Below are 72,089 nucleotides of genomic sequence, written 5' to 3'. Positions count from 1 at the left end.
CATCAAATTTGAATTTAGTAAAAGTAGTATCAAACTTCTTAAAGGACTTGATGGGTAAATGATGAAATTAAAAAAAAAAAAACTTTTGATAAAAACATAAAGGTAAAAATTTTATTGTAGTTTTTATGATGCTATTTAATATATATAATAATAACTAGGTTATCACACGGGATTGCTTTCCGAGCTCGAGAAAATTACTTATACTAAAAATTATTTATGATTAATACATAATTAAAATCATACAAAAACTATGACATATTAAATGTCTTCGCTGTAAGAAAAGTTATAAATTTTTCATAAACTAAATCGCAGGTTGTGAAGTTGTAGACAAACTTATAAACTTATTGATTGCTTATGATTCGTGTTTATAAATTACTTTGTACTAAATTTTTATGATTAATAAAACAATAGAAAATTAATGTATATGAAAAATACAAATAAAGTGATATATTATAATTAATGACAAAGTGGACTACAAGGGATTCTAGAAAATATGATGATATTACATCCTTATTTTTATTTATCAAAAGACCAGGTATTTAATTACCTGAACACATTAATCATTCATAGAATTTTAAATAATAAAAAAGTGTAATGGGTTAACCAAATATTAAACATTTATAAAACTCAAAATAACAAACAAAACAAAAATGTAATGAATGTTCAACCAGCCAACTCCTCATTTGTGACCAAAGTTAAAAAAATTTTGCATCCCATTTCGATTCGTCATCCACGAACTATGTTTACACTTACCAATATTGTTCACCCGTTTGTTTCACCACCTTAAACCTTAAAGCATCAATTTTAACCATATATGATTCATATTCAAGACATTTTTCCTTGTGATCCAACCTTGGGAATAGTGTCAGCAACCTTGCGAAAAGAGATGAAGATTGATCCTGCCAGATATAAAAAAACACACTATCAAAAATCAAAGAGATAATAAATAAAATATAAAGAAACACACTATAAAAAATAAAAGAAATAATGAATCAAACCATTAAATATGATAAGAACAATGACACTCATATGATAAAGTTTGAATTAATCTTCTCTTTTATAGTTTTTATAGTTTGCAATATCTCATTTTTAACTTCATTCATGGACCATAGCCTAATAGGCTATTGTTTATGATCCAAAATCTAACTTTGCTTGCAATATCTAATAAAGGATTCACATTTCAATAGAAATGAAACACACATTTTTTTTTAAAGTTATAATTTAGACTAAATTAAATGCAACATGGTAATTCTTTAAATTATATAAGTTATAATTTTCATATTATAAATTACTAACATCTTGGTGCTTTGTGGACTTGTACTCAAAGTATATGGAGTTTTTCAAAAAAAAAATTGAGTTTTTACTTCTAGCCAATAGGTTTTCATTTTTTGTTTAATTTAATTTTTATTGTTTGTATGATCCTAATTTTGATACAATCTGGGTCTATATATATTTTAGTCATTTTTTTATTAAGGTAATTGATACAATTTGGTTTTGTATATATTCTAGTCATTTTTTTAAGGTAATTTGGAAAAAAATTGTTGTTAAAAATTTAAACTGTAATACAGTTTATGTTTTAATTCAAATTATGTTTTATAGTTATGTATTGCTGCAACTTTTAATTATGTTATATTTAAGAAACATAACCAAACATTAGAAAAAAAATAATACAAAAAGGCCATGGTCAGACTCACTTTGGCGGACTTTATGTACATCTAGGTCATGTGCTCTTGGAACCTAGCCGATCACCGGATGGGTAGAGTTTTATTGGAGTCGGGGTGCCCCGACCCCCATCGATTTTTCGCTCGTAGTGTTAGTTTTACTGAAATTTTCTAAACACTAAATTGTAACGTAAAATATTGGATTTTTAAGAATCCGGCCCCAACTGATTTGGATTTTGAGAATCCGCTTCCTAATTTGTTTTCGTTCAAGCTCTGCCACTAAATCACCAAACTCGATTTTCACCCACTGTTGTTGTCACTACCTTCCGACTTTCGATGGTGCTTCTTCACCCTTTCTCTGGTAATTAATTTGCACTTGCTTATAATATATTTGTGAGATATGTTGGTATTTAGAGCTTAAACAATAAATATTGTAAGATAGATGAACCAAGTTTTGAATCATTCTTCTTCAATATCTCAGGTTGTTGATAGTAAGGTATGAGGCCGATAATGATGCAGATCTTGCCACCGTCTATCAGTTTCGTAAGTTGATTTCTAACCTTTAGGTTAATGTAATCGATGGTGGTTCTCTTCCTCGATTGCACAACCAGTAGCATATGGGTTAGTCTCTAATTTTTTGGTTTTGATGTAGTGGTTTCGTCTTTAAAGATGCATTTTATCAAGGTTCTTGCGATTTGGTTTGATTTCATCTGCGCCATTGTCTTCGATTGCTGATTCAGTTGTTGGTCGTATGTGTGAATTCTGTTTGCTATATATTTCTACGGTGTTATTGTTTGGTGCCTGATTTTTTCCACTGTTTGTGTTGATATTTTGTTGGATTTTTTGAATTATTTTCAGGTTTTTATATTGTGGCTGTTTGCTAAAGTGAAGTAGTCGGGTCCCGAGTTCTGGGTTTTTCGGATTGAACGATGTGTGATGATGGCACCATTTTTCTGTGTGGTTGCTCGCTCCTCAAGCGGACCCTTAAAACTAAGACCCGAGAGTTGAGTCACACGTAGGACGAAATCATTCAACCTTGATCGTACTAAGCGAAATGTAACAAACAATTGGCTTCTACCTTATGTGAAACCGAACGCCGGGCATTCTTCTATTGTTCTTGATTTGTAAGCCCCGGCCGCAACGCGGCGGGGGGTTAAACCTAGTTTAGACTAAATTAAATTGCATAGAGTACAAATCGATGATGCATTGCTTGCTTGGTAATATATATTATATAAATCTCTTATAAAAAATCCTCATATCAGATACCAGAATCAAAACAGGCGGGTCGGGTCAGGTAATGGGTCAAAGGGCAGAACATGTGAGTCGAGTAACAGGTCAAAGGTCAACACTCCATGTGAAACCTACTCATCAAAGACAATATGTGTAAACTTTGAAATCCATGATTTTGTTACAATCAAATCACTTTGTTTTATGCATTTATTAGTATGTGTATATATTGCTCCAAGCATGCGTCTATATCCATTGTCTTGTTTTCTATTCATTATTGTCTGGAATCTGTATTCAAGGTTGGCTTTCTAACAAAATGTAATGAATTTTTTCACAACATGCTAATTTGACCTTGAGTAGACACATAGTTATCTAAATTAAGAGGGTCCCATTATAAAAGAGGGTCCCATTGGCTTTGTTTTATACAAGCTTAATTTAATGCAACTTTAAACTAATAAAATAAAAGAGAGTCCCATTGTCATGAGTAGACATATAGTTATTGTAACACCTCGAAAATTCCTGTCCATTAAAATAAAGACACGTGTCATGTGTGACAGACGTGTCAGAGAAACCGGATTAAATAAAAAGATGTGTGGTAGGATTTCTAACAAAAAGGGCGTCATGTTATTTAAAATACCTCTGAACGACCCAAGGGCGACACGTTATTAAATCACCTCTGAGCGACCCGAACTTTTATAAATCCCAAGATCCTTAAATCAATTAATGATCATCTCATATGATAACCGGTTGCTCTCAAATAAATAAAGTTGCATCTTTATCAAAGGACTTTGGAATTATAGGTTGTTACTACTTCTAATCTAAATAAAATTCTTGTAAATAAGAGTTGATATAGCTAATTATTCCTTAGCCAACTTCTATGAGAATCCAAGATTCATTCTTGGTAATCTCCGTCAAATTTTCAAGACCCTTATAAGTTAAATTGAATGGGGGACAAGTAAGAGCAAGTTAGCCATGCAATGGCTGGTCAAGATGGCCCACATCTGAAAAGGGAGGTCTGAATTCGGAATAGTTGGAATGCATGGTCAAGACTTAAAATTTTTCAAACTTTTGTCTTCTGGCCATCGCTTACGGACCGCAAGACCCCTGACTTACGGTCCGTAAGCAGGGTACCTGGGCATGTCCCGCAAGGATCGGTTACGGACCGCAAAGCCTTAGGCTTACGGTCCGTAAGGGAGGCACCTGAACCTGTTTCAGTAAGGTCGGTTACGGACCGTAACCCCTTTAGCTTACGGTCCGCAAGAGGTCCTTACGGACCGTAAGGCCTCAAGCTTACGGTCCGCAAGACCGTCGCTGGTAGTAAGTTTTGGACAGCTGCCTGTCCAATTCGTTTAACCGACTTAAAACGTAAATTTGTGAATCTATGGGCTTGCTAGGCAGTAAATAGCTCTCTAGGGACACCTGGGATCATCTCCTAACCATCCTAGAGTTGCTTGGCATGATCTAAAGCATCCTAGTTCACTATATAAAGAACTTGAGTGTGATCATTTGGCACTTGCTCACTTGGAACATTGGTTCAAGACTCTCTGGAGCTTCTCTGGTCAGCAACTCATTTTCTTAGGCTCTATAATCCTTCTTAGGACTCTTGTAAGTGTCCTTAACCTCCTTTAATCCTTTCTAGCTTAGTTAATTAAGTAAAAGTCAAACCGTCGTAATTAAGGTTTGACTTCGTGATTAATCATAATGTGCTCTGTCAAATCACGAATTAAAAGTACCTTTAGGAAGGTAATTAAGTGGGTAACAAAACCTTAAAAGGGTATTTCCAAATTTCCACTCTAAGCATGTCAATTGTCGAGTCAAAGTTAATCATAAAAAGTCAACAAAATGCTTAATTTCAAATTAATGCATAATTAGCAATGTAGGTTGCATGTAACCTGTTTGAACATTAATATAACTTGGTAATAGGTATAAGAACATGTTCCAACATGTTCAACTCGACAATTTTCTGTTTAGACCCGGTTCGGAACCGAAAGTCGCATAGTTTGACTTTCGCTTTGACTTTCAGTTCTGACCCGTTTTAGTTAAGATTAAGATTGCCTTAGAGCTTCTTTTGGACCTAATAACATGTTAGTATATCCTCCTGTGATTATACAATGTGGTTCATTAGATATCTTGTTCGTATGCATGTTTCCGTTAAATGCCCATATGTTGACCGTTATGCCCAAATGTCCAAAAATCATGATTTTTAAAAATGTATAAGAGTAGACACCTTAGTTACTGAATTATAAACTTGTCCCCAAAATTTGACATCAGTTTGAGGTCTAGATTAAAAGTTATGCTCATTAGCGTAATTAGAAGCTTTCTTAATGAATAATTAGCGTATTTAACGCATAACCTATCTAAACCCGAATTTTATACCAAAACCTTTTACCCACTGTTATGTAATAATATTTTGGGAATTCTAAAGATTTTTAATTATTTTTAGGCGGAGCATAACTTGAGGTTCTAAGCTTAATTCGGCTTATGTCGGTTTTACCCTTTCCATCTATAAAATGAGTTTTACTAAACCTTTTGACCCCAAACTTTTTCCTACTGATTTGTTATGCTAAATATAATATTTTGAGCCTTCTGGAATTATAAAAATATCAGCTTTTCTTTTAAAACCCGGAAATGGCTCCAAATCGCCCTTTTTGGCATTTTTACGACATAGTATATGTCAAAACTAGTTTTTATATAAAAGGTCTAATACCTACTGATATATTTAGAAGAATTTCATATTTTAATAGTAAACTAGAGATGAAAACTCAGATTGCCCGTTTTTATCTTTTTAGCTTATGTAAAATTACCAAAATGCCCTTATGAGGCGTAATTGGCATTTAAAAACATTTGGGCCATAATTGGACATACCTTACTGATATTACAACATATTTGGTGCATATGATCTCAGGAAACTTGCATATGACTTATATGGTTACTCGTTACGCACTTTCGTGTTCGGATCGGCTTATGTGACTAGTTCACGCATATTAGCCGAAACGGGTCAAACCATATCATCTTAGTCTCTAAATTCAGAATGTGTTTAGTTTACCCATATTATACAAGTATCCAAGCTTGTAGGGTCTAAAACACATTTCGTCCCGGTTTCGCATTCCTCGCGATTAAACCATATTTATTCTTTGAAACTAACCGGTCTAAGCTTAGGCTATGTTAAAAGACCCGTTAGGATTCTAATAGGTTATTATAACCTTCGTTCCAGAATAGGAGCCCAGTAAAATACACGTGCATTTTTCTTTTGTGGTTATACTTGCTCAGGTAAATACTTTTAACTTATTTTCCCTATACGGGCTTGGGGGTACGGTATATAAAATACCGCTTGGTCGGGCAATTGACCCCAATTCATTAGTAGTTGGGTACTATCAATGTGACCCGTTTGAAAACTTGGTTTTGTTTGTTTTTACGCCTTTGGGAGCTTATTGACCATGTCCCGGATATCCTTGGCATCATTTTTGGCCACGACCTTGACACCCGGGTGTAGGCGTACACCCGGTCTTATGTCCATTATTAAGGTATAAACGTTGGCTTCCCGCCGCGGACTTATACTAAGTGGTGTGTCAATTAACCTTAAACCCGACACGACTCGGGCGACTGAATGCACAACAAACATGTAAATCTTTTACAAGTTTAACTTTGATTAATTATTCCCAAGTTATAAAATGTTTTGTGCCTTGAGCATTTAAATCAATTTTTAAAACCTTTTCAAAATGAGTCAGTTAAATTGTATTGTGACACCCCAGGAAAACCAGTGAACAGTACAACTTACCTAGCTTCCTCAGTGAGTACATACCAAATTTCGGGACGAAATTTCCAATTAGTTGGGGATAATGTGACAACTCGAACTTTAGACTCGATTTGTGTAACGCTATGTGCATATGTGAACTAAGTTATATGTTTGGAATTAATAAATGTTTTATTATTGTGTGCTTTGTGTATGTACGTATGTTAATAACTCGAATCGCACAACACTAGGTAACCAAACCGCACAACATACACATCACTCGCACAAGGCCGTTTGGGCCTCATTCTTGTACGCGGACCATTAGGGCAGCCCATTGAGGGTTCGGCCCACTTCCCTTTCACGTGAACAAACAAGCTGTAAGGGGTTTTGTTTCTCATTTTTGTTACCAACACAAGAACACACACACAACCCTAGACTCTCTCTCTCTCTCTCGGTTGCTTGGAACCCGACGGCAAGAGCATCCCCTATTCGGATCACTCTTGTTTCTTCTCTAATCCGGTTAGTACTTGATATGTTAGTTGTTATTTGAATGTTGTTGATGAATCGGCTGTTATATGATGATGTTCTTGTGAGTATTGTTGCCATGCTTGATTTTGATGTTAATTGATAAGTGTTTTGTTAAATCGGCTCACATGTGCACCTTATATTAAATCGGATGTTACAATTAAGAACAACCGAATAGATGTTAAATCTGTTGTTATGATATGTAATTCGGATGGTGTGATGCTAATCGGCTGCCATGTATTGGTTCGGGTTGTTAGATTGAGTATGAATGTTAATGATGTTCTTGTTGATTGTTGAATCAAGATTAGGGTTCATAGGAAATTCATAATAAAAACCCTTGTTTGATCTGATATTGTATAAGGTAGTAGATGTTAATTGATAGAATGATAAGTTTGGAAACAATTGATTGTTGTAACCGATTGCTTGAATTGTGGAATTTGTTCAACCATCGCACAAGACTCCTAGGCCGACCAAGGAGTCCAATCGCACAAACGGACCACACGCACAAGCTGGCCCAAACGCACAAGGGTCACGGGTTGCACAAACTGGTCCGATCACACAAGATGAACTAATCGCACAAGAGATTACCGGTCGCACAAGGCTCATTGGGCTTTATCGGCTGTAACGTTGTTAAGATTGTTGGGCCGGACAGCCCAAATGTCCAGGCGCACAAGCCCAAAGGCTAGTCGCACAACCCAGATCACTCGCACAAGCACACACCAAACGCACAAGCTGACTGTTACGTTAATTGGGCCGCACATGTGTTATTTGATTGTTTGGGCCGGATGGAATGTTGGGCTGGGCTACTATAGATCGCACAACATGAACTGGATCGCACAATGTTATACGTATGCTAATTATTTGGGCCAAGAATGGTTAAACTGTTTATATGTATGATGGGTCGGGTATAGATTGGGCTTAGTCTTATAATCGCACCAGATGGTTGGGCTCGCACAAGCTCTTTGGCCCAACCATCCGAATCGCACAAGGGGTGTGTTTAATGTGTTGACTGTGTTTGTGCATACGTGTTTGCCATGATGTATACGTGCACTATTTGAACCGAACCTGACTTGTGTGGTAACCCTGTTAGGACGTGGTTGACCACCCTTAGTTCAAGAGTCTTTTATTTGTGTATCTGCCGAGCAAACCAAGGTGAGTTCACACAGCCAAGGCATGGGATTCTCGGGTTGGGAATTGGGTTGGATATGTTGATATTGAAAGAGTTACTCGTACTTACGCATTCACTAGACTATAGACCATCGTCCTCAGGATAGTCAGGACACGTTACGTAAAGCCTACGTAACCCAGTATTTGCCATTTGTCTCCCGGGTCGGGAGGACACGTTACGTAAAGCCTACGTAACCCAATACCTTCTACTGTCTTCCGGGTCGGAAGGACACGCTGCGTAAAGCCTACGTAGCCCCCCACGCGTACCACTGTTCTCGGGGAAGGGCACGTCACGTAAAGCCTACGTGACCCAGTACGTATTCCTGTTCTCGGTAAAGAAGAACACATGGTTGGTAGTTAGTCTAGTAAGTACCACTAATGAGAAGCCCTCATTAGTAAGGATAAACGTGGGAAGCCCCCACCGGTAATATAAACACAAGGTTTGGGAAGCCCCCACCTTTAGTACACACTAGTATGGGAAGCCCCCACTAGTTATACTTGTGCACTATGTTATGAACTTACTTTCTGTGAACTCGCTCAACTAGTTTGTTGATTATTTGCTGCATGCCTTGCAGGACCTTAGGTATACTTGGAGCTTGCACCAGAGGAGAGGCGGGTCGTTGTGGACAAGAACATGTGAATGCTTATTAAGCACTTTTACATTCACACATTGATACTTATGTTTTGGGTTTTACATTTAATGCTTCCGCTATATATACAATGTTTGGTTTTGAACATCAATTATGACTATGATTATTATTAAATGCTATGTTTGATATAATTGGTGGCTTGATCCTGGTCAGTCACGCCTCCAAGCGGTGGTACTCCGCGTGTGTGATTTTTTTGGGGGTGTGACAGATTGGTATCAGAGCCATTGGTTATAGAGAACTTGGTTTTAATATGGGAAAACGTTTTTATTAAAACCAGACTATAACCAGAACAGTGCTCTCAACGATCCACAACGACGCTTCGCTCCACGTGCAAGACTCGACATCCTAGGTAATAAGGTTTATGATTATTGCCTGTTTGCTAGAACTGTTTAGAACTTTGCTCGCATTACGCTTAGATACACATGATACTATAGCATGAGAATCCCTACGTGCTTACACTTTTCTGTCATCGCCCTATTCGCGAACCATTCTTACTTACGCTACTTGTTACAATGAAGATCATGTCTAGACGAATTAACATGACACAAGCCCAGCTAGAGGCTCTCGTTCAAGCTCAAGTTGCTGCGGCAGTTGCAGCAGCTCAAGCAGGTAGTATATCCTACAGTATAGGCACACACTGGGCTCTTTAGATCCTACATTAACTCTCGTATTTAATCTCGCCCTATTCGTACACAATAGGTCAACACGCGCAGCAGCCTGTCTGCACTTTCAAGAACTTCATGGACTGTCGTCCAAATTCTTTCAGCGGCACTGAGGGGGCAGTGGGACTCCTCCATTGGTTTGAAAAGCTAGAATCAGTATTCGAAATGTGCGAGTGCCCTGAGGCTCGCAAGGTCAAGTTTGCCACCGGCACCTTGGAAGGAATCGCGCTAACCTCGTGGAACGCGCAGGTGCAGATTCTTGGGTTGGCAGCTGCTAACGCCACACCCTGGAACGATTTTAAGGAACTTATCAAGAGGGAGTATTGTACACGTGAAGATATTCACAAGCTGGAAGACGAGCTGTATAATTTGAAAATGGTTGGATCGGAGATCGAAGCGTATACTAAATGGTCGAATGAGCTGGCCGTGTTGTGCCCAACTATGGTGGACCCTCCATACAAACGCATTGAGATGTATCTCAAGGGATTGGCACCAGAGATCCAGAGCCATGTTACTTCGGCTAATCTCGATAACATCCAGGAAATCCAGCGTCTCGCTCATCGTATCACCGACCAGGCAGTGGATCAGAATAAACTGCCTAAGCGTGTCAACGCTACTGCTACAGTCACTCCTTCAGCTACTCCTGCTACTACTAGCGAAAGCAAAAGAAAATGGGATGGAGATTCCAGCAGGGGTTCAGCGACTGTTCAGCCACAAGCTCAGCAGCAGAAGATCGACCACTATCAGAGTCCCAGTCAGCAATCCTCTGGTGGTCACAGACAGAGGAGATATCAGGGAAGTCAACCTAAGTGCCACAATTGCCACAGACATCACAATGGCCCGTGTAGCAAGGGTCGTTGTCAAAGATGTCTTAAGATGGGTCACGAGGCCAAAGACTGTAGGAGCCCTCGTCCGGCAAATCAGAATCAGCAGCCTCAGCAACCAGCTCCACAGAACCAGAATCAGCAGCAGCAGCCACAGCGTGGAAACCGGGGATGTTTCCAGTGTGGGGCTGAAGGTCATTTCAAACGCGATTGCCCTCAGTTGAACCAGAACCAGAACCGCAACAACAATAACCAGGGCAACGGGAACAACAACGGGGGAAACAACAACAACAACGACAATGAAGCTCGTGGTCGTGCATTCGTACTAGGTCGAGGCGACGCAGTGAACGATCCCAACGTAGTTATGGGTAAGTTTCTCCTCGACAATATTTACGTTACTGTTTTATTTGATTCGGGTGCGGATACAAGCTATATGTCTGTGAAAATGTGTCAACTGCTAAAACGTGCACCAACACTTTTACCCACCAAACATGTAGTAGAGTTAGCTAACGGTAAAAGTCTAGAAGCCACGCACGTAGTTCAGGGTTGTAATCTTATCCTAGCTGGTCAAGCTTTCTCTATCGATCTCATTCCCATAGTTTTGGGTAGCTTCGACGTCGTGATTGGGATGGATTGGTTATCCCAACACCAGGCAGAAATTTTATGCAGCGAGAAGATTATTCGCATTCCTCGTTCTGGTAAGGAACCTCTAGAAGTTCAAGGCGACAAGAGTGGTGCTGTGGTTGGCATCATCTCTTTCTTGAAGGCTCAGAAATGCTTACGTAAGGGTCACACAGCCATTTTGGCTCTTGTTTCAGATGCATCGACGAAGGAAAAGAAATTGGAGGATATTCCGATTGTACGCGATTACCCTCAGGTATTTCCTGAAGACTTACCTGGATTGCCGCCTCATCGTCAGGTCGAATTTCAAATCGAGCTCGCTCCAGGAGCAGCACCCATAGCTCGCGCACCATATCGTCTAGCTCCATCAGAATTGGAGGAACTGTCAAAGCAGCTGCAAGAGCTCTTGGAAAAGGGCTTTATTCGTCCAAGCTCTTCGCCTTGGGGAGCTCCAGTACTTTTCGTGAAAAAGAAAGACGGTACGTTCAGGATGTGCATCGACTACCGTGAACTGAACAAGGTGACGGTGAAGAACCGTTATCCTCTTCCGCGCATCGACGACTTATTCGACCAGTTGCAAGGGTCGTGCTACTATTCCAAGATAGACTTGAGATCAGGGTATCATCAGCTGAGAGTCCGGGATGAGGACGTCTCCAAGACTGCATTCAGAACTCGTTATGGCCACTACGAGTTTCTTGTCATGCCGTTCGGGTTAACGAACGCGCCTGCCGTATTTATGGATCTTATGAACAGGGTGTGCAAACCCTATCTTGACAAGTTTGTCATAGTATTCATCGACGATATTCTGATTTACTCCAAGAGTCAGGAGGAACACGAGCAGCATCTTCGCCTGATATTGGAACTTCTTCGGAAGGAACAGCTGTACGCCAAGCTTTCTAAATGCGACTTCTGGCTTCGTGAAGTCCACTTCTTAGGCCACGTGGTGAACAAGGATGGGATCCATGTCGATCCATCCAAGGTAGATTCGATCAGAAACTGGCCTGCATCGCGTACGCTGACAGAAATACGCCAATTCTTGGGTCTGGCAGGTTACTACAGACGATTTATTAGAGACTTTTCGAAGATTGCTCAGCCGCTTACGCTACTGACACAGAAGGGTGTCAGCTATCGCTGGGGAGAACCCCAGGAGACTGCTTTTCAGCACCTAAAGGATAGGCTTTGCAGTGCACCTATTCTCTCCTTTCCAGAGGGCACAGACGACTTCGTGGTTTATTGTGATGCATCCATTCGGGGACTTGGATGTGTGTTAATGCAGCGCGACAAGGTTATTGCTTACGCTTCACGTCAACTCAAGATTCATGAACGGAACTACACGACGCACGATCTAGAGCTGGGAGCTGTCGTTTTCGCGCTTAAGATATGGCGACACTACCTGTACGGTACCAGGTGTACGATTTACACCGATCATAGGAGTCTCGAGCATATCCTTAAGCAGAAGGATTTGAACATGCGTCAACGAAGATGGGTTGAACTACTGAACGATTACGAATGCGCCATCAAGTATCATCCGGGCAAAGCCAATGTTGTGGCTGATGCCCTCAGTCGAAAAGACACTTTACCTCGGCGCGTGCGAGCGCTACAGCTTACGATTCAGTCTAGCCTTCCTGCACAGATACGAGATGCTCAGGCAGAAGCATTGAAGCCCGAAAACGTCAAGGCTGAAGCCTTACGCGACTCACGACAACAGATGGAACAGAAGGCAGACGGCGCCTACTATGTAACGGGGCGTATTTGGGTCCACTTTATGGCGGTCTACGCGAACTTGTGATGGACGAAGCACACAAGTCTTGCTATTCGGTACATCCAGGGTCGGATAAAATGTACCACGACATTAGCACTACTTATTGGTGGCCTAGTATGAAGGCCCACATCGCTACGTACGTTGGAAAATGCTTGACCTGTGCAAGAGTCAAGGTTGAATATCAGAAACCAGCTGGCCTACTTCAGCAGCCTAAGATACCTCAATGGAAATGGGAAGAAATTTCCATGGATTTCGTTACAGGCTTACCTAGGTCCCAGCGTGGGAACGATACCATATGGGTGATTGTGGATCGACTCACCAAGTCTGCACACTTCCTAGCTATAAAGGAAACGGATAAGTTCTCCACTCTCGCAGACGTCTATCTTAAAGAAGTTGTTTCGAGGCACGGGGTGCCCACATCCATCATTTCGGATCGCGATGCACGATTCACGTCAGAGCTATGGCAAGCGATGCATAAATCTTTCGGCTCACGATTAGACATGAGCACAGCATATCACCCTCAGACGGATGGGCAGTCTGAGCGAACGATTCAAACTCTAGAAGACATGCTTCGGGCATGCGTCATCGATTTCGGCAACGACTGGGAAAAGCACCTCCCTTTGGTGGAGTTTTCTTACAATAACAGTTATCACACCAGCATCCAAGCCGCTCCATTCGAGGCATTGTACGGGCGTAAATGCCGGTCACCCCTCTGCTGGGCAGAGGTGGGGGATAGTCAGATCACGGGTCCAGAGATTGTAGTGGACGCCACAGAAAAGATTGCACAAATAAGACAACGCATGGCGGCAGCACGCGACCGTCAGAAAGCCTACGCGGACAAGCGTAGAAAGCCTTTGGAATTTCAGGTCGGGGACCGGGTTTTATTGAAAGTCTCACCCTGGAAGGGTGTGGTACGTTTTGGCAAACGGGGCAAACTAAATCCGCGGTACGTCGGACCATTCGAAATCATAGAAAAGATTGGCAAAGTAGCATACAAGTTGAACCTACCAGCTGAACTCGGGGCAGTTCACAATGTCTTTCATGTATCGAACCTAAAGAAGTGCCTATCAGATGAAACCCTTATCATTCCTTTTAAGGAACTCACTATCGACGAGCGGTTACAGTTCGTCGAGGAACCAGTAGAAATCACGGACCGGGATGTGAAGGTCCTCAAAAACAAGAGAATCCCTCTTGTCCGAGTTCGTTGGAACTCCAAACGTGGCCCAGAGTACACCTGGGAACGCGAAGACAGGATGACAGAAAAGTACCCCCAATTGTTCGCGAACAGTACAACCACTGCTGAGGCTGAAGCTACTACTTCGGAATTTCGGGACGAAATTCCAGATCAACGGGGGGAGGATGTGACACCCCAGGAAAACCAGTGAACAGTACAACTTACCTAGCTTCCTCAGTGAGTACATACCAAATTTCGGGACGAAATTTCCAATTAGTTGGGGATAATGTGACAACTCGAACTTTAGACTCGATTTGTGTAACGCTATGTGCATATGTGAACTAAGTTATATGTTTGGAATTAATAAATGTTTTATTATTGTGTGCTTTGTGTATGTACGTATGTTAATAACTCGAATCGCACAACACTAGGTAACCAAACCGCACAACATACACATCACTCGCACAAGGCCGTTTGGGCCTCATTCTTGTACGCGGACCATTAGGGCAGCCCATTGAGGGTTCGGCCCACTTCCCTTTCACGTGAACAAACAAGCTGTAAGGGGTTTTGTTTCTCATTTTTGTTACCAACACAAGAACACACACACAACCCTAGACTCTCTCTCTCTCTCTCTCTCGGTTGCTTGGAACCCGACGGCAAGAGCATCCCCTATTCGGATCACTCTTGTTTCTTCTCTAATCCGGTTAGTACTTGATATGTTAGTTGTTATTTGAATGTTGTTGATGAATCAGCTGTTATATGATGATGTTCTTGTGAGTATTGTTGCCATGCTTGATTTTGATGTTAATTGATAAGTGTTTTGTTAAATCGGCTCACATGTGCACCTTATATTAAATCGGATGTTACAATTAAGAACAACCGAATAGATGTTAAATATGTTGTTATGATATGTAATTCGGATGGTGTGATGCTAATCGGCTGCCATGTATTGGTTCGGGTTGTTAGATTGAGTATGAATGTTAATGATGTTCTTGTTGATTATTGAATCAAGATTAGGGTTCATAGGAAATTCATAATAAAAAACCCTTGTTTGATCTGATATTGTATAAGGTAGTAGATGTTAATTGATAGAATGATAAGTTTGGAAACAATTGATTGTTGTAACCGATTGCTTGAATTGTGGAATTTGTTCAACCATCGCACAAGACTCCTAGGCCGACCAAGGAGTCCAATCGCACAAACGGACCACACGCACAAGCTGGCCCAAACGCACAAGGGTCACGGGTTGCACAAACTGGTCCGATCACACAAGATGAACTAATCGCACAAGAGATTACCGGTCGCACAAGGCTCATTGGGCTTTATCGGCTGTAACGTTGTTAAGATTGTTGGGCCGGACAGCCCAAATGTCCAGGCGCACAAGCCCAAAGGCTAGTCGCACAACCCAGATCACTCGCACAAGCACACACCAAACGCACAAGCTGACTGTTACGTTAATTGGGCCGCACATGTGTTATTTGATTGTTTGGGCCGGATGGAATGTTGGGCTGGGCTACTATAGATCGCACAACATGAACTGGATCGCACAATGTTATACGTATGCTAATTATTTGGGCCAAGAATGGTTAAACTGTTTATATGTATGATGGGTCGGGTATAGATTGGGCTTAGTCTTATAATCGCACCAGATGGTTGGGCTCGCACAAGCTCTTTGGCCCAACCATCCGAATCGCACAAGGGGTGTGTTTAATGTGTTGACTGTGTTTGTGCATACGTGTTTGCCATGATGTATACGTGCACTATTTGAACCGAACCTGACTTGTGTGGTAACCCTGTTAGGACGTGGTTGACCACCCTTAGTTCAAGAGTCTTTTATTTGTGTATCTGCCGAGCAAACCAAGGTGAGTTCACACAGCCAAGGCATGGGATTCCCGGGTTGGGAATTGGGTTGGATATGTTGATGTTGAAAGAGTTACTCGTACTTACGCATTCACTAGACTATAGACCATCGTCCTCAGGATAGTCAGGACACGTTACGTAAAGCCTACGTAACCCAGTATTTGCCATTTGTCTCCCGGGTCGGGAGGACACGTTACGTAAAGCCTACGTAACCCAATACCTTCTACTGTCTTCCGGGTCGGAAGGACACGCTGCGTAAAGCCTACGTAGCCCCCCACGCGTACCACTGTTCTCGGGGAAGGGCACGTCACGTAAAGCCTACGTGACCCAGTACGTATTCCTGTTCTCGGTAAAGAAGAACACATGGTTGGTAGTTAGTCTAGTAAGTACCACTAATGAGAAGCCCTCATTAGTAAGGATAAACGTGGGAAGCCCCCACCGGTAATATAAACACAAGGTTTGGGAAGCCCCCACCTTTAGTACACACTAGTATGGGAAGCCCCCACTAGTTATACTTGTGCACTATGTTATGAACTTACTTTCTGTGAACTCGCTCAACTAGTTTGTTGATTATTTGCCGCATGCCTTGCAGGACCTTAGGTATACTTGGAGCTTGCACCAGAGGAGAGGCGGGTCGTTGTGGACAAGAACATGTGAATGCTTATTAAGCACTTTTACATTCACACATTGATACTTATGTTTTGGGTTTTACATTTAATGCTTCCGCTATATATACAATGTTTGGTTTTGAACATCAATTATGTCTATGATTATTATTAAATGCTATGTTTGATATAATTGGTGGCTTGATCCTGGTCAATCACGCCTCCAAGCGGTGGTACTCCGCGTGTGTGATTTTTTTGGGGGTGTGACATGTATTTACCAGTGTAAACTGACGTATTTTCCCCAAAAAGATTAAGTGCAGGTGCTATACGTAATAGGCTGGTCTCTCCTTAGCATCATAGAGTCTCGCAAGCTTTGGGATGCAATTATCTGTTGAACAATTTTCTCTTTTTATTCCGATCCGCCTGTGGATCTATTTCGACTACTTGTGATACTTTAATATTACATTTGATGGTTGAAATAAATCTATTTCTTTTGCTTCCGCTGTGCATTATAATTTGTGTTGTTTGACTATGATGATATCAACTACGTCACGATACTCCCCCACCAGGCCCACCGGTGACACGTGGAAATTCGGGGTGTGACAGGTTGGTATCAGAGCCAACACTGAGTGAATTAAACACTAGCCTTTTGTGTTTAATCTCAGTGCACAAATTGCACATTCTTCGAGTTCCGAGTCTAGACATCGAACATAGGACAAACTCTGTTTTGTTTTATTTTGAGTCTTTTATAATTATATTGTTGTTGTTATCTAAACATTGTATGCAGGTCATCATGCCACCAAGATTCCTTCGCGGTAGAGGCAAGGGACCCGTGACAGGTCATGATCACGAAGCCGGGCCTTCGCACCGGCGAACCCCATCCATTACTACGAGTACCAGCCCGCAAGAGCTATGGAGACTCTATGTTGAACCCGGGAGACGGTCAGTTTCCCTCAGCTCTTCACCTTCTTACCAACACTCCTTTGGGCCCCAATCGGAGAATGAGCCCAACGACCAACCACCAGCCTTTATACCTCTGCAGAGATCCAACTCTCACCACTCCTTTGGTGACCCAACCCCAACCTTCCAGAGCCGGTTCAATCCGGCCAACGTCTTTCCAGAACCCGTGGGTTTTAACCCACTTGGACCGGAAGACCACTTCTCTGGGGGTAACGATATGGACGAGGATACTGACCCTATGGAGCCTGCTACGGGGACGCCCAACCACCCGATAGAGATATCTGACGGATCATCTTTCCACGGATCGCCTTATCGCGGTCCAGACAGCTATGAGGAGAGGTTCCGAAACATTGACTGGTATTTCACCCCGTCCGAGCACTCGTCGTCCCACCAGCAGCATCAGCAGCAGCAACCTCAACAGGATCCATCCGAGGGTTCACGATTCAGGGCAGTCACGCCACCACCGCCACCGCCAGTAGAGCAGCAACCGCCTCCGGAGCCGCCGAGGCGGAGAAGGTCGAACGCACGGATGTCCGTGCGAGGGGGTGTCCGTATCAGCACACCCCAACCATCAAGTGGCAGCCATTATCCGCCACTTCAGGAGGAAGAAGAAGAACCACAATTGGGGGATCCACCAAGCCCCATTCCAGAAATCAACTCAGTACCTGTGGCACCACCGTTGGGTTTCGATAACCCAATCCCTGCTTACGCCGGTTCAGCGGCGTATAACCCCTTCGAGCAGCCGGCGCATACCCACTACAACTACAACTACGCTAGTGTGGATCCATATCAGGAAGCATGGGATTACAACGCTAGTCACCCAGAGGGGCCTTATGGTGGCTTATGGACTACTGGCTACCCGACTTTTGGGTACCAGCATCCGCCACCTCCTCCACCGGTGTACCAGCCGCCACAGCCACCGATAATTCCTCCAGAACGCCAGCAAGAAGTCCTTGAGAGACTAGACCGTTGTGAACGGGAAATTCAGACTGAGCGCAGACACAACAGAGGATTCTTCAAAGGACTATCAGATCTGATCAAGGGAAAGTCCAAAAGGAGGGACTATTAAAGATCCTTGTTATTTTTATTTAGTAGTAATTCAGTCCCTGCGTGGACTTTTTGCTTCAGTATTCAGCTCCTGCGTGAGCTTGTTATTTTGTACTCTGCTCCTGCGTGAGCATGTTTGGTTAGTTAACCCCTGCGTGGGTTTGTTCTTGAATTCGCCCCTGCGTGGGTATTTGTTTTTGTAGAAGTCCCGTTTGGGCAAATGTCGTACTTGTTTAAGACAATTTATGGGATGGTTTAATTAAGTTTTCATTTTGATTAAATATCTGCTTGAAATATGAAAAAAATTAATGAAAATTTGAAAAGATCTGCCGTTATATTAAATTTGGTAAAATCTAAAGAGAACCAAGACCTAGCCTTTTGGTTACAAAACAAGGCCAAGATGGTAGTTCCATAATTAGGTTAAGATCCATAAATTAACATCTCAATTTAGGACTGTTCTGCGTTGATTATTAGAGAATCTTGAAGGTAAAACCTAGCCTTTGTGTTATTGCAAACCTGGCCAAGATGGTACAACCCACACAATAGATTCCAATTATTAACATCTGTTAGTATGTTAATGATTTTGGCAAACTGTGAATAAGTAAAGTCACACAGGCCATCTCTCATAAAGGGTTAATTTTAAATTCCCTTAATTATTTAACCACTTCTTTGAAGTGAAGTGCCAATGGGCAATAATTAAATGTCCTTCGTGACTAAGGACAGTGGTAGCTTATGACTCCCTGTTATTAAATAGAAATGAACTATGATTCAACCTAACACACCTAGATACTATCAAATCTTAATTATTTATTTTAACTATCCTTGTGACTAGGCCTTATGTTCCAATAATAAAGTATCATAGGATGATAGTAAAATCCTAATGTTTTAACAAATTAACCTAAAATGGCAATTTAAAACCTTGGTTAATAAAACATAAAATACTATAAGAGCCTTTGAGTTAAAACCTTGACCATCATTTATATGTAGCAATTGAAGGTACATGGCTGGATCAGAGGAAGTCAATAGCCATCCGGTAGGAAACCGTGATGATGCAAAATTATTAGTAACTAGTGCTGAGTTAAAAGCAATTGTGAATGATGCGGTTGCAAAAGCCTTAGAACGACAGTACAGTGAGTACAGTGAGACCCATAGTAGAACCTTACCTACACCGCAGGCTAAACCGAAGAATCATTCTGAAGCTCACAACAAACCACCACCTACTCCACCCAAATCTAAGAAAGATGATGACCGACACTCCTCGAATGAAAACAGTGTTCACCCCAAGAAGATCGTGTTTGATGAAGTCCCACGTGCTAAGGATTGCACGTATAAATATTTTGTATCTTGTAAACCTCGAGAGTTTACTGGAGAAAAAGGGGCTGTAGACTGTATGACATGGCTTGACGAGATAGAGACAGTAGTAGACATCAGTGGTTGTGCTGAGAGGGATATGGTTAAGTTTGCATCCCAGTCTTTCAAGGGGGAGGCTCTAGCTTGGTGGGGAGCATTGATCCAGGCTTCTGGAAAGGTTGCCTTGTACAATATGTCTTGGAAGCAATTTGTTGCTCTTGTCAAGGATAACTACTGCCCTCAGCACGAGGTTGAACGAATAGAATCTGAATTCCTATCTCTGGTTATGAAAAACCTAGACTGTCAGGCATACCTCACCAGTTTCAACACCTTGTTCAGAATGGTTCCTTACCTGGTAACCCCTGAACCCAAGAGAATCGCGCGTTTTATTGGGGGTTTAGCCCCAGAAATCAAGGCTAGTGTGAAGGCCTCTAGGCCTATCACATTCAGATCAGTAACTGATTTATCTCTGTCCCTCACTCAAGATGCAGTGAGACTAAGAACCTTGAAGAATGTGGATTCTGACAAGAGGAAACGTGAAGATGATAATTCACGTCGATCAAGCAAGAAACATAGGGGAAACCGTGACAGTAAGAAGGGATCTGAGGCCAGGAGAAGCGAGCAACAGTCGGGCGATAGGCCCAAGTGCAAGATTTGTAGGAAGCACCATTTTGGGAGGTGCAGGTTCGAACAGAAATCCCAACCCAAGATGTGTGGGATATGTAAGTCTTCGGAGCACAGAACTCTTGAGTGCAAGAAGTTGAAAGATGCAACTTGTTACAGTTGCAATGAAAAGGGGCACATCAAGACCAACTGCCCAAAGAATGTCAAGAAGACTGAAGATGGGAAGAAGACCAATGCCAGGGTCTTCCAGATGAATGTGCAGGAGGCCATCCAAAACGATAACGTCATAACTGGTACGTTTCTCATTAATGACGTTTACGCAAGAGTATTGTTTGATTCTGGAGCAGATAAATCTTTTGTGGATAGTAAATTCAGTGAGCTATTAGGATTGCCTGTTAAAGCCTTAAGTGCAAATTATGAGGTAGAGTTGGCAGATGGAACTTTAGAGACCGTCTCAACTGTATTAGATGGATGTGCTATATCCATTAGGAACCACTCTTTTCCTCTTTCCCTGCTACCCTTTAAGTTAGCCGGTTTCGATGTAGTATTGGGCATGGATTGGTTATCGCATAACCAATCCCAGATTGTATGCAATAGGAAGCAAGTAGTAATCAAGACTCCAACCGGTGAGCCTCTCACCATTCAGGGAGATACACATCATGGATTGCCTGAGCAAGTGTCTATGCTCAAAGCATCCAAATGTTTGAAGAATGGTTGTGTTATCTATATGGCACAAGTGACCATTGATGAACAGAAGCCCAAGATTGAGGACATTCCCGTTATCTCGGAGTACCCTGAAGTTTTTCCAGAAGATGAAGTGGAATTCAGGATCGATATCATTCCTGGAGCTGCACCTATCGCTAGAGTACCTTATAGACTAGCACCTACGGAGATGAAGGAATTAAGAACGCAGCTGGACGATTTGCTAGCCAAGGGTTTCATTAGACCTAGTTCGTCTCCTTGAGGAGCGCCGATCTTATTTGTCAAAAAGAAAGACGGTTCGATGCGATTGTGTATCGATTACCGAGAACTTAACAAGGTTACTATCAAGAATAGGTATCCTTTGCTCAGGATCGACGATCTATTCGATCAACTTCAAGGGGCAAGCTACTTCTCCAAGATCGACCTGAGGTCGGGATATCATCAGTTGAAGGTTAAGGATGAAGATGTACACAAGACTGCGTTCAGGACTCGTTATGGTCACTACGAGTTCCTAGTGATGCCTTTCGGGCTCACTAACGCGCCTGCCGCATTCATGGATCTCATGAATCGCGTCTGTAAGCCATATTTGGACAAATTTGTCATCGTCTTCATCGACGACATTCTCATTTATTCCAAGAATCAAGCTGATCACGAGAAGCACCTCCGTTGTATTCTGAAGCTGCTTCATCAAGAAAAGCTATATGCGAAGTTTTCCAAATGTGAGTTTTGGTTGAGAGAAGTCCAATTTCTTGGACATGTGGTCAGTGAGCGTGGTATTCAAGTGGATCCCGCTAAAGTTGAAGCTGTCATGAATTGGCAAGAGCCAAAGACACCTACGGAAATCCGCAGTTTCCTAGGTTTAGCAGGCTACTATAGGAGATTCATCGAGAATTTCTCAAGAATTGCAGCACCCCTAACTTTGCTGACTCGCAAGAATAGCAAGTTCAATTGGGGACCTAAGCAGCAAGAGTCATTCGACACTTTGAAGCAGAAATTGAGTAACGCTCCCGTGTTGACCTTACCTGATGGGATTGATGAATTTGTAGTCTTCTGTGATGCATCACACACCGGGATGGGTTGTGTGTTAATGCAGAAAGGCAAGGTCGTTGCCTACGCTTCACGACAATTAAAAGTACACGAAAAGAATTACACCACCCATGATCTGGAGTTGGGTGCCGTTGTATTTGCACTAAAGTTGTGGAGACATTATTTATATGGTACCAAATGTGTGATCTATTCCGATCACAAAAGCCTCCAACACCTATTCAACCAGAAAGAATTGAACATGAGACAGCGACGTTGGATGGAAACTCTGAACGATTATGATTGTGAAATCAGATACCATCCAGGCAAGGCTAATGTAGTCGCAGATGCCTTGAGCAGAAAAGAGAGGGTAAAACCAATCAGGATCAATGCCAAAAGCATTGAAGTCAGGAACAGTCTAAATGAAAGGTTGTTAGCCGCGCAGAAAGAGGCAATATTAGAAGCTAACTACCCTAATGAGAAGCTAGGAGTGACTGAAGAACAGTTATCCTATGGCAAGGACGGAATCCTGAGGCTAAATGGAAGAATATGGGTTCCTGTTTTTGGAGGTCTTCGTGACGTCATCCTTAAGGAAGCCCACAGTTCCAAATATTCCGTCCATCCTGGAGCGGATAAGATGTACCAGGATGTAAAGGCAAATTACTGGTGGATAGGCTTGAAAAAGTCTGTAGCCACCCATGTGGCTAAATGTCTGACATGCGCTCAAGTTAAAGCTGAACATCAGAAACCGTCAGGTTTGCTACAACAGCCTGAGATTCCCACCTGGAAGTGGGAAATGGTAACGATGGATTTTATCACCAAGTTGCCTAAGACGCCGAAAGGAAACGACACTATTTGGGTGATAGTTGATCGACTGACTAAGTCAGCACATTTCCTACCCATTAAAGAGACTTACAGCTCTGACATGCTAGCTCAACTGTACGTGGATAAGATAGTATCCCTGCATGGCGTACCAGTATCCATTATCTCCGATCGTGATACCAGATACACATCTCATTTCTGGGAGAGTTTCCAAAAGTCCCTGGGTACGCAATTGAATTTTAGTACAGCTTATCATCCTTAGACGAATGGGCAAAGTGAGCGTACTATTCAAACCTTGGAGGACATGCTTCGGGCATGCGTGATTGACCTAGGAGGAAGTTGGGATAGGCACCTACCTCTGATCGAATTTTCCTACAATAATAGCTACCACACCAGCATTAAGGCTGCGCCTTTTGAGGCATTATATGGTAGAAAGTGCAGAACACCCATCTGTTGGGCAGAGGTAGGAGACGTTCAGTTATCAGGACCAGAATTAGTCCTGGAGACAACGGACAAGATTACCCAGATTACTGAACACCTAAAAGTTGCCCGTGATAGGCAAAAGAGCTATGCTGATGGTAAGCGAAAATCCCTCAAGTTTGAGGTTGGCGATAAAGTTTTGCTCAAAGTATCACCATGGAAAGGGGTAATGAGATTTGGCAAGAAAGGTAAGTTAAGCCCGAGGTATATCGGGCCATTCGAGATCATCGAATGTGTAGGATCGGTGGCTTACAAGTTGAACTTACCAGAGGAGCTTAGTGGTATTCATAACGTGTTCCACATCTGCAATCTGAAGAAATGTCTAGCTGATGAATCGCTAGTCATACTGCACACAGATGTGCATATAGACGAAAGCTTGAAGTTTATAGAAAAACCTGTGTCGATTGAGGACCGACAGGTAAAGAAGCTTCGAAGGAAGTATGTACCCATTGTCAAGGTCAGATGGGAGGGCCGCAGAGGTCCTGATTATACGTGGGAGTTAGAATCCACGATGCAAGAAAAATACCCTCAATTGTTTCAGTAAATCTCGAGGTCGAGATTTCTTTTAAGGGGGTGAGGATGTAACACCTCGAAAATTCCTGTCCATTAAAATAAAGACACGTGTCATGTGTGACAGACGTGTCAGAGAAACCGGATTAAATAAAAAGATGTGTGGTAGGATTTCTAACAAAATGGGCGTCATGTTATTTAAAATACCTCTGAACGACCCAAGGGCGACACGTTATTAAATCACCTCTGAGCGACCCGAACTTTTATAAATCCCAAGATCCTTAAATCAATTAATGATCATCTCATATGATAATCGGTTGCTCTCAAATAAATAAAGTTGCATCTTTATCAAAGGACTTTGGAATTATAGGTTGTTACTACTTCTAATCTAAATAAAATTCTTGTAAATAAGAGTTGATATAGCTAATTATTCCTTGGCCAACTTCTATGAGAATCCAAGATTCATTCTTGGTAATCTCCGTCAAATTTTCAAGACCCTTATAAGTTAAATTGAATGGGGGACATGTAAGAGCAAGTTAGCCTTGCAATGGCTGGTCAAGATGGCCCACATCTGAAAAGGGAGGTCTGAATTCGGAATAGTTGGAATGCATGGTCAAGACTTAAAAGTTTTCAAACTTTTGTCTTCTAGCCATCGCTTACGGACCGCAAGACCCCTGACTTACGGTCCGTAAGCAGGGTACCTGCGCATGTCCCGCAAGGATCGGTTACGGACCGCAAAGCCTTAGGCTTACGGTCCGTAAGGGAGGCACCTGAACCTGTTTCAGTAAGGTCGGTTACGGACCATAACCCATTTAGCTTACGGTCCGCAAGAGGTCCTTACGGACCGTAAGGCCTCAAGCTTACGGTCCGTAAGACCGTCGCTGGCAGTAAGTTTTGGACAACTGCCTGTCCAATTCGTTTAACCGACTTAAAACGTAAATTTGTGAATCTATGGGCTTGCTAGGCAGTAAATAGCTCTCTAGGGACACCTGGGATCATCTCCTAACCATCCTAGAGTTGCTTGGCATGATCTAAAGCATCCTAGTTCACTATATAAAGAACTTGAGTGTGATCATTTGGCACTTGCTCACTTGGAACATTAGTTCAAGACTCTCTGGAGCTTCTCTGGTCAGTAACTCATTTTCTTAGGCTCTATAATCCTTCTTAGGACTCTTGTAAGTGTCCTTAACCTCCTTTAATCCTTTCTAGCTTAGTTAATTAAGTAAAAGTCAAACCGTCGTAATTAAGGTTTGACTTCGTGATTAATCATAATGTGCTCTGTCAAATCACGAATTAAAAGTACCTTTAGGAAGGTAATTAAGTGGGTAATAAAACCTTAAAAGGGTATTTCCAAATTCCCACTCTAAGCATGTCAATTGTCGAGTCAAAGTTAATCATAAAAAGTCAACATAATGCTTAATTTCAAATTAATGCATAATTAGCAATGTAGGTTGCATGTAACCTGTTTGAACATTAATATAACTTGGTAATAGGTATAAGAACATGTTCCAACATGTTCAACTTGACAATTTTCTGTTTAGACCCGGTTCGGAACCGAAAGTCGCATAGTTTGACTTTCGCTTTGACTTTCAATTCTGACCCGTTTTAGTTAAGATTAAGATTGCCTTAGAGCTTCTTTTGGACCTAATAACATGTTAGTATATCCTCCTGTGATTATACAATGTGGTTCATTAGATATCTTGTTCGTATGCATGTTTCCGTTAAATGCCCATATGTTGACCGTTATGCCCAAATGTCCAAAAATCATGATTTTTAAAAATGTATAAGAGTAGACACCTTAGTTACTGAATTATAAACTTGTCCCCAAAATTTGACATCAGTTTGAGGTCTAGATTAAAAGTTATGCTCATTAGCGTAATTAGAAGCTTTCTTAATGAATAATTAGCGTATTTAACGCATAACGTATCTAAACCCGAATTTTATACCAAAAACTTATACCCACTGTTATGTAATAATATTTTGGGAATTTTAAAGATTTTTAATTATTTTTAGGCGGAGCATAACTTGAGGTTCTAAGCTTAATTCGGCTTATGCCGGTTTTACCCTTTTCCATCTATAAAATGAGTTTTACTAAACCTTTTGACCCCAAACTTTTTCCTACTGATTTGTTATGCTAAATATAATATTTTGAGCCTTCTGGAATTATAAAAATATCAGCTTTTCTTTTAAAACCCGGAAATGGCTCCAAATCGCCCTTTTTGGCATTTTTACGACATAGTATATGTCAAAACTAGTTTTTATATAAAAGGTCTAATACCTACTGATATATTTAGAAGAATTTCATATTTTAACAGTAAACTAGAGATGAAAACTCAGATTGCCCTTTTTATCTTTTTAGCTTATGTAAAATTACCAAAATGCCCTTATGAGGCGTAATTGGCATTTAAAAACATTTGGGGCATAATTGGACATACCTTACTGATATTACAACATATTTGGTGCATATGATCTCAGGAAACTTGCATATGACTTATATGGTTACTCGTTACGCACTTTCGTGTTCGGATCGGCTTATGTGACTAGTTCACGCATATTAGCCGAAACGGGTCAAACCGTATCATCTTAGTCTCTAAATTCAGAATGTGTTTAGTTTACCCATATTATACAAGTATCCAAGCTTGTAGGGTCTAAAACACATTTCGTCCCGGTTTTCGCATTCCTCGCGATTAAACCATATTTATTCTTTGAAACTAACCGGTCTAAGCTTAGGCTATGTTAAAAGACCCGTTAGGATTCTAATAGGTTATTATAACCTTCGTTCCAGAATAGGAGCCCAGTAAAAGACACGTGCATTTTTCTTTTGTGGTTATACTTGCTCAGGTAAATACTTTTAACTTATTTTCCCTATACGAACTTGGGGGTACGGTATATAAAATACCGCTTGGTCGGGCAATTGACCCCAACTCATTAGTAGTTGGGGTACTATCAATCTGACCCGTTTGAAAACTTGGTTTTGTTTGTTTTTACGCCTTTGGGAGCTTATTGACCATGTCCCGGATATCCTTGGCATCATTTTTGGCCACGACCTTGACACCCGGGTGTAGGCGTACACCCGGTCTTGTGTCCATTATTAAGGTATAAACGTTGGCTTCCCGCCGCGGACTTATACTAAGTGGTGTGTCAATTAACCTTAAACCCGACACGACTCGGGCGACTGAATGCACAACAAACATGTAAATCTTTTACAAGTTTAACTTTGATTAATTATTCCCAAGTTATAAAATGTTTTGTGCCTTGAGTATTTAAATCAATTTTTAAAACCTTTTCAAAATGAGTCAGTTAAATTGTATTTACCAGTGTAAACTGACGTATTTTCCCCAAAAAGATTAAGTGCAGGTGCTATACGTAATAGGCTGGTCTCTCCTTAGCATCATAGAGTCTCGCAAGCTTTGGGATGCAATTATCTGTTGAACAATTTTCTCTTTTTATTCCGATCCGCCCGTGGATCTATTTCGACTACTTGTGATACTTTAATATTACATTTGATGGTTGAAATAAATCTATTTCTTTTGCTTCCGCTGTGCATTATAATTTTTGTTGTTTGACTATGATGATATCAACTACGTCACGATACTCCCCCACCGGGCCCACCGGTGACACGTGGAAATTCGGGGTGTGACAGGTTGGTATCAGAGCCAACACTGAGTGAATTAAACACTAGCCTTTTGTGTTTAATCTCAGTGCACAAATTGCACATTCTTCGAGTTCCGAGTCTAGACATCGAACATAGGACAAACTCTGTTTTGTTTTATTTTGAGTCTTTTATAATTATATTGTTGTTGTTATCTAAACATTGTATGCAGGTCATCATGCCACCAAGATTTCTTCGCGGTAGAGGCAAGGGACCCGTGACAGTTCATGATCACGAAGCCGGGCCTTCGCACCGGCGAACCCCATCCATTACTACGAGTACCAGCCCGCAAGAGCCATGGAGACTCTATGTTGAACCCGGGAGACGGTCAGTTTCCCTCAGCTCTTCACCTTCTTACCAACATTCCTTTGGGCCCCAATCGGAGAATGAGCCCAACGACCAACCACCAACCTTTATACCTCTGCAGAGATCCAACTCTCACCACTCCTTTGGTGACCCAACCCCAACCTTCCAGAGCCGGTTCAATCCGGCCAATGTCTTTCCAGAACCCGTGGGTTTTAACCCACTTGGACCGGAAGACCACTTCTCTGGGGGTAACGATATGGACGAGGATACTGACCCTATGGAGCCTGCTACGGGGACGCCCAACCACCCGATAGAGATATCTGACGGATCATCTTTCCACGGATCGCCTTATCGCGGTCCAGACAGCTATGAGGAGAGGTTCCGAAACATTGACTGGTATTTCACCCCGTCCGAGCACTCGTCGTCCCACCAGCAGCATCAGCAGCAGCAACCTCAACAGGATCCATCCGAGGGTTCACGATTCAGGGCAGTCACGCCACCACCGCCACCGCCAGTAGAGCAGCAACCGCCTCCGGAGCCGCCGAGGCGGAGAAGGTCGAACGCACGGATGTCCGTGCGAGGGGGTGTCCGTATCAGCACACCCCAACCATCAAGTGGCAGCCATTATCCGCCACTTCAGGAGGAAGAAGAAGAACCACAATTGGGGGATCCACCAAGCCCCATTCCAGAAATCAACTCAGTACCTGTGGCACCACCGTTGGGTTTTGATAACCCAATCCCTGCTTACGCCGGTTCAGCGGCGTATAACCCCTTCGAGCAGCCGGCGCATACCCACTACAACTACAACTACGCTAGTGTGGATCCATATCAGGAAGCATGAGATTACAACGCTAGTCACCCAGAGGGGCCTTATGGTGGCTTATGGACTACTGGCTACCCGACTTTTGGGTACCAGCATCCGCCACCTCCTCCACCGGTGTACCAGCCGCCACAGCACAGATAATTCCTCCAGAACGCCAGCAAGAAGTCCTTGAGAGACTAGACCGTTGTGAACGGGAAATTCAGACTGAGCGCAGACACAACAGAGGATTCTTCAAAGGACTATCAGATCTGATCAAGGGAAAGTCCAAAAGGAGGGACTATTGAAGATCCTTGTTATTTTTATTTAGTAGTAATTCAGTCCCTGCGTGGACTTTTTGCTTCAGTATTCAGCTCCTGCGTGAGCTTGTTATTTTGTACTCTGCTCCTGCGTGAGCATGTTTGGTTAGTTAACCCCTGCGTGGGTTTGTTCTTGAATTCGCCCCTGCGTGGGTATTTGTTTTTGTAGAAGTCCCGTTTGGGCAAATGTCGTACTTGTTTAAGACAATTTATGGGATGGTTTAATTAAGTTTTCATTTTGATTAAATATCTGCTTGAAATATGAAAAAAATTAATGAAAATTTGAAAAGATCTGCCATTATATTAAATTTGGTAAAATCTAAAGAGAACCAAGACCTAGCCTTTTGGTTACAAAACAAGGCCAAGATGGTAGTTCCATAATTAGGTTAAGATCCATAAATTCAGCAGAGCTCAACGGCATAAACACGCTAAAACTTACCGGTCACTCGTCACTTAAGCAGAGCTCAACGGCATAAAAACACAAAAGAAAAAGTGAAACTTACCAAATTAAAAACACAAAAGAAAAAGTGAAACTTACCGGTCACTCGTCACTTAAGCAGAGCTCAACGGCATAAACACGCTAAAACTCAACGAACTGGAAACATAAAAAAAAGAGTTAGCAAAGACCTAAAGAATATATATTGACAAGTAATAATAAGTAAATAACTAAATAAAGCAAACCGTGTCACTGATGCCTAATTTTGTGTTGTTCGAGCAACTGTTAATGAAGAAAGCGCTACAAATCTTCTAAGCTTCTTGCTTTTTCAACAACCTAAAAAAATCAATCTAATTTTCTCAACATCCGTAAACAAATTACACAAAATCTTGAATCCTAATGTCATAAACCTTTAAATAAACAACATACCAAAATGCAACATAACTCGAAAACCCAGAAGGGTAAACCATCCAGCCAATGGAAGCTTGCAGCGTAGACAAAAGTTGAGCCAAACGGATTGCTTGCAGGGTCTTGTGTTTGGATACCAGCACGACCACAACCCCCCAAAATCTCCTATGCAGTTCAACTAAATACGTTATCTCTTCACCTACAAGTGTTTACAACTTTTGATTAGGTAATCTACTCATTAGTTATATTTGTTTAAATAGTGAAGATTGATCCTTTTTCCATATTATTGAACTGTTTGTGACATTACAAAACATATTCCAATTTCAACCCATGAACTATGGACTACCAAAGGGAAGGAGCAGTTGCCTTTGAAGCACAAACTTATTGACAATCAGGTAAAGATTTTTGTTTTCAGAATTCAAAAACTTTCAAGATATTTGGTATGAACAATTCAAACGAACAAACTTTAATTTGACAAAATATTCAACTTTTTTAGATTCCCTATATAGAGTGATGTTAATACAGAACCAAAAAGAGGCACGTCATGAAACCAACTTATAACAGCAAGAATCAACATGGCACTAAGAAACCCTCTTCCTACATTTCTTGTTAACATTTTCTCAGTCTACTACCACCTACCCTCATCGTTGGTGAAATGCCAAATTTACCCCTTTTCCATGTCCTATTTATTTCCAAAATGTTATAATCGTTACCCCCAAGAATCATTTTAACATAGGTTAATCTACAAGAGTTGACCCGGACTAATGTTGCCAAAGTAAAAAAAAAAACTCCAGTGAATTGAACTCCAATAAATAAAGCATAGTATATACTAACCTCAATTTGATTGCAGATTTGAATGATTGAAGACTGAAAAACAAAACATGCATCTCAAAATAATCTGTTAACCTATTAACCTAAAATAGTTCCACACCCGCGTTTGTTTCTCTCAGCCGTCCACCACTCTAAAGCGCGGGACTGGAAGACGCCGGTAGCATTCAGAGTGCGGATATTGTCAGGACAGCCACTCTGGCGCAGGGTGACCTCGATCGAATCAAACCATTGAATAAAGCCGTAGGGCCATCTTCGCCAGTGAATTCTTTCAGTCCGCAAGCTTTGAACTGTTTGAAGCTAAAAGCAGCTTTAGGAGTAGCTTTAGGAGTTTCAATCCTGGACTCTTCAGAAGATTTGCTCACATTCTCGTATAGTTCACTCACGATTTGAGGAACAACCTTCGCCACTTGCTTAGCGACGAGAGCAGCAAGGCGTTTGTCTCTCTGTTCTTTACGAGTAGTTCGGGGATGACGGGGTCCAGATGACGACATTGTCTGCAACAGACATCGTCATTGGACTCAGACACAATATAATCGAATCTCACCTCACACGCCTAATACTACTAAAGCTCAGGAACATGATCATGTAACATATAAGCACATAGGCACATAACCACAGATTCACATAAGCACAGAAGCACATAAGCACGTATAGCACAGAAACACAAAAGCACATAAACACAAGAGGCAGTCAGAATACAGAAACCTATCATTCAAAGTCCGCGAGCGTTCGAGAATAGCGATTGCGATTAGCGAGTACACAACGACTAGTATAGCATAAGCGGGTAACATAGCATATGATCATCCATAAGTAGCGATTTGTTAGCGAGGTGCGGTGAGTTGTGCGTGTCGTGCAAAGCAAAAGCGTTAAATCGAAACCAGTAGTACCTCAACACGCTAACAAATAAGCATATAAAGCCACATAAAACACATAAAAACCTATATAAAAGTGACTAATATCAGAGTCGTCAGTTGCGAGCTTAGAATCGAAACACATAAAAATCGAGAATAGATTGTCTCAGGCTTGATAGACATCGACTACCCAAAGTGATTCGACTATTCACAAGGACTTTCAGTGCACACTTTGACCTTCGAGACTGTGCACTCGCCTCGATTTTGGGCGAATGGCACGCATCCTTCCAGTTATAGTGTGACTTCGAGTTGTTGGAGTCCGTCGAGACTTTGGTGAGAGTTTTGTAAAACCAAAATGAGATCGGAACAAGTCGTCAAGGTTCGGGTTTCACCCCTGAATTAACAACTTCGTTCCTGTTTTGATAAAATAAGGAAGAATTATGCGTCAAAGTATGGATTTCACTCCTGATTCAACGCGAATTGTCCCGTTTATATATAAAAATGCAGGTCGAACAAGCAATTTAGTCGAGAGTTTGCGGTTTTCACACCTAATCTTGACCTAATCGCTTGTTCATTTTTGAAAATTAGAGTGCAGTGATAGTGTAGTGTAAGCGAGAATAGCGAGAGATAGCAAGTAAGCTCGTACAAAACCCCTACAGGGTGTGCACAAGTCGGTCTATTGGTACCTAACTATAGACTAGGTCGTATCTAAGACATCGACCCGGACTAGGTCGATCCTTGCCTAATTCCCTATAGTTATGGCCATGATACCAATCTGTCACACCCCAACCGATAGCGGAAACATTGGGGCGTGGCACTGAGGAAAACAGATTGTCCAGAAGTTTCCATAACAACTACGATTACCATTTATTTAAAGCATAACGTCCCATACCATGACATAAAAAGTAACATAATTATTACAGGCAAAGTCAAGACAAATTGTTCTGTTCCAACAACTCAGAATTTAAATACAGACAATTCGTTTATTTATTTCTAGACCTTTCCTAGCCTCGATTTCACAGCAAGCCAAGCATTTAAACATCTTAAGCACCTGCCACATACGTTAAAGTAAAAGTCAATACACATAGTGTAAAGGTGAGCATACAAGTTTAATAGATATAATAGAGTTCGAAATCGTTTATGCATAACCAGTACGTACACAGTGTGAAATGAACCACGTAAGTTATCGACATGATCCTATCAATACTAATGACTGCGGGTTGACTGCGCAAGGCAGTTCGTAATACACACTCACCACTTTGAGACATGTAATTAATTGTCCTTAACAACCCCTGAGTGAACAGGTGCTGAGTCCAAACTATAGTACTATCGTTGCTAAGGCAGGTAGACAGCAATCCATGTGTAAACATCAAAAACAAGCATTCATTAAGTCACGTATAACATGCGGTAACGGTTAGCGTTAAAGTCTTGTGTAGTGTGTGTTCGATGTGATTTAGAATAAGTAACGTATGTAACACCCAAAAGTGCGTAAAGCAATAAGGGTTCGAGTATACTCACAGCGATGATGGATTGAAGGGAGCGCTTAGAGTAAGATTAGCTGGATTAGAACGATAGCATAAACGATAAGCGGCGCGTAAAACGATACAAGTGTCAATGGATCAGACGGTAATCCGATCGGATGGCAATCCGAACGGGTGGCCGGTCGATCGCATGGCAATCCGTTCGGATGGTCACCGGATCGGGTGGCCATTCGATTGGATCGTCATCTCGCTTGGTGAGGATGTGTTTGTGTATGATGGCTTGTCTTTTGAAGTTTTCGTTGTAGCATTTTGAAAATAGAGAAGTATCTCTACCCTTCAGGTCGGTCGATCGAACAACCGTTCGATCGGACGGCGATCTGACTGGCGAGGCTTCTCAGGTTGAGAACAAGTTCACCGCAGGACGGTCACCCGATCGGATGGCAATCCGATCGGGTGACAATCCGTATGCATTGAACATGTTGAAAATTGTTTAAGTCCCAAGCGTCACATGATCGGACGGTCACTCGATCGGATGGCAATCCGATCGGGTGGTAATCCGTTTCAACGTTCAGATCCTTTAATAGTTTGAGAAATAGTTTAAGTATGGAACCAAGTGCAGCCCGATCGAATGGCCGGTCGATCGGACGACAATCCGATCGGGTGGTAACCCGATCGGACGGCAATCCGTTCTGACGGTCTGATCGTCCTAACACTTGTTTCTGTTTGAAGTGTTGTAGCTTTGAATGAGACGTTTTGTTATCATGCTCGAACAACAGGACCCTTATCTCGTCCCAAGTGACCCAGCCGAACAGGAATCACCCTAGTCTGAACAGTTCATGGTTCGAGTCGGTTTTTCATGTTCAAACCCGAAAACAACATCTCTTGGATAGAATCCAGATCTTGAACCAACACATCACTAAGAAGGAGTAGAAGATCAGAACAAGCTCTGATTCTATCGGTTTTGAGTGCATTGAGTGTAAAAGAATTGAAAGAAAGTTGGAAAACCATCTTTCAATCCTTTTCACCATGAATATGTTCAGATCTATGCAAGATCTTTGTTTATTTATGTGGAAATCGTTCAGATCTAAGTTGTTCTTGGTGGATTGAAGCCAAAACATGAAGTTCATAAGAACTCCATGATGACATCATCATAGAACACCTCAAATCTAGTGATTTCATGGTTAAAAGTTAAGATTTAAAAGATAGAAAGGTGTAGGAGTGCGTGTGGATCAAGAAAATACAAGATTTAGGTTGAAAACTTACAAGAATCACGAGAAATTGGAAGAAAAGTAGGCTGGAGCGAGCTGGTCGGGTGAGAGCTGTCAACATCAAGTGATGTTGACATATGAGGGGTATTTATAGGGTTTCCATAAAAGGAAAGTGGCTGGTCGATCGGGTGGCAGCCCGATCGGTTGTCCACTCGATCGGTTGGCCACTCGACTCGAGTGTTCGGTGTGACGAATTTTGCGGTTTCGATTCGCGTGTTGAGCGTTGCGATGCGATAGAGTTTCCCATTCAAATTACTTTTAATCCCAACTACTATATCTAACATACAATCATCTTAATTAACTTGCGTTTAGCATTTGCGATTCGATTGCGATTGATTTGCGATTGATCACCACAATATAAACATAAATAAACATGCGCAAGTAACACATAAGTAACACACACACATAAAACAATATCTAGAACACATAATTCGAGTTGCGAGTGCGATTGCAATAAAGCGATAAAACATGCGATAAACATCGATTATTAACAAGTACTCCACATAATACAACTAACGTAAAAGCATAAAAAGACTATCTACAAGTCAAAGAAGTCAAAACAGGAATTGAGCAAGGAGAGACAGATCACAATTAGCAACCTTTTCTCCCTTTGTCTTCATTCTTGGCTTTGACTTTGACTTTCGAAACACGGGGTGTTACAGCCTCCCCTACTTAAGGGAATTTCGTCCGGTAGTTCGAGTTTGTAGGCTACCTTTCCAATCCTTTCCAGAATCTTAAAGGGTCCAACATATCGAGGCGCGAGCTTTCCTTTCTTGCCGAATCTGACCACACCCTTCCAAGGTGATACCTTTAGGAGTACATGGTCGCCAACGTCAAATTCAAGGGGCTTGCGTCATCTATCGGCGTAACTTTTCTGACGACTCCGAGCTTTCAGCAGATTGTCTCGTATTTGGAGGATTTTGCGAGTCGTTTCTTGCAATAGCTCAGGACCGGTTAATTGCGAGTGCCCGATCTCATGCCATACAATAGGCGATCGACATTTTCTTCCGTATAATGCCTCAAACGGTGCCATTTGAATGCTGGAATGATAACTGTTATTGTACGAGAATTCGACTAAAGGTAAGTATGCGTCTCAATTACCACCAAAATCTATGACACACAAACAAAGCATGTCTTCAAAGGTACGAATCGTTCTTTCAGTCTGACCGTCGGTTTGGGGATGGAATGCGGTACTTAGATTAAGCGTAGTACCGAGAGCTGTTTGAAATGTTTCCCACATACGCGAGGTAAACCGGGCATCACGGTTAGAGATGATGTCGCGAGGCGTCCCATGTCGACAAATGATCTCATCGGTGTAGATTCGAGCTAATCTTTCTACCTTGTAGTCTTCTCGTATCGGCAGAAAATGAGCAGATTTGGTCAAACGGTCAACGACAACCCAGACGCTGTCGTGAGTTGACGGCGTGCGCGGAAGTTTCGTTATAAAGTCCATAGTTATGCTCTCCCACTTCCACATAGGGATTGCGGGTTGTTCAAGCATGCCAGAGGGTCTTTGGTGCTCAGCCTTGACTTTCGAGCAAGTCAGGCACTTCGAAACATAGAGGGCGATATCTCTCTTCATGCCCGGCCACCAGTACTTGTAGCGAAGGTCCTGGTACATTTTATCGGCACCGGGATGAATAGAATATCGAGACTTGTGGGTTTCGTCCATCAAAATCTATCGTAAATCGGCTGCTTAGGGACCCAAATTCGGTCCAGATAATGGAATATCCCATTCGACTTATTCACAGGATGGGCTCCATCGTGATAAATCCTTTCCTTCTTCAAAGTGCGTTCGGTAAAATACGCATGCTGGGCTTCACAGATAAGGGTTTCGAGATGATGCTGGGCCGGAACATTACGAGCGCTATGCAGATAACTTCGTCGGCTTAGAGCGTCGGCAACGACATTTGCTTTGCCAGGATGATAATGAATCTCACAGTCTTAGTCGTTGAGAAGTTCTACCCACCGGCGTTGACGCATATTTAGCTCTTTCTGGTCAAAGATATGTTGTAGGCTCCTATGATCGATGAAGATCGTACACTTGGTACCATTCAGGTAGTGTCGCCAAATCTTCAACGCAAAAACAACTGCGCCTAGCTCGAGGTCGTGGGTTGTATAGTTCTTCTCGTGGATCTTGAGCTGACGAGATGCATAGGCGATAACCTTGTCCCGTTGCATGAGAACAGAACCAAGACCAAGGTTCGAGGCATCACAATAGACGATAAAGTCGTCGTTTCCGTCGGGTAAAGAGAGGATGGGAGCATTGCAGAGCATATGCTTGAGGGTTTGGAAAGCAGTCTCTTATTCAGTTCCCTAAACAAAAGGCTTGTCTTTATGCGTGAGAGAAGTAAGCGGCATGGCGATTTTAGAGAACCCTTCGATAAATCGGCGATAATAGCTCGCTAGTCCGAGAAAAGAACGGACTTCAGACGGGTTCTTTGGTGTAACCCAACTCTTAACAGCTTCGATCTTCGCGGGATCGACATGAATACCTTGACTATTGACAATATGACCGAGGAATTGAACCTCCTTCAGCCAAAATTCGCACTTGGAGAACTTGGCATAAAGTCGATTCCCTTGGAGTAGGTCGAGAACCAAACGTAGATGTTGCGTGTGTCACACCCCGACCACGTGGAACAACAAAACGTGGCGGAAACGTCGGGGAGTGTTGTAACAGAATCATTGTTTCATAACACATGGAAATTGAAATATTGTTTTCTTGATTAAATGGACTCATTGTTCTAATACAATCAAATAAGTACAACTATGATCTTCCAAGTTTTAAAGTTGCTAAGGCACGAGTCCATCCTAAATGTAGCATATATCAACAATCATCTCAAGACGGCACCTGAAACATGTGTAAAAATAGGTACGTCAGCATAAAAATGCCTGTGAGATACATAGGTTTTGTGAAAATGGGATTCATGACTTGAGTTTAAAGAAAACGTTTAATAACAGTCAGTCATGAACCTTGTAATTTGCTTTGTCTTGTAAATCATTTAAAAAAAATGGTAAAATCAGATGATATGTAAAAATAAGAGAACACTATGTGGTTAAATGGATAACCATGTAAAATGAGTTTGTATAAGATAAGTCGTTTGTAAATCATTGTCTTGTGAAAAGTGTGTTATTTGTATAAAATGTTATATGACCTAAATTGAAATGATTCAAATAACGCTACGATAGGTGATACCATACAAACACTTATATATAGGAAGTACCAGCGGCGTATCCACCATGCTTGTATCATATTACACCCGCCTCGTTACTTAAGTCACTTACGCCAACCAAACCACCAATATAAAATGTTCATGTTTAAACCAATAGTCCAAGGTTATTGTATAACTCAAGTTAAATGTAAACCATGTAATGTATAAACAAAAGTTATGTATGGTAAGTGAAATGAGATTTCTTAAACCACAAGTAAAAATTGTACAAAACAAGGTGTTTGAATAAATCAAAAGTTATGCTTTGTAAAATAATGTAAGGTTAAACGAATAACCTTATAGTAGCATATTAACAGTATACTTTGGATTTGTAAATAACATATTAAAAATATGTTTTGGTTTGTTGATAAAATGCATCGGTTGGTTCTGTACAATACCACACATGAGAGTATATCAAACTATACTTTTTGGGAGTATATCAAAATATACTTTAAAGGTGCGATTTAAGAATTCATTCAGACCTAGTGCATCAAACTACACCTTTGAGACTATAAGGATACCACAAAGGAAATCCCTATTTGGATGGAGAAACAAATTGGTTTCAGACATTCCATGACAACAGGAATGAGGTGTCTAGTCCTATAGCGCTATATCATACTACCAATCGGTCTGGTGAACAAAATAAGTACTATTCCAACAATTACTTTTGTAATCTTTGAGAAATCAGTGTTTAAACCATAGATAGTCATTTAGTTTGTCAAAAGATAAATACTAACATGTATAATCAATTATACTTTGAAATCATGAAAATAACAGATAGGTACACATGCTTCACCCCAAAACAGTTGAAAACAGTAAAAGAGGGGAACAATGTACTCACCTGAGATTGCTTAGAAGTTCTTGTATGATAACCAAACAATGCTAGAGATTACGGAATATCAGACGGCACCTAATAGGTAGCTATGTTAATATACCGGACCAAATCGGAAGGATCGGATAGTATGCGGGTTCGTAAACCAAACGAGTATGGAGACTCGTGTAATATGGTTTAACAAAGCCTACATACTAAAATGAAACCTAACCTAAGTGCTTGCGACCCATCACGACCCGTTTAGGTAGCTTATGCTACCTTACGCGTCGTTCGCGTAGAACGCATCTGGAACGCCTAAGATCATGACCACAAGGTATAACCTCGGAAGGTTATAGCTATGGTCACCTAATGTGTTTGGTCGGATCCTAATGATCGACCAAATAGGTCGGGTTCGAAAGTATAAGCGATGGTTTAGATCGCTTACCTTACGACCCTATATAAGCACTAAACTAAAAGTGACGAGCTAAGCATGTTAGAACATGCTTAACTAAGATTAGAAAACAGGTTTGGCATCAAAACAAACGGCTTTGATGCTCACGAGTAGTTTGGTTACAAAATATGTAAGAATGCACATTTTGGCCGAAACTACGACTCGTCACTGAGCCTAGATAACGTGGTAATCAGTAGGTGTAGTCACTACGGACTATAACCATCGTGATCACACTCACGTTATGAAGTTCCATGAACTTCGGGTTGACCATAGGCTGGTCAATGCAGAAAGTCAACAAAACGTTGACTTTCGGACTCGAAAAACGAATAAAAGAACGAAAGAATACTTACGGAGGGTCCCCGAATGCTAATCTAGATCAAAATGGCTCAGGTATGAAACAATGGTTCCAACTTAGAGCCTTTAGATCAGATTGTGTGAGATTTTAGCAAAATGGGGGGGGTATTTATAGGAAAAGCATAACCGTTAGGATCGTTTATCGAATATCGTGCCATGATCTCGTCCATACACTTGTCACAATGTTGTGGTTACTGAAAATGACCCTTGGCTCTTGATTGGGTGAAAGGGCATTGCCCCTTGAACGAACGAAAGGCCAACTGCAAGTGGATTCAATGAATCTGCTGTGCTGGGGACTCCTTACGGACCGTATGGGTTTTGGCTTACAGTCCGTAAGCCCTTAGTTTGGTAGATTTACAGTTTTGGTCCCTGCAGCTCCAAAACTTGGTATTTGATGCATTTTTGACATGTTTAAGCCCCGTTAACCCCATTTCAAAGCTCTAAAATGAAGTTAAAGTATAGGGAACTTAAAATGTGCTCAAAAATATCTCGGATGTCGGTTCGTTTGGCCGTACGGTCGCGATGTTTGGTTAATTACGACGGAATGCGCATAAGCGCGAAAGACGATCCAAATTGCGCGACGAATGGATTTTTCTCATGCCATACAATAAGGCATAATATAAGGATGCTTACATAAATTTTTGGATGTCCGGATGTATTCAGAACGTAAGTTATGCGCAAAAGTGCAAACTTGTGCACTTTTTGACACTTTTAGCCCCTGAATGATCCAAAAGTTTGTTTTAGCATACCAAACACCTCAAAGCCTATTTCAAAGCTATGCAAAGGATATTTATGGTATGTTTAACTTATGGACATGTTCCGGAATGTTCGTTACAGTTCAAATTGGCATACTTTCGCAGTTTGTCAAGTTTAGTCCCTATATGCGAATTAACTTGTTTTTGCCACACCAAAGCCTTCAAAACTTATTTCTAAGTTATGTAAAAGTTATTTAAGGTATGTTCAGCCTATGTCACTATTCCGGAGTGTTCGTTGGATTAAACTGGTTATTTTTACGCATCAGAGCGCGTATAACCTTCCAGAGAGCGATTTAAAGCTTAAAATCGAACAAGAGTTGATGTGTGCAAATGATACACATATTTTTACGAATCCCAAGTATGAGATACAATATTTCATTGTTTTGGAATTTGTTTGATGGTTGAAGTGACACAGGTGTCACAGTCTCCCCTACTTTAGGAAATTTCGTCCCGAAATTTAATTCTAGAGGAAACTTGTGAAGACAGCTGTGACGGTTTCGCCTTCTAATAGATCCCTTGAACCCTTAAGTAAAACTCGGGGCCATGTTAGGACTCTTAGCGAATTTGTTAACCCTCAAAGTGAATTCCTTGTAATAATAAAACATGGAATTTTGAACTACGGACAGAAGAACGTTTCTTATGAAGACTTATCATAGGAAACTTGGTGTGTGATTGAGATCAGAATTGGGGGAGCGTGAGAATAAATGACATTGGTCGAGGTCCGAGACTTCTCCCGTATCATTATTCTTGTCACTAGGTCTTAACACATGATGAAGCTTCCTGTGGCTCCTGTGCACTGAATTTCATAATTATGTAGGCCTCCATAATTACGTAATTCCTTGCACAGTCCGCACAGTCCATTTCATAATGCGTAGGAAAAATTACTTGAATAAATATGAAGCGATTCGACTAGACCACCAAAGGATCCTTTTAATTAGATCAACGAACGATCTTTTTAACTAGATCAACACATGATCTTCTTAACTAGGCCGTCGTACGATCTCTTTAAATAGACCACTTAGGGGATCATTTTTAGTTACATCATCACATGATATTTCTAATTAGATTTTCAAGATCAATCTGTTTAAGCAGACCATTCAAGAGGTCCAATTATAGAATAATACTTTATAACCAGAGGGACTTAACTACAATGTTGAAATCCATTAAGGGTTTAAGATAGTATCTCTGGATATCCTATTATGAATCTCTCGTATGAGATATGAAAGATTCTATGAGGATTTGGATGGATCATATACAACCACAAAACATGTAAGAAAGCACATAAGCACAAATTTAGTTAACTTGATTCTTTATTTTGTTACCTTTAGGTATGGATATTCAAAGCACACTAGGAATCCAATCCATGGATTTCATTTGGTACTTTAATGATTTTTAAGGATCTGTCTATAAAGATAGAGGGATTCTCAATAAGAGTTTGACTTTGTTTCTTAAAAGAAACGAGAGTTTAAGGTTCTTGGGGAGATCACAAGTGATCATAATATGATAGAACCATACGAGTAGTTTGTCTTTGGGTTGACATCATAAGGTTTCATCAAGCATTCATACAAACGCATAAATTTTGCAGAAATAAAAACAACAAATCTTTATTTATGTAACAACGGAATTGTCTTGAAGTGTCAAAAGATAACAACCAAGGAAACACAAAACACTAATTGTTCACTGCTGCATCATTGTTCATATTTGCCTCATTGATGTTGAACACTCGTCCACGCGCTGGAGGTATGTTAACAAGCCTTGGGCAATTGTTCCTGTAGTGGGTAAGGTCACCACAGTTATAACATGACCCTGGAGGGAACCGTGCTTGAACAGCAACAGGGTTTGCAGCAGCTTGATTTGCATAACGACAAACATTGATCAAATGTCCCAACCGCCCACAGTGGGTACATTTGTGACACTGCTCTTGCTCTAGATGATGACGGTTGCATTTGTTGCACAAAGGTGCGGTACCAACATATTTTTGTCTTTTACGAGGTTGTGCTGGCTGGTTCGGTGCAACTTGTTTGTCTTGAGCAGTTACAGTGTAGCTTTGAGAGGCTTTGCGCTTCTTCTTTTTGGACACCTCAGCATTTTCTTCCTTTGGTTCCACATGAGCAGTCTTGTCAGATGGTCTTAAGTGGCCCTTCCGAAATAGCTTGCGCTTCCTGATATGGGATTCAGTCAGAGTGGCAGCCAATTCAATGGCTTGTCTGACAGTAGTAGGGTTGCTGCCAGTAACGATATCCTGAACTACGTCAGGAAGCCCATCAATGTATCTCTCAATCGCCTTATCCAGAGGCGTAACCATAGTAGGGCATAACAAGCTCAATTCCTCATAGCGGTCAGTATAGGCTCGATGTTCCCCACTGTCTTGCTTTAAATCGTCAAATTCCCTTTCTAGAGCCCTAAGCTCATGACGAGGACAGAATTCCTTCATCATAAGAGCCCTAAGCTCGGCCCAAGTCTGTGCTAATGCAACCTCAGCACCGCGGTCTCTCATAACCCCGTTCCACCACGTAAGAGCCCTCTTCTGAAACACACTCGAAGAAAACTCGACCTTGCGATTTTCAGGACACTGAACGTGACGGAAAGTATTCTCAATGCTCTCGAACCATTGAAGAAGCCCAGTTGCTCCCTCAGAACCACTAAACTTGAGTGGTTTAGCCGAGTTAAAAATCTTGAAATTACATGGAGCATTGTTGTTGTTGATGGCTTGAGTTATTTGAGCATAAAGATTTGGGAAGGCAGCAGCCATTTGCTGCGCGATAATTTCCGCCCGTTCGGCATTCGCCATCTGATTGTCGCGTCGAGGAGGCATTCTAAAAGAGGAAACATGAGAGGAAACGAGTGAGAGAGTTAGACAAAAAGAATGAGATGAAACAAATCTGATGAAAGCAAGGATAGTGGTCATTTGTTTGTTACTACAAAGCAACAAACGACCTGGGTGATTAATCAAAGCAAATAGGTCAAAAATAATGTATCGCGAAGACATGCTCGCCTATAAGTAGACACTCACCCCAAGAGTTCCCAGGTAAGAGTGACTGGTCCGATCATGAGGATTTGTACGAACACTCTAGCCTTAGACAGAAAACTCAGGGTACAGGCACCCACCCTTCCAGTTTGCATGTGTTCACATTATTTAGACCAACTTTGACGGGATTTTGAAAATTCAAAGGGGTTCAAAACCTTATAACAGAGGGTTCAAAACCTAGTAATCAATCATCCTAGAACAGATGATTAGTTTTCAAAGCGGTTTTGAAATTTATGTTCTTGTTGTGGTCGTCGCCTAAGGATAGGTGACGGTATTGTTTTATAACTAAACGCAAGTGAACTCGCGTTAGGGACCTAGGAAGGTTATAGACTAGGTCAAAGCATTACTAATAACCTAATTCCCTATAACCATTGGCTCTGATACCAACTTTTCTGTCACATCCCGACCACGTGGAACAACAAAACGTGGCGGAAACGTCGGGGAGTGTTGTAACAGAATCATTGTTTCATAACACATGGAAATTGAAATATTGTTTTATTGATTAAATGGACTCATTGTTCTAATACAATCAAATAAGTACAACTATGATCTTCCAAGTTTTAAAGTTGCTAAGGCACGAGTCCATCCTAAATGTAGCATATATCAACAATCATCTCAAGACGGCACCTGAAACATGTGTAAAAATAGGTACGTCAGCATAAAAATGCCTGTGAGATACATAGGTTTTGTGAAAATGGGATTCATGACTTGAGTTTAAAGAAAACGTTTAATAACAGTCAGTCATGAACCTTGTAATTTGCTTTGTCTTGTAAATCATTTAAAAAAAATGGTAAAATCAGATGATATGTAAAAATAAGAGAACACTGTGTGGTTAAATGGATAACCATGTAAAATGAGTTTGTATAAGATAAGTCGTTTGTAAATCATTGTCTTGTGAAAAGTGTGTTATTTGTATAAAATGTTATATGACCTAAATTGAAATGATTTAAATAACGCTACGATAGGTGATACCATACAAACACTTATATATAGGAAGTACCAGCGGCGTATCCACCATGCTTGTATCATATTGCACCCGCCTCGTTACTTAAGTCACTTACGCCAACCAAACCACCAATATAAAATGTTCATGTTTAAACCAATAGTCCAAGGTTATTGTATAACACAAGTTAAATGTAAACCATGTAATGTATAAACAAAAGTTATGTATGGTAAGTGAAATGAGATTTCTTAAACCACAAGTAAAAATTGTACAAAACAAGGTGTTTGAATAAATCAAAAGTTATGCTTTGTAAAATAATGTAAGGTTAAACGAATAACCTTATAGTAGCATATTAACAGTATACTTTGGATTTGTAAATAACATATTAAAAATATGTTTTGGTTTGTTGATAAAATGCATCGGTTGGTTCTGTACAATACCACACATGAGAGTATATCAAACTATACTTTTTGGGAGTATATCAAAATATACTTTAAAGGTGCGATTTAAGAATTCATTCAGACCTAGTGCATCAAACTACACCTTTGAGACTATAAGGATACCACAAAGGAAATCCCTATTTGGATGGAGAAACAAATTGGTTTCAGACATTCCATGACAACAGGAATGAGGTGTCTAGTCCTATAGCGCTATATCATACTACCAATCGGTCTGGTGAACAAAATAAGTACTATTCCAACAATTACTTTTGTAATCTTTGAGAAATCATTGTTTAAACCATAGATAGTCATTTAGTTTGTCAAAAGATAAATACTAACATGTATAATCAATTATACTTTGAAATCATGAAAATAACAGATAGGTACACATGCTTCACCCCAAAACAGTTGAAAACAGTAAAAGAGGGGAACAATGTACTCACCTGAGATTGCTTAGAAGTTCTTGTATGATAACCAAACAATGCTAGAGATTACGGAATATCAGACGGCACCTAATAGGTAGCTATGTTAATATACCGGACCAAATCGGAAGGATCGGATAGTATGCGGGTTCGTAAACCAAACGAGTATGGAGACTCGTGTAATATGGTTTAACAAAGCCTACATACTAAAATGAAACCTAACCTAAGTGCTTGCGACCCATCACGACCCGTTTAGGTAGCTTATGCTACCTTACGCGTCGTTCGCGTAGAACGCATCTGGAACGCCTAAGATCATGACCACAAGGTATAACCTCGGAAGGTTATAGCTATGGTCACCTAATGTGTTTGGTCGGATCCTAATGATCGACCAAATGGGTCGGGTTCGAAAGTATAAGCGATGGTTTAGATCGCTTACCTTACGACCCTATATAAGCACTAAACTAAAAGTGACGAGCTAAGCATGTTAGAACATGCTTAACTAAGATTAGAAAACAGGTTTGGCATCAAAACAAACGGCTTTGATGCTCACGAGTAGTTTGGTTACAAAATATGTAAGAATGCACATTTTGGCCAAAACTTCGGGTTGACCATAGGCTGGTCAATGCAGAAAGTCAACAAAACGTTGACTTTCGGACTCGAAAAACGAATAAAAGAACGAAAGAATACTTACGGAGGGTCCCCGAATGCTAATCTAGATCAAAATGGCTCAGGTATGAAACAATGGTTCCAACTTAGAGCCTTTAGATCAGATTGTGTGAGATTTTAGCAAAATGGGGGGGGGTATTTATAGGAAAAGCATAACCGTTAGGATCGTTTATCGAATATCGTGCCATGATCTCGTCCATACACTTGTCACAATGTTGTGGTTACTGAAAATGGCCATTGGCTCTTGATTGGGTGAAAGGGCATTGCCCCTTGAACGAACGAAAGGCCAACTGCAAGTGGATTCAATGAATCTGCTGTACTGGGGACTCCTTACGGACCGTATGGGTTTTGGCTTACGGTCCGTAAGCCCTTAGTTTGGCAGATTTACAGTTTTGGTCCCTGCAGCTCCAAAACTTGGTATTTGATGCATTTTTGACACGTTTAAGCCCCGTTAACCCCATTTCAAAGCTCTAAAATGAAGTTAAAGTATAGGGAACTTAAAATGTGCTCAACAATATCTCGGATGTCGGTTCGTTTGGCCGTACGGTCGCGATGTTCGGTAAATTACGACGGAATGCGCATAAGCGCGAAAGACGATCCAAATTGCACGACGGATGGATTTTTCTCATGCCATACACTAAGGCATAATATAAGTATGCTTACATAAATTTTTGGATGTCCGGATGTATTCAGAACGTAAGTTATGCGCAAAAGTGCAAACTTGTGCACTTTTTGACACTTTTAGCCCCTGAATGATCCAAAAGTTTGTTTTAGCATACCAAACACCTCAAAGCCTATTTCTAAGCTATGTATAGGATATTTACGGTATGTTTAACTTATGGACATGTTTCGGAATGTTCGTTACAGTTCAAATTGGCATACTTTCGCAGTTTGTCAAGTTTAGTCCCTGTAAGCGAATTAACTTGTTTTTGCCACACCAAAGCCTTCAAAACTTATTTCTAAGTTATGTAAAAGTTATTTAAGCTATGTTAAGCCTATGTCACTATTCCGGAGTGTTCGTTGGATTAAACTGGTTATTTTTACGCATCAGAGCGCGTATAACCTTCCAGAGAGCGATTTAAAGCTTAAAATCGAACAAGAGTTGATGTGTGCAAATGATACACATATTTTTATGAATCCCAAGTATGAGATACAATATTTCATTGTTTTGGAATTTGTTTGATGGTTGAAGTGACACAGGTGTCACGGCGTGTGCTCGGCTTTCGACTTGGAATAGATCAGGATATCATCGATGAACACGATGACGAAGCGGACAAGAAATGGTTTACACACCCGATTCATCAGATCCATGAAAACCGTGGGTGCGTTGGTTAGACCAAAAGGCATAACAACGAACTCATAATGGCCGTAACGAGTGCGAAAAGCGGTTTTGGGTATATCCTCCTCTTGGATGCGTAGCTGGTGATAGCCTAAGCATAGATCGATCTTGGAGAAACCCGTAGCACCTTGTAGCAGGTCAAACAAATCATCGATTCGAGGCAGGGGATAACGATTCTTAATAGTCAACTTATTCAATTCCCGATAGTCGATGGACCTCCTGAACGACCCATCCTTCTTTTTAACGAAGAGGAATGGTGCGCCCTACGGAGAGGTGCTCGGGCGAATAAAGCCTTTATCAAGTAGTTCCTGGAGCTGACTCGAGAGTTCACGCATTTCGGACGGAGCGAGTAGATAAGGAGCTCTAGCAATAGGATTTGCTCCAGGAATGAGGTCGATACGAAAGTCGATATCATGACTCGGCGGAAGTCCGGGAAGATCCTATGGAAACACATTAGGAAATTCACAGACAACAGGAACGTCGTTCACCCTTTTCTTTTCCTTCTCCGCTACTACAATGTTTGCCAAGAAAGCTCTGTATTCCTTGCGGAGATACTTGCTAGCTTGGACACATGACATGAGTTTAAGACCTTTCGAAGGAGTTTCACCATAAACACATAGTTGGTCACCATTCGCGAGCGAGAATCGAATAATCCTATCAAAGCACACAATTTCAACATGGTTTTCTCGAAGAAAGTCCATGCCTACTATGATGTCGAAACTTCCGAGCTGCATTGGAATGAGATCAATCGGAAATACGTGACTGTTCAGCTCGAGAGTACAATCACGAAGAACATAATTAACGGCGACAGTTCTTCCAGTGGCAACTTCGACATCAAACGTCGAGGGGAGATGGGAGCGCTTACGATTAAGGAGCTTTTCGAACTCAGACGATACAAAATAGTTATCGGCTCCAGTATCAAACAAACACGAAGCATAAATACCATTCACGAGAAACGTACCATTGGCCACGTTGTTGTCAGCCTGGGCTTGGCGCACATTGATGTTGAAAGTTCTGGCGCGGGCAGCTTGTTGCTGTTGCTGCTGAGGCTGTTGCTGTTGTTGTTGTTGTTGTTGCTGGGGCTGCTGCTGTTGCGACTCTTGCTTCACTACTCTGTTTGGGCACATGTTCGCGAAGTGGTTGGGATCACCACACGCGACGCAGACTCTGGCGTTGATCGCGGGTGCCTGAGCCGCTTGTTGGCCTTGAGGAGCTGGAAGTAGAGCTTGATGAGCAGTAGCTTGAGCTGGTGCTTGTCGAGGACCTGTACGACAATTGGCGGTGAAGTGGCCGTACATGTTGCAGTGCACAGAATCGACAGGCGATTCCCACTGGATGATGGTAGGTACATGTCGGGCAAGCAGGGTGAGGACCAGTGTAAGTACGCTTTGCCGGCGGTGCTTGGGTAACTGGTGCTGGAGCTGATCGGTGTTGAGATTGCTGCGGGGCTGGTACAGCTCGAAGCGGGGCAGCAACAGTGACAACACAGTTCTTGTTGCTAGAGTTGTTGTTCTTCCTCTTGCGATGAGAGGACTTCGATGACTGAGGAACGGCGGCGGTGTCAGCGGTTGGTGCGGCGGTAGCATGATGCAGGTTCTTGGTAGCTTTATCCCAGTAGCCAGACTTAATTCGCTTGCCATTGATCTCAGCGGCAAGCAGGTAAGTTTCCTCGATTGTTGCTGGCTTTGAAGCATGCACAAAATCTGCAACACAATCCGGCAGGGCTCGGATATACTTCTTGATCGTCATATCAGAGGTCTTGACTTTATCAGGACAGATTATACTGAGCTGCTTGAAGCGAGCAGTTAAAGCAGCGTTGTCACCATGCTTCTGCTTTAGATGCCAAAATTCGTCCTCCAACTTTTGGCGCTCATGGGGAGGGCAAAGCTCTTCCAACATGACGTTCTTCAACTCATCCCATGTTAGACCATAAGCTGCGTCGTTTCCGCGTTTGTTTCTCTCGGCCGTCCACCAGTCTAAAGCGCGGGACTGGAAGACGCCGGTAGCATTCAGAGTGTGGAGATTGTCAGGACAGCCACTCTGGCGCAAGGTGACCTCGATCGAATCAAACCATTGAAATAAAGCCGTAGGGCCATCCTCGCCAGTGAATTCTTTCGGTCCGCAAGCTTTGAACTATTTGAAGCTAAAAGCAGCTTTAGGAGTAGCTTTAGGAGTTTCAGTCCTGGACTCTTCAGAAGATTTGCTCACATTATCGTATAGTTCACTCACAATCTGAGGAAAAACATTCGCCACTTGCTTAGCGACGAAAGCAGCAAGGCGTTTGTCTCTCTGTTCTTGACGAGTAGTTCAGGGGTGACGGGGTCCAGATGATGACATTGTCTGCAACATACATCGTCATGGGACTCAGACACAATATAATCGAATCTCACCTCACACGCCTAATACTACTAAAGCTCAGGAACACGATCATGTAACATATAAGCACATAGGCACATAACCACAGATTCACATAAGCACAGAAGCACATAAGTACGTAAAGCACAGAAACACAAAAGCACATAAACACAAGAGGCAGTCAGAATACAGAAACCTATCATTCAAAGTCCGCGAGCGTTCGAGAATAGCGATTGCGATTAGCGAGTACACAGCGACTAGTGATGTGAGTAAAATGCAACATATAAATTACATCAAATGAGGCATAAAACTAACCATTTTTAAGTATTAATGTTGGAAAAAAGTGTGCTTTTGTCTTCCTTTTGTATTTTCAGGGTTAAAAGAGCTTAAATGAACAAAAGAAGCAAAAATGCAGCTAAATCCAACATAAATACAAAGAAAAGCAAGAAACGTGGCATGCCCGACTCCTCGACAGCATCTCCCAAAGCAAAAACAAGAAGAAAGCTGAGCACGGGGCGTGTCCAGCTCAACACGGGGCCGTGCTCTGTGTCAATCCTTTCTTTACATTTCAATTTTAAAGCATTTTCAAGTTTATTCATTTCATTATCTTTTGTTTTTATTATTTCTTCTTTTTCAGTACAGGCTTTGCACTTTTCAATGCAATTCCTGCACTTGTTTTCCTTTACTACAACCAATTCAACATTTGATAATTCAGAAGATTTTATTACCTCAGTGATTGACACCTTGGCGTGCTCAGCTGCCGTTGTCTCCTGTATCTTCTCAACTTTTTCTTCCATCTCTTTCGGCTTCTGTTCTTCCTCAGCTTTTTGATTCTCTTCACCAGCAAGCTTTGCAATAGTCTTTACTTCTTCAATCATCTTCTTCAACTCTTCTTCTTTTCTCTTCTTCATCTCTACCACCTTCGGTAGACTTGCTTCAAAGACTTCTCTCAACTTGTTCATCAACTCTGGCAAATAGCTTTTATCAGAAAGCCTTTTCGTGTTGAAAGTACGCTCACTTGGAAACACATTGGTTACAGCATCAAAATCAACTTTTGACGGATCTACCACTGGATTACCCTGTGGGTCTAAGTAACACTCCAACTCTTCATTCCATCTCTTGGCTCTCTGTGCTTCTTGAAATGGTTCATACAGCTTGCCAATCTCCCATCTGGCACTGTCTCTTCTCCACCAGGTATCATGATCATCTTTTACAACAAATGCATAACCAACAGCATCTTGTTCTGGAAAAACTTCTTTGCTCCAGTCATAACCTTCATCATCATAAATGACTGCAAGAGCCCTTGATTTTTCTTCCTGCTGTTTCAACCTTGGTGGTTCAGACTTATTTTGATGGTAAATCGCTTTCTTGTAATAATCTTCGTTGAACGGGTTTTTAGAATCATCAGCAATATACGAATTTCTGCACTCGCGCTTGAAGTGTCCTTTTTGTTTGCATTTGAAACATGTCACTTTGGATTTATCAAAACCCAGTTTGGTAGATGGCCCTCCAATTGACTTCCTCCCCGTAATCTCCATGAACCGCTGTGCTCGACGAACTGCACTGGCCATGCACCATCTGATATCCATCAGTTCCATCTCCTCAGGGTCTATTTGATCATACTCTTCTTTTGTCAAATTAGTATTTCCAATCTTTCCTGCAACGAGGCCTTCATACGATTCCAGTACAGATGCTAAGAAAACCATCTGTTGTTTTGCTGATTCTTCACTGAAGTTCTGGCCATTCTTCAAATCGATTGCGATATTACACTGAAATACATTCTTTGAAGCAGATTGGTCTGAAGTGTTTGAAGAAGAACCACTGTGAAGACTTTCATTGTTGACTGAGTTCGAACTTTCTGCAGAAAATGCTGTTTTTGGAGAACCAGCATTTGGTATATTTCCTCTGTAATAAAGCTCCACATTCTGCTGATAAGCTGGACTGTTGACTTTAGATCTCTTTAACTCCAATTCATGACTTTCAAGCCTTTCAATCAGCAAATCAATCTTTAAATCATCTGGCTTGATTGTATTTTTCAGCATAAGAGCGAAATATTGCCATTCTTGATCATTTGGCAATGAATCAAACAATTTATCCACCATCAAATCTTCATCATAATTGATTCCATGTCTGGTCAATTCCATTTTCAGATGTCCGAATCTCTCTAGCATTTTACAAACAGATTCATTTTTCATACAGCTGAATAAATCAAACTCTCTACGCAACAACTTCTTCTTGTTTTTGACAATCTCATTACTCCTAATACACTTTCTCTCCAATGCTTCCCACAATTTCTTTGAAGTTTTTTCTTGTTCAAGCAATGAGATAATATCCTCTCTCACTGACTGTTTGATCAACGTTATCATTCTGTATTCAGCAACAACATTCTTTACATCTTTTTCTGAAAAATCTTTCTCCTCGATTAACTCTCCTCCTGCTTTCTCTGGTGCTTGATATTCAGTTACTAACTTTAACCAGCTTTCAGGAGCGAAAACTTTCACCCATCCTTCAAATCTGTTTTTCCACCAATTATAATCTTCAACTTTCATCAACTTTGGTGGCTTTTGTTGGCTTCCGTACATGTTTTCGAACTTCAGATTATCCGAAATCTCTTTTGAATATTCTTTCAACTCAGATCTTCTATCTGACGATTCGGAAGTGAACGCGTTGTAGAATGTATTGTAGAATTCTTCACCGTTGTTCGTCATTTTTTATCACCTGAAAGTCAATAACCTGGAAGCAAACAAACAAACTTAATCAGTTTAAACAATATCAAGTAATTTGAAATACACTAACACTCGATTGTCGTGAAATGATCTTGACACTTGGACGAAATCAGATTGAACGAACGAGCGAAACTTCTTTGAACAAATGAGCGGACCAATCAAAATGACCGAATAAGCGAACTTGATTGGACAGATAAGCGGATCTCGTTCGAGCGAATCTAGTTGATGTCTGTTCGAGCGGATCTACCAAGATATTTCAAGCGGACCTGATTTGTACGTTCAAGCGGACCTATCACTTTTCGAGCGGATCTAGTGACACAAACGCGAACCGGTCGAGCGAACCTAGTACATTCGAGCGGACCACTAGAGCGAATCAATGTGTTTTCGAGCGGACCTAGGCTGTTTTTGGAGCGGACCAGAGTCACAAAAGCGGACCCAACATGTTAATTCGAGCGGATATCCGATTAACCGTAAAAGCGGACCTCAGTTTTTAACAAATTTTGACCATTTTTAATCCGAATTTTAACTCGAAACTTTCAAGGGTTTGTTATTGTCCACTAATACATGTCCTATGAAAAATTCGTCCGATTTTAACCGTGGAAACTTGTCTAATTCGAAAAAGAAGGTGTAGAAGAAAGAAAACGGATCAAATTTGAGCTGAACTCTTCCTCCTGAGCTCTGATACCACTTGTTGGATCGCCGTTGACCCTGAATGAGTCGATCAGAAGAGTCGTTTATCTAATTCAAAGGCGTAATCGATGAATCAGACGCTCAAACTAAATATAATGCTTCTTGTATTAATTCTGACAATGTTTACAACCTGGAAGCAAATCGGCAACACTTCGTTACACAATCAGGTCCGTGCCAAATGAAACAGACATGCACCTATTTATAGTGGATATGGTTCGCTCATAGGGACGCCACAAAAGCGGACCTATATGTTTGATGATGGTTCGCTTATATGGACAATGTCCATATAAGCGGACCTACTTCCTAAACCACCAAGTTTCATGTCTCGAACTTCGTGCACTGGACATTCTAACCTATCCTAATCTATTACATGATACAAGACGAAGTCAATAGACGTAGTGCACTAACAGTCCTAATTACAAGCCTTACACAAAACTCTATTGGATCCGCTGAACACCCCAAATTTATTCATTTTTTTTTACTTGTCTAGGTTTAATTTGAGAATTTCAAGTTCTAAAAAAAGGTTATATTTTACAAATTTACAACCGATAGCGTCGTGATAAAAAAGAACCAACATAAGAAAATTATGAAACGACATGACAAATCTAGTTAAAATTTGATTATATATACTTGATCACATAAAAAACCCATTCCCACAAAAAGTGAGTTTTGAGCCTTTATTGAGCATACAAATATACATCTTTAAACTAAATGCTCATTTTTCGTTTCTTGTTTGAATAGCCGTTTGGTTTCTTACGACTCTAGAACTTGCCACGATGATACATTCCCGGTCCTTACCAACTTAAACCCAAGTAAGTAAATGATGGAGGCATTAGGACTAACCCTTTTTATTTCAACACCATTATTTTTTTTACCACCTACCCAAAATCCCCCTAGTTAACCCCTTTGAGCCTAAACCTTTTCATTTCTTAACCCAAAACAAAGACCCCTTTACCCACCAAAACCCTTTTTTCATTTTAAGCCCTTTATTTTAGTAACAAAGCTCGGTTTTTCTTATGACTTCTTGATAAAAAAAAAATTAATAATGAAGCTAAAAGAAGAATAAACAAACAAGTTCATCAAAAGAACTTTGTTTGAAGAAATGCTTCATTAAATAAAAACTTATAAAAAATAAAAAAGTCTTATGAAAACCGACGCTTTTTACGCATTTCGCCCTTTTCTACTAACCACTAACCCAACCACCTACCTTTAACCCAAGCCTAACCCTTCTCCCAAAAGTCCTCTTGATATTTACAAAGGTGTATAGTTAAAAATGAGGAGGATTGATTGCTTGGCAAGCTTATGGTAGGAGTAAGTTCCATGCCGCTCTCGAGTGTTTCACTAAAATACATCTTCAGCCGAGTGTTGAGTGATCCCCCGTGAGGTATGTGAACTTGTATATAAATGGAATTTTAAAAAGGCATGTTATGCCCTAATAAGTAATTTATCTTATGTAATGTTTTAAATAAATCATGACGAATAGGATTGTAAGTAAATAAAAATAAAACATAATAAAGAATCTTGGAAATCCCGACACTCTATGACAAGCCCAAAAACCTTCTCTTCTACCCATTCCATTTGGGAGTATTAGCCACATTGTAAAGAGTTTTGCTTGAGGACAAGCAAAGATTCAAGTGTGGGGGTATTTGATGTGCGCAAAACGCAACATATAAATTACATCAAATGTGGCATAAAACTAACCCCTTTTTAGTACTAATGTTGGAAAAAGTGTGTTTTTGTCTTCCTTTTGTATTTTCAGGATTAAATGAGCTCAAATGAACAAAAGAAGCAAAAAGGCAGCTAAATCTAACATAAATACAAGAAAAGGAATAAACGTGGCATGCCCGACCCCCCGACAGCATCTTCCCAAGCAAAAACAAGAGAACAGAAGGCTGAACACGCCCCGTGCTCAATGAGAACGGGGGCGCGCCCAAGTGTTTGCAGAAAAGACAAAGTTGTAGAAGCTTCTATCACCCACCACGGGGGCGTGTCCAGCGGACACGGGGCCGTGGTCAATTCTAAGATTCGCAGAATCTAGGAAAATTTTATAGTACAGATACGCTTCTGCACACGGGGTCGTGCCCAGCGGACACGGGGGAGTGGTCAACTAATGCAGGCAAACTGCATTTAATGAAGAAAGAGAAGATGGGTGGACACGGGGCCGTGCCCAATGGACACGGGGCCGTGTCCGGGCTTCTGTGTAGGCTATAAATAGGGGTGTTTGGCTCATTTTCAAACCATCCCTTGGCAAACCACCTCTCTCACACTTCACCCAGCCACCACCACCATCACAACCCACATCCACCACCATCATCCATCATCCATCATAGAGTGTGTGAGTAGTCTCGGGATCCAAGATTGATCGTAAGAGTTCTTGACAATCAAAGGCCATGTTTGCCTAAGTCTCTTACATCACTTGGTGAAGACAAGTGTCTAGTGTAATACTTTTTATTTTTAATCTTTTTGCACTTTTTATTTGGTTATGTATTAATGACTTTAATAACTAGTTTCTTATGTTGAAGGTGAATCTTCGTTATCATTTGTCCGTGGTGTCTTGGCATTATTTTACTGTCTATATAAAATAAAAGATTTTCACCATTCATATCTCCACGGTCTATATGGAGATATGTTGGCTACCTGGTCGGGGGTTGAGGGAATGGTTTGGTAAGAGTTTTGCCTTGTTCAGTGTATAGATCCTGCAAGGACCTGGGTCAACTTTAGCAAGACCTCCTTCAATACCCACTGGTATTGGATGGCGGGGGTCCGAACTCCTTGATCCCCTCATATGTAAGCTACTACTAAAACATTAACCTGGCTATTTAGGATTGTATCCCTGCTGACTCAAACTACTTAGCCGAGGGTAACGTCACCTTCAAAAGAGGGGCCTACCACATTACGCATTAATAACTTAATTAATTCTCTTTCAATAATCCAACCCTTTAGGATTGTATCCTTGCTGACTCAAACTAGTGGGTTGAGGGTAACGTCACCTTCAAAAGAGGGGCCTACTACTATAACTAAGATAATCTCTTAAAAAGTGCAAAAGTGCGAAAATAATCAAAGGTTACACTAAACACGAGTCGGATCCAAGTGATTCATCTTGTCTATCTGTTTTATTTTTATTTTTATTTTTTAGCATTTTTTTGTTTTTATTTTCTAGTTTAAAACATTTTTCTAAACTTTTGATTTGATTAGACGTTGAGGATAAACCGGTACTAAAAGCTCTTGTGTCCTTGGACGACCTCGGTATCTTACCAACACTATACTACGCTCACGATGGGTGCACTTGCCCATATGTGTGTTTGGTGTTAGTAAAATATCGTGTTTTATAAATTTAAAACTTGACTAACGTGTAAAAAGGGCTAAAAATATACATAAAAACCTATAACACCACACGCGCATCAATGATTGTTGATTAATTTTTGAAATCTAACCATTATGATGAAGATGACGATCAGATTCACTCACAAATGAAGGAGCGGCAAAGAGCAATGGAAGAGTAGTAGGTAAGAAACCCTAATTATGGGCGGCATTTATATATCAAAAGAACAAAGCGGACGTGAGTTTGGGCGGGAAAATGAAAAAATTGTAGCCCTCATCTAGTGACACGTGTCCCAAAAAACTTTCATTTATTATATATAATAGATAGATATGGGTTACATGGGTCATATAGAGATAATGTTAAAAGGGTAAATCATAATAATGCATGACTTAATTATCTATAGAACATTTTAAAATATAGAGCATGAAGGTTACCCTTTCTATTGGCAACATCAATGAATCCATTTTTTTTAATCCGCTGCAAGTAAGCTTTACCCAATCGGCCCTCAATGCCTCTTTTTAGATCAAACCGGCCAGAAATGTTGGCCACATTGTGAACATCATCAATTCTTGAAGCATATATATAAGATTAAATACCAAAATTTCATTAAATAACAAAATTATGTCATAAATACCAAAATTATTACCAAAAATGCCCCTAATAGGTGTCTTAAAATTAAGTGAAATGTCAATTGTCCTAAATAGTTCTGTTATAAGGTAGTATAGATAATTATAAGAACAACACCTGTATAAGGGAATGCTTCTGTCACCTCTAATGATCAAATCCTGAGAAAAATATTTACTAATGAAATGACATAGTAAAAGCATATGAAAATATAATCCCAATTCCTCCGTTCGACCCAAACCTTTGCTTAGCTAACTGTTTTTACTTGACCCGTTTGATATAAAATAAACCCAAATCAACCTAACCTACCTATTTACAAGTAACTCCGTCAAAATTAATGCGTCTGTGAATAATAATCATTAAATTAAAAAAAACTAATAGGTTGTCATGCAAGAATGAATGGTTTTGGACAAGTTATGGAAATATAAATTTAAAAGGCGAAAAGAAAGCAAGACGACTGATAAAAGATACAAACCTGCAGTTTTGGGGAATCAGTTGGCATGCTGCACTTGTATTGGTATTTAAACGATCCATTAAACTTTCTTCACTCACACAATACTCTATGTTCCCTATAAATATTCACAACTTCAGGTAAGATCAATGATATGCACAATGTTAGAGATGTCAATTTGACCCATTTGCTTATGCATGAGCTGATTAGTTTATTTAAATATATATTATATATGGGTTACATGGGTCATATTGAGAAAATGTTAAAAGGGTAAATCATAAAAATGCATGACTTAATTATCTATAGAACATTTTAAAATATGGAGCATGAAGATTACCCTTTTGATCAATTTCAACAGGAGCTAAAAAAAGAAAAAATGACACATGTGTCATATTATTTTGTAAAGTAAAAAATCAATGTATGAAAATTAGGTGACAATTTGCCTAGCATAACCCATATTAATAATGATTCATTTTGACCCAAACCCGTTTGTCATTTTACCGTCTTTAATGAAATGTGTGGAATTGGTACCTGCGTATGGAGATGCATGCTTTGGGTGAACATCGATAGGTTTATGAAGAGGAACTTTAACTGCAAAAAGATAACAAAGTTGTTATAAAGACTGAAATGCAAAGGGTATAAATGACATTTCCTATGACCAAAATCACCATGAGTTTTACCTGGAAGGAGATGATAGCAAAATGACCACCATTGAACCTAGCCAATACTCCAAGAAGGGGTGCATTGTTATATGTAGCAGGCTCAGTCTGCTCATAATTGCCCCTTTGGTCCATGACAATAGCAATGTGAATAATGAAAACGTTACAAACAACTCGCTCAATGCCTCGTGCAGCACCAAATTCTACAATGGCAACCCTTTCGACAAACTCAAGTGTACTAACTGTTTCTCCAACATAATCCAACTCTGGCCTTTTGTGAACAACCATAAGTGTCTTTGCCTAACTGCCTACATTATATAACATCTACAAATATTAAATTTTTATTTCATAAAAAAAGAAAACAAAACGAATACGAAATATGCATGTATAACCAAAATGATAAGTTTGCTAAATTTATCATACATGTTGCTTTCACGATACCAACTATTCTAAGGTAAATGCATCATTGTGTCCCTGAACATGCATACAAACCCCAGTAGATTCCCGTACCTTAAATTATATAGTCAAAGACACACACTTTTTACTCTAGTAATCTAGTAATATAGTAAAATAAAATAGTCTGGCATGGAAAAGAATGTGAAAGCATATTGAAAAGGTATAAAACTCAAAATCCAAACAAAAAAAAACAGAATTATGTGATACTCATATTCAGTTTTGGCCATTAATACCGTATCTGTAATAAATTCCACATCAATTTCAAAGCTTTCAAGGAAACAATACCCAAAACCCATTTAATTGATTAAAATATACTCAAAAGCATTTATAGAAGAGAGATGAACATATACTAACCTTGGAAACGGTATTGGAACATCTATGGAAAAGAATAATCATATCCAGGTTTTGAAAAAACCCAAATTGATGAACAAACGAATTTTAAATAAAGATTTTGCAGCTATAAAGCACGAATCATGAAGAAAACTTACATTTATAAAATTAGAGAACAAACCCACCTCAATTATCAAACAATACACATAATTTTCAATCTTTATCCTTTGGGTACCGGTTATAAGATCACAAACCAATAAACACACTATTTGCAAACAATAAAATGTCAATATAACAAACAATAATTTGGGGATACCTAAACACCATGGATTCTGAAGCAAAAAACGAATGACTAATGACCGGAACCCTATCCGTCATAGCTGAAGGGGCGGCTAGGGCATTTTGTCCAAGTTTTCAGATCTGTAACATAAAACCACACCAAGAATGATAGAAAGAATCAAATAATAATCAAAACTATTCAAAATCCCCGTAAGCAAGCAATCGATCAAACATAAAAAATGAAACAAAAATCCAAAAACCAAACGAAGTCTAATCGATTAACAAAAGGATTAAGATGCAGTAGATAAACGCTTAAAGATGAGAAAAAGTGTACCTTGATGTAAAATCCGTGTTGGATGTCTACAAGTAGAGAAGAATTACAACAAAACATTAGTTTTTCGATGAAATTGTGACCTCAAATCTATATAATCTTTTCGAATTACAACAACAACAAACGTTATTAATAGCTTGAAGAAACCCTAACCGCCGCCATCATTCTAACTATCGAATCTAATCTTTTCACTGGATTTGTTCAACGCGTGGTCATCAAACATGAGGACCATGGATACCGGTTCCACCTGATCTGTCTGATATTGTTACCAGAAAACATTGCAGCCGTTGCCGGAATTTGGGAGAGAAAACATAAAGAACTTTGAAATCAAAATTGAGAGTGAGAGAGAAGAGGAGTGCAGGAGAAGGAGAAGATTTAGGGGTTTTTAGGAGAGAAAGTAAAGGGGATGGAAGTTTGGGTGGGAAAAGGGAAAAATGTAGCCCTCTTCTACTGACACGTGGCCCAAATCATTTTCATTTATTATATATAACTAGTAGTGACACCCGTGTGCAAACACGAGTGGTTTTTAGAAAACCATGCATACCACATTTTATTAGCTTTAGATCCAAGCCAATTCTTGCAATAAGAAAGTGAATTATACGGTGCCTGTAATTCAAATAAAGTTAAAACCAATTCTTACAAATAAAGTTGACCAATTCCATTGATGATTGCTTAAAGTCAAACTCCATGGTCTCATGTTAGACAAATTTTACATTCACACCCTTTAATTCAAATAAAGTTAAAACTTAACATTCCAGTTTGATTTGAATTTTACATCAAGTTTGAAGAATTGAAGGTGTACGTAGGTATACAGATACATGTATAATTGAGGCCCGAATTGCAAATCTTCAACGCTTCCTTTCATTTATTGAACTCTATGAATCTCTTAGTTCAATTCAATTTGTGGGTTAATATGAGGAAATATTCACGTGTTCTTTTTAAATAGACAAAAACATAAATAAATCATAAAAATAACTGTTGTAAAATAAACTGAGGAAACGTCAGGCTAGCTCAACTCGGATTTTTCTAGCTTGAACTCGTCTTGTTATTGATCGCCTGAATTGCTTGGTTTGCAAAAAAACGAACATCAACATCCGGACCCTCAGACAACTCAATCAGACAAGGTCGAATAGTACTCTCCAAAACCTAAACAACATATGTGATGAAGTGTGCTAAATGGGTCATGTTTACGAGTTGATAAGTCTAACCCGACACAAAAAAAAAACACATCTTCTATTTTTTAAATTTTGGCATATAATACCCAATATGTGACATAAAACACACTAAAAAAATACAATAAGCAGGTTGTGAGTATACTAACTGCGATAAAAAGTAACTTACAGTTTGGTCAACAATTGGTGTCATGGATTGTATGGCCTTTGCTAGCCAATAAAGGTATGTATTCGATTATAGCCAATCGAACCCTCCAATGCCTGTCCTCTGCCAGCTCAACAATGGCCGATACTAAACACTGAGACAGAAGACCAATCCCAATAACCTGCATTAACAGCAAACATGTAAATGACTGAATGAAAAGCGATAAATCCAAGACTAAGTCTTTTGAACATAATAGAATGGCACAAAAATGTAAATATGAGTGACTGAAGCTTACCATTTTATCTTCAGCAATTTTATCTCTTCGGAACCTTAGCTTTACGGCTGCATCGTCTTTGTCTTCAGAAATTAAATAACAAAATAATATATTTAATCAACTTCAAACATCCCTAAGTGTATATCATCCTATCATTCAATCTATCAAACAAATTCAATCAACAAAATAACAAATTCAATCTATCAAACAATACGCCGACTATATATCACCACTGTTTGAGCAAAGTCAAACCACTATTTTCAAAAAGTCTATTTGCCCAAAGTCAAACCGCTGTTTGCAAAACTATGATTCTTAGTGGTTCAAAAGTTTGTCTTGACCAAAGTCTGTTTGACCAAAGTCAAACCACTATTTGACCAAAGTCAAACCATTGTTTGCAAAAAAAGCAACCACTGTTTTGTCCAAAAAATAGTGTTTTAACCTAACAGTGGTTTCAAACATCTGTTGACCAAAGTCAACAGATGCATCAACCACTGTATCAACAGATGTATCAACAACAGTGGTTTTTAATTGATGAGCATTAGTTATGAAAATATAATACAAAATCATATTAAAGAAATGCACTTACTTTGGCATATCGGGATCATCGACATCTCCATCATTATGACCAAGAAGTAGATATGGGTCATTCATCGGTTCCATCGTCTTAGAAGGCTGCATGTAATGATTGATCACCAAAAAATCATCACTTTGAGCAAAAAGATGCATAAAATGTGTTATGCATGGTTTTCTAGTAGGGACTGGACTTCACTCAATATATATATATATATATATATATATATATATGGTTACAATTATGCTGAACAGCTTCTCCGAATCTGAAAAATCTTAGAAAATCATCTTACATGTAAAAGATTTTTGAAATTTCTTAATTCACAAAGATTTGCAAAAAAAATAGCAATTTGACAAGAAAACCGAAGGGAAAATATAAAAGAACCTTGATTCGGGTAAAGACACTATTTTGTACCACCCCCGCGTAGCTACTTTTGTTGATATCATATAACATTTCTTTCCATTTTTGTCAAGAGAAAACCACTATGCATCAAACAATAATATAGACATGTTTAGGCTTTAGCAATTCAATGTATGATGCTTCCCTCCTGTAGGACCATGTTCATAGGCTCGACAACAACTACATATGTTAAAAAAATAAAAATGAAGGACTTACAATGCTTCTATCCTCGTCACGAATATTGATGAAGAAGCCTTTGCGAATAATTGAGTACGCTTCCTCCTTGGTTGTCCATTGCAGACTATTTCCAGAGCTTTCCATTATGTCTTCATAATCAGTTGGCATTTTTTCTTCCCAATTTGCATCTGATTCTGAATCTAATATGGGTTGCTTAACTTGCTTTTCATCTATATGTTCCACCTGTGGAACAACATAACCATATTAGACTTTGAAATTCAATGATTTACATGAATAATCAAACCTTTATTTGTAATCTTACGTTCTCCAAGGGCTGAACTTCAATGCCTTCTACTTCTAAGCTAGAGTAATTATCAAATCCCTTAAACTTATCGAAGCCCTCAAACATAATCTGAAAATGAACAATTAAGTGGTCACAAGTAAACTAATACAACTCACATGCCCACCATCCATCTTCTCGCTCATACGCAAGGTATGAAATTGAACTCTCAGTCTCCCTTGTAATTTGTATTTGAGGGATATTGGTGCATGTCTTGTCTTCCTTTTTAACTGAAACTTGAACACAAGGTTCACCGTGTATGTGATTCCAGATGACAAGAACTGAGTTTTTACATGTGCAATTTCGACATTCCATAGTAATATCCGTAGGAGCCCACAACAAACCTGCGTGAATTGTAGCAAAGTATGTAATTCCTGGTGACAAGATTTGAGTTTTTTACACGTGTGGTAAATACTTATCAAATATTCTCAAAAGCTAGAAACTGGAAGAGTCACATGAAATTATATTCATTCTAGAAGTTGTAACTCTGGACACTTGAATCCAAACATTCTTCAATAGATATCATCTCACAGCGTTCTCCCTTCTTATTTAATAAAAACCATTGTACATCCATTAAACAAATTCAAGTTAGTTCGTGCATGTTAAAATTATAATATCTATATTCAATCTTGGTTTATAAAATTACTAATAATTTGAACATATACAATTAGTTCAAGGACTCAGGTGTATATAACTAACAATGGCATGTGGTATATTAATATATTATAGATATAGTAGCTAGTTATGTACCGTTTTGCCGCTGTTAAGGAGAACCCCTTTGGACATAAGGACCATCAATTCATCTCCAGATTTGTAGTGTAGTGGGGGTTCTGCAACTTGATCATCTCTTGGTCCTCATAAAGTTGTTCATTCCATTTACCTATAAACTCTTCATTTAGGAGTAATTCTGGAGTATTGAGTGCTATCTCAAGTTCTGTCACAACGACAGCCATCTCTGGCCGATCTTCACGCGATTCCTTCAAACACTGATACGCAATGCCTGAAAATATGTTTAAAAGCTAGTAACACATTTCAAATCTATCCGGTAAAAGCTACGAAGGTAGCATGCTAACAAAAACCAAGAAATGGGTTCAAGAGTCTCACCTGTTGTCATAAATAATTGATTACAATATACTTGTCATGTTAAAAAAACTGGATCATTATCTTCTGTAAGCAAATGATCAAAATGAAGCGTAAAATCTAACCAAATCATTGTTTCTTATCAATCACTGTGAAAATACATAGCTTTAATACAACGCAAGCTTTTAAATCAAATCTTACCACTTTGAGAAGAAGACGAAGGATTTGCAGTTTCTGGATGACAGGGAGAGCTTCTGAGAAACTATGTCATTGATCGCTGATAATACTCCAGCTGTTATAGCCTAAAATTTTAACCAAATTCAAAGAATCACAAAATCAATAAGAAAAACAGTTCAAGATCATCAAATAAAACATACCTGGTTTCCAATTCATTAAATTAAACAAAACCCAATTCATGATTGAGCTAAAAAGACAATCGATACATATAAAACAGTTCAAGATCATCAATTGAAACATACCCAGATTCCAATTCATCAATATAAACAAAACCCAATTCTTTCAAATCAAGAATCACAAAACACAGTTCATGACTGAATAAAAAACACAAAATCAATGGCAAAAACAGTTGAAAGATCATCAAATAAAACATACCTGGTTTCTAATTCATTAAATTAAAGAAAATCCAATTCATGATAAATCAAGAATCACATAACACAGTTCTTGATCAAACTAAAAACACAAAATCGGTAGGAAAATCAGTTCAAGATCATCAAATAATTAGGGTTTGAAATTGAAATAGATACATACGAAGGAGATGGAGCCATTGAAATAGATATATAGATCGGAATTGTGTACCTGTCAAATCGGAATCGGTGTCGGAACTGGGAGAGCGATGAAGATTTTGGGAGAGAGCGATGAAGATTTTGGGAGAGAGGTCCAGAATGGATTTGACTTGAGAGAGAGAAAGTATTAAAATAACTTTTTATACATATATACTTTGAATTTTGAACTTGGAGCCAGAATTTTAAATCTGGCAATGGCCAAAATTTAGAATAAAGGGCAAATGTTTGAATTTAGAATGAAGGGCAGAGGTTTGCATTTAGAATGAAGGGCAGACCTTTGAAATTTGAATGTGGGGCAGAGGTTTCAATTTTAAATGTATTTTAAATTAAGCTTTATGATGCAGTAATGACATAAGAAAAGCCTTGTTGGACAGCCTCTCTGGCTGACACGTCAGCTTTTCTTATGTCATTGGGATTTCTCCTTTTATAGAAAGTATAGATAGATACCCATCACACAACTTGTTTAAATTTTTCATATGCCCTGTCTTATCATGCTATATACGTGCTAAAATCCCAAACGTCCCCGATAAAATTTTGCGATCACACCCCTTAATAAGAGAAAACTGAAGCCGGAGTGGACGAAATATTTTTGTCATGGCAGCTCCGATGGCTAAAGAGCTCTGTTTGTCCGCCCAGAAACATATAATAGTGAAGAAAAAAAAGAAGTTGGGCCTATTTAAATCATAACTGACAACCCTATATATATATATATATATATATATATATATATATATAAACGTGATCAGGAGAAAACGGCAAAAGGTGTGAGAACGGTGAGAACGCATCCTGCCTGAACACGTGGCGCGGGGCATGATCAGGGTCCGAGGGGTTTTTTTGTCTTTTTAGTATTCTTCTCCTTTCACGATTTTCGCGTTTGACATGCTGCTTTATTTTTTGCATGCAAGATAATTTTGGCGTTATGTAGAATTATTAATTAGAGTAAATTACTTTTTGAGTCCCTGTGTTTTAGTGGTTTTAACCACTTGAGTCCAAAATCAAAAAGTTTAACGCCCTGAGTCCCTAGTCATTTATTTTATAACATTTTGAGTCTAATTTTGTTTATTTTATAACGATTTGAGTCCAAAAAATTGGACTCAAAAGGTTAAAATTTGGACTCAAAAGGACTCAAATGGTTAATGAAAATGCTTATAGGGACTCAGGTCGTTAAACTTTTTGCTTTTGGACTCAACTAGTTAAAACCACTAAAACACAGGGACTCAAAAAGTAATTTACCCTATTAATTATTTGGCGTTTTACTGTTTTTTCTCAGATTTCTTCTCGTTGAATTAATTCTTTTTGTGTCACATAGTTAATTTTTTGGCGTTATGGCTTTTTCCATGTCATTTTTGCGTTTTGTATCTTTTTGTTAATAATTGATTACCGTAAATTAATATTTTATAAAACTACAATAACACGAAAATCAAAATAAACTAATAGTCTTCCGTAGGTAGGATTACATTAGAGATGTACCCATCGCTTTGTTCACCACTTTCTTCAGATTCTTCATCATCAAATTTCATTTTTGCGTATAACGCCATTAGCTTGTCTCTTCTTTGCTGCTGCCTATTCTTGAATATCACTACATCCTTAGATTTTGGATCGTTTGAAGGTGTTAAATCACAGAGTTGTTCAATGATAGATAGCAACCCTGTCTTCCGCATTTCTTCCATTGGACTTGAATATTGCACCCCGTTTTTATAAGTCACTTCAAGTGTTCCTTCTTCCTCATGCAATACCCAACTGCTAAGTTTTGGTATAGGAGTATCGTCAATAACATCATCATCTTCATCTTCATCATCTTCTGCCAGAAATTTTCTCTGCAGTCTTTTTATTACAGTTCTCGTTCTTTCACAATCGTTGTCTATTGGAACCCCAAGGGCCAGGATATCCTTCTGAACCTTTTCATTCATTCCAAGCATGGCTTTGATTGTCCTTACCTTTACCCTTCTCCTATCAGAGAACTTTATGATGAATCGTTTCTCTTTCCTTTGAAACCTCCATGCAATAACCTTAGCCATTTTTATTTTTTTTGGCGTTTTGGACGATATTTGGCATTTTAGTCAAACTTTTTGGCGTGTTTGAGCTTGGGTTCTCATGGTCTTCTTTTATATTGACTTTTTTTCCCGCGTATGACAGGTAATTATGGCGTTTTGAAAAAGATAAATAAATTTAATAAATGTTAGTAATTATGTTTTCCGTCGTTTCATTTTACTGTTTTTTGCAGTTTACCGTGTTTTGTTTTCAGGGTCAACTGTTTTTATGGTGTAACACGTCAAATCTTTGACGGCTGTAATTATGGCTTTTTGTTTTCCAATGGCGCATATATAACTATTGGACTTCTTTTGTTTTATATTCTTTGCACATTGTTTCACGCTTTTTTTATAATATTAGTTGTTCAAATTAATTTTATTATAGTTTGGTAGTTTTTTGGGGACGTTTTTATGGCATTATGGCGTTTTACACGCATTTGCTCATTTTGGCGTTTTATTATATTTTTCATTCTAGCATTAATATTCTTTTGTTGTTTATTAACTGAAATTACAAAACAAACAATAGATAAAGAAAATTAAAAAAAACAAAGTAGAAGCAATTTATGATTTTAAATCTTCAGTGTCATCAGTCTTTTTTTTTCTTTTGAAACTACAAGAAATGTGACAAATAAATGGCGTTTTGGGTTTGACGTTGTTTATTTTCCTTGTTCATGTGTTTGAAGTGTCTTTGTGGATGTTGGAGACATAGATCGACACCGTGTGGGTGGATGCTATCTGCATGTCGTCTTTGTTATAATCATCGAGACCAAAGTAGCATTTACACTGGTATAGGTCTCTTCTTATCATCCAAACCTTCTTTAGGAACAAAGATAACAGTATGACATATGGGTGTCATCAGTCCCTCTTTTTTCAATTTTGTCCATCTAATGCAGCAAAATCTTACTACACTGATGTAACAAATCATTCAATGAAGCTTCATGCAGAACATTACTGACTATCAAAGAAAAGATGTTTGTCGTCGTTGTATTTTTTGGCGTTTTACATTGAGTTGTAAATTTTTTAGCAACCACTGTGTGTTTTTTTGGTGTGATAAACGGAAGGTGGTGAGACGTTTCTATCTATAGAATTTTTTTGGCGCGTAGTTTAGGCGGGATGTTATTTTTATAACAAAAAATGTAATTAACATTTATCCGGATGTAAGCTTTGGCGTTATATATAATGGCGTTTCATATTTTTTGGCCTTTTTGTAGCCAGAGAGCTTAAATAAAAACACAGAAAAAAGTACGCAGTGATAAAATTGGCGTTTTGTATTTATTTGGCGTTTTATTTTTCAATGGTGTTTTATGTGAGAAATGGGTTTTTACTTTTTTACCCTTAATGAAGCGCGTCCACGTAATAAAATTGGTGTTATTTACTAAAATGTCACCGCGCCAATCTAGTCCATAGATTGTTTTGATCGGACGATCAATAAGCGTTCTCACACTTTCTACCGTTTTCTCTAAATCCTGACCCTATATATATATATATATATATTGAATGGCTCAGCGGTACACCCCTCTACAGAACTCACCCACGTCCCGAGTTCGATCCCCCCCCTAAGGTCCAGCCCCCCAGGCTTTTACCCCTGAGTGGGATTCGAACCCGCACCTCTCCAAAAGAAACCCCCAAGAAGAAAAACTCCTGACCTCCTCCCAACCACTTAGGCTGGGACTCATTGGCTAATATATATATTTACTTACGACTTTTACGTGAAAAGAAAAAAAAATAAAGGCACGTGAAAAAAAAATAGGGTTATTGGATTTTATCACCCCCAACTATCGGCCTTTGGCCGTTGCCATCCCCAACTAACACTTTGACGCCCGGCACCTCCAACTTGACATTTCATTTGTGCTGGCACCACATCGTTAACCAAAAACTAACTCAGTTAGGTTTTTTGCGTACGTGGCACTTCTTTTCCTACGTGGCTTATGAGGTGGATTATTTATTATTTATGTTTTCAAGTAGGCCCGACTGTTATGAAACCCACCTCCACCTCCATCCCTTTTCATCTTCAACCCAGTCATCAACGACCACCGATCAAACGCCACAACCTACATCACACCTTCGTACACCACTATCGAACCACCATCTCCTCCGCCCGTAACATAACCACCTCCTTCAGCTCCACCAACAAATCTACAAACAAAAACACTTACCACTTTCGAACCAACAACCTTTACAGAAACCATGAATTAGAACACTACACACCATTTTGTTGAAATCAATTTTCATGACACCTGCTATTAATTCATAAGCAAAATCAACTTTCCCAATACCACGTAAAGCTAATACAAGTGCTCTACAAGCATTATCATCTGATATTAAACCTTTCTTGATTATCATTTGCCACATTAAACCGTTTAGCCCTCAGTAGACCACTAATAATTGTAGTGTAACTCACTGCATAAGGATTTCTCCCCAATTGGAGTTTTCCTTGGTGTCGGCTACGGGATACAGTACGGTGTCGCTTCTTTTCGCTGGAGAATCAAGTTTCTTGTGGGAACATCAAAAGAAAACGGAGTAGCAAAAAGAAGTGAGCGAGGGTTGAGATGGATGTTGCCGTCAAACTTGCAGCGGTGGTGGCGGGCGGCCGCCGTTGCTTGCGGGTGGTTTGTAGGCGATGACTAAGAGCCGGTGCTAGTTTTCCCCTTTATAAAGCCCTAGATCGACGAGGTAAATGTGTGGTGGTTTGTTACAGATCTGATGGACGGTGTAAATGGTGGTGGGGCGGTGGTGGACGGTGAATCAGTGATAGTGATGGTGGAAGCTGTTGTTGGTGAAAAGAGGGAGCGAGAGAAGCAGAGAAAGAGATCTGCTTATGTGTGTAACTGTGTATATCAGTATGTATATATTAATTATTATTATTATTAGAATATAGATTTCTTAAAAAAATAAGTGGCCACCTCGGCATGATACGTCATCAAAAACCAGCCACATCATAAAAACTAGGGGTGTTCAAAAAAATCCGAATCCGAAACCGAATCCGAAATATCCGAAAACCCGTATCCGAAATATCCGAATTTTCGGATATCCGAATTTTCGGATATCCGAAAATCGGATAATCCAAAAATTCGGATTCGGATTCGGATAGTGATTTTGAGAATTTTCGGATAATCGGATTATCCGAAAATATCCGAAAATTTAATATTTATTTTTTCGGATATCCGAATATCCGAAGTATCCGAAAAATATCCGAAATATCCGAAAAATATCCGAAATATCCGAAAAATATCCGAAGTATCCGAAAAAATATCCGAAATATCCGAAAAATATCCGAAATTTATATTCGGATATCCGAAACTATCCGAAAAATCTGGTTCCAAATATTAAAAAATAATAAAAAAATAAAAATTAAATAAAAAATTGGATATTCGGATATCCGATTAGATATCCGAACCCGAATCCGAAATTTCGGATATCCGAAAATCGGATATCCGAAATTTCGGATTCGGGTTCGGATGTCAATATTTCACTATCCGAAATTTCGGATATCCGATTTTCGGATATCCGATTTTCGGATATCCGAAAACCGGATTATCCGATCTTGAACACCCCTAATAAAAACTGGCCACGTAGGACAAAAAAACTATGTGGAGCCAGCACAAACGAAATGTCAAGTTAGAGGTGTCAGGTGTCAAAGTGTTAGTTGGGGGTGCCAACGGCCAAAGGCCGATAGTTAGGGGTGATAAAATCCAATAACCCAAAAAAATAAAGGTGAAAAAAAGGATAAAGGACTCGGGAGGCACAATAACAAAAAAATCCACCGTCAAATTTCAACAAGGAATTTTATGCTTATTATTTATTTTAATTTAATATAAAAGACATTAATATTTTGTTTTATTTGACCTTTTTATTTTATTTATTTTTCCATTTATTAAGATTTTTGTGAAAAAAATATATAATTAGTCCACATCTATCTATCTACTATAATAAAAGAAACCAAGTTTTGGACACGTGTCATTCATTGAAGGTATCCTCAAATTTATACTTATCTTATATTAACTAAATAAATAAATAAATAATAAATTAATATTAAATCTTATCATACTTTAATAAAATATTATCCTCAAATCTAAATTGTTAATTTAATATATTTTTAAAACAAATACCTCTCTTTCCTACTTATCTTATATTAAATATATAAATAATAAATTAACATTAAATGTTATCATAATTTATTAAAAATATAACTTTTTTTTATTTGATATACAAAATTTATTTATTCAACAAGTCTAAAATGCGGGGTTTTGAAAAATATAACTTTTTTTATTATTTACTATACAAAGTTACATTTATATAACCCGTGTAATACACGAAGTTTTTAAAGATATAACTTTTTATCATTTGTTACGTAAAATTAGATTTATTCAACACGTATAATAAGAGGTTTTTAAGGATATAATGTTTTTATCATTTGGTAGATTTTTCGACCCAACTATACACGGGTTTTTAAACATACAACCTTTTTAGTATTTAATATACAAAATTACATTTATTTAATATGTGTAATACACATGGTTTTTAAAGATATAACTCTTTTTTAGATTTATTAAACATGTGTAACATACGGGGTTTTTAAGGATGCATTTTTTTATTATTTGGTAGATTTATTCAACCCGATTATACACGGCTTTTTTAAAGATACGACATTTTTAGTATTTGGTATACAAAATTACAGTTATTTAATCTGTGTAATACACATGGTTTTTAAAGATATAACCTTTTTTTTATTATTTAATATATAAATTTACATTTATTCAACCCATGTAATACACGGGGTTCTAACCTAGTTATCTAAATACTCATAAACAAACCCAGTGAATAGTATTTTTACTATTATTTATATTATTATTATTATTATTTTATTTATTTATTTATTTATTTTTATATATTTTTATAAACAAACCCAATGAATAGTATTTTTATTATTATCTTTTCTATATATTAATAAATAAAACCAATGAATAGTATTTTTATAATTATCTATATATTATTTCTATTTCTGTTATTATTATTTTATTTTATTTTATTTATATTTATTTATTTATTACATATTAATAAACAAACCCAATAAATAGTATTTTTATTATTATCTTATCTATATATTAATAAATAAAACTAATGAATAGTATTTTTATTATTATCTATATATTATTTATATTATTATTACTATTTTATTTTATTTATATATAATATAATAATAATAATATAATATATAATATAATAATATAATATATTAATAATATAATATATATATAATATAATATATTAATAAATAAACCCAATGAATAGTATTATCTATATATTAATTAATAAATTATCTATATATTCATTGGGTTTGTTTATTAATAGTATATCTATATATTAATAAACAAACCCAATGAATAGTATTTTTATTATTATCTTAGAGTTAATTGCTAAAATCGTCCCTGAGGTTTGGGCATGTTTACCATTTTCGTCCAAAATGACACTTTTGTACCAAATTGCCCCTGACGTTTGTAATTTTTTGCCATTTTCATCCAAACCACTAACTTTGTTTAATTTTTTCTGTTAAGTTGAGTATATTTGGATGAAACTGGCAAATATAAAACCACAGGGATGATTTTGGCAATTTACTCAAATTCTTTTAAATTTCTTTTTTAATTAATTTTGTTACATATATAATAAAAAAAGAATATACACGCAATTTTTATATGAAAAAAATAATAGCTTTGTCATATAATTTTTATAAATTTTCATTGAACTTCTTACTAAGTTAATTTTTCTATTAAGGCGAAGGATGTTTATAAACTAAGACAGAAATTAATTTCTAATTTTTTATATAGATCAGTTTTATAAAAATAAAATCTACTTAAACCTCTAAATTTCATAAAACAAAAATGCTGGTGACCTAATTGAAAAGGGTCAAATAAAAAAATGTTTTCATATGTACGAAGTTTATAATTCATCTTCTACTCTTTTAAATTCGCTCATAAGGAAAAACAAAAGTCAGTCCCCCCCCCCCATCAAACAACGTATCGTTACCAAACCTTAAAATTACCCACCAAATTGTAATTATAATGCTATGAACCAAAAATTTCTTTACTCAAGCCACTTAGAATAAGTATTAGTTGGTT

The 72,089-nt window shown here is 39.2% G+C and overlaps 2 protein-coding genes across 6 annotated transcripts; both read right to left on the bottom strand.

The window, feature by feature from the left end:
- Positions 1-32,346: 32,346 nt before the first annotated feature.
- LOC118485445 lies at positions 32,347-50,882 on the bottom strand. The gene is made up of 2 exons (XM_035981571.1): positions 49,843-50,882; positions 32,347-32,643 (listed from the first exon to the last, which is right to left on the bottom strand). The coding sequence occupies exons 1-2, from the start codon at positions 50,818-50,820 to the stop codon at positions 32,557-32,559; spliced, it is 1,065 nt and encodes a 354-aa protein (XP_035837464.1). The 5' UTR covers positions 50,821-50,882; the 3' UTR covers positions 32,347-32,556.
- Positions 50,883-51,035: 153 nt separating this feature from the next.
- Positions 51,036-59,377, bottom strand: LOC118485444 (kinesin-like protein KIN-14G). Of its 5 annotated transcripts, XR_004876128.1 has the most exons (8): positions 58,986-59,374; positions 58,689-58,792; positions 57,608-57,894; positions 57,459-57,518; positions 56,952-57,045; positions 56,597-56,637; positions 56,287-56,420; positions 51,036-51,847 (listed from the first exon to the last, which is right to left on the bottom strand). XR_004876128.1 is itself a non-coding variant. In XM_035981570.1 (5 exons), the coding sequence occupies exons 3-5, from the start codon at positions 57,872-57,874 to the stop codon at positions 57,037-57,039; spliced, it is 336 nt and encodes a 111-aa protein (XP_035837463.1). In that variant the 5' UTR covers positions 57,875-57,894; positions 58,689-58,792; positions 58,986-59,370; the 3' UTR covers positions 56,437-57,036. The 5 variants fall into 5 exon arrangements, 1 of the variants encoding a protein (XP_035837463.1); XR_004876127.1 differs by having other exon boundaries at positions 56,597-57,045; positions 58,986-59,377; XR_004876129.1 differs by lacking the exon at positions 56,597-56,637.
- Between the last annotated feature and the right edge of the window lie 12,712 nt (positions 59,378-72,089).

The sequence above is a fragment of the Helianthus annuus genome, chromosome 13, assembly GCF_002127325.2.
Source record: "Helianthus annuus cultivar XRQ/B chromosome 13, HanXRQr2.0-SUNRISE, whole genome shotgun sequence".
In the NCBI taxonomy this organism is placed as follows: domain Eukaryota; kingdom Viridiplantae; phylum Streptophyta; class Magnoliopsida; order Asterales; family Asteraceae; genus Helianthus; species Helianthus annuus.
Note: the sequence above shows the minus strand (reverse complement) of the source record. Positions and strands in the feature narration are given on the sequence as shown.

What these genes read in the sequence shown, in the direction of transcription:
- LOC118485445 (XM_035981571.1), bottom strand. Translation starts at nt 50,820, where the DNA reads ATGGTTTTCTTAGCATCTGTACTGGAATCGTATGAAGGCCTCGTTGCA. An exon ending in CCAAGGTGTCAATCACTGAG is followed by an intron (nt 32,644 to 49,842) that starts GTAATAAAATCT and finishes CGTATGTGGCAG; the next exon opens with GTGCTTAAGATGTTTAAATG.
- LOC118485444 (XM_035981570.1), bottom strand. Translation starts at nt 57,874, where the DNA reads ATGGTTGTTCACAAAAGGCCAGAGTTGGATTATGTTGGAGAAACAGTT. An exon ending in TTGCTATCATCTCCTTCCAG is followed by an intron (nt 57,519 to 57,607) that starts GTAAAACTCATG and finishes ATCTTTTTGCAG; the next exon opens with TTAAAGTTCCTCTTCATAAA.